Source organism: Anomaloglossus baeobatrachus, chromosome 2 (assembly GCF_048569485.1).
Source record: "Anomaloglossus baeobatrachus isolate aAnoBae1 chromosome 2, aAnoBae1.hap1, whole genome shotgun sequence".
Taxonomy (NCBI): domain Eukaryota; kingdom Metazoa; phylum Chordata; class Amphibia; order Anura; family Aromobatidae; genus Anomaloglossus; species Anomaloglossus baeobatrachus.
In genome coordinates this window covers 684,455,914-684,528,002 of record NC_134354.1, presented here as the reverse complement: position 1 = coordinate 684,528,002, position 72,089 = coordinate 684,455,914, and the positions used below count along the sequence as shown (strand labels likewise).

General features: G+C 46.9%; 1 protein-coding gene and 1 long non-coding RNA gene across 2 annotated transcripts; one reads left to right on the top strand and one right to left on the bottom strand.

The window, feature by feature from the left end:
* Positions 1-4,535: 4,535 nt before the first annotated feature.
* On the bottom strand, positions 4,536-5,204 carry LOC142290557 (uncharacterized). Its single transcript, XR_012750341.1, has 2 exons — positions 4,867-5,204; positions 4,536-4,798 (listed from the first exon to the last, which is right to left on the bottom strand). It is a non-coding gene; the product is annotated as an uncharacterized LOC142290557 (long non-coding RNA).
* A 6,990-nt stretch (positions 5,205-12,194) lies between these two features.
* On the top strand, positions 12,195-51,258 carry COPZ1 (coat protein complex I subunit zeta 1). Its single transcript, XM_075337183.1, has 9 exons — positions 12,195-12,320; positions 36,422-36,490; positions 39,208-39,289; positions 39,695-39,786; positions 41,796-41,851; positions 45,890-45,967; positions 46,611-46,662; positions 49,171-49,209; positions 50,400-51,258. Exons 1-9 carry the CDS (start codon positions 12,210-12,212, stop codon positions 50,445-50,447), a joined length of 627 nt encoding a protein of 208 aa, XP_075193298.1. The 5' UTR covers positions 12,195-12,209; the 3' UTR covers positions 50,448-51,258.
* The last annotated feature ends 20,831 nt before the right edge of the window (positions 51,259-72,089 follow it).

The following is a 72,089-nucleotide window of genomic DNA, read 5'->3' as shown; positions in this document are numbered from 1 at the left end:
TGTTCCTGACACTCCTGACCTCCCTTAACCAATCCCCCTAGTGGGCGACCCTATTCCACTCAGGCCGTCCACTGGTGTGTCTGGTGGGTGTGGTGCAGAGTGTACCTAGGATTTTGATTAGTTGATGTTGGCAACACCATACAGTTGGGGACCCATAACCAAGAAGGAGGTGGATATTGCACGGGAGGGCAGATTGTGCAATAGCCTGTGACGACCTGATAGTCCAGGGGTGTCACACCAGCACACTAGTAGGTAGGACCAGTTAGGAACGGGCCTGCCCACCTAGGGGCTAGACAGGATGGTGGGAGGGATATAGTAAACAGTTCAAGAAGTAGCAGGGAGTTAAGTGGTGACTCTCAAGAGGAGAGGTCACAGGGAGTTGGAGCTCTCAGGGAGGGGTTGTAGCCCCTAGAAGACGGCTAGGTACCAACAGGTGGTCCGGGACCACAGGAGTCAGAGATCTGGTCGCGGTGGACTGGATTGGTGGTCCAGTAACCGGTCCAGGACTGAGCACGGCAGGATACATGGACCCTAGGTTGGGGTGAAGCTATATGCAACCCGGCAATTAGCCTGTAGCGAGTAGAGTCTTCATGTTCTACTTCCATGCGCCCAGAGATTGGCAGCGCCAGCACACCGAAGGGGATAGGCTTCCCAAATAACGGCCAGAAAATCCCACGTGCCTGCAGCCAAGGGCATTGCCCCACATAACTGCGGAGCGGGACCTGGATGGTTTCAAGCCTAAGGGTCAACAATTAACAATTTGTGCACGGAGGAGGGCCTTTGGATCACCCAACAGGGCCATAGGAAGAGTCATACCCGGACAGGTTCTCCCAGGAGGCAGCGCCACCCAGAGACTTGGTTTAACATCTGTGCCTGTAAATTCTTCTCGCCTGCTAGCTACTACTGTGATGATCTGAGTGAGTACCCTGCAGCCCCGACCCTCCTGCTTGTCCTGAGACCCACACAGCGCTCCCCAGCATCATCCTCCCAAGTCCCGAGTCCTCCCTACCTGCGGAGGGAATCACCACCCGGCTGCCCCAACACCATCAACCCCGGGTACTCCCAATGGCAGCAGCGGTACTCCCCTTTTTATTCTGGAGTGTCCACTAGGCCCCCAGGTCCGGGTCCCTCGAGCCACGATCATCCCTGGATTCGAGCAGGCTGAGCACTCAGGGGCGGTACACATATATACTAGAATGGGCCCAGAGTGAGAACGTATATACCAGGACGGGCCCAGGCTAATGCATAAATATCAGAATATGCCCAGGATTAGGACATATATACCAGGATGGGTACATACACTACAGTTCAAAAGTTTGGGGCCACCCAGACAATTTTGTCTTTTCCATGAAAAAATCATACTTTTATTTATCAAATGAGTTGCATAATGAATAGAAAATATAGTCCAGACATTGACAAGGTTAGAAATAATGATTTTTACTTGAAATAATAATTTTCTCCTTCAAACTTTGCTTTTGTCACAGAATGCTCCCTTTGCAGCAATTACAGCTTTGCAGACCTTTGACATTCTAGCTGTTAATTTGATAAGGTAATCTGGAGATATTTCACCCCATGCTTCCCACCTCCCACAAGTTGGATTGGCTTGATGGGCACTTTTTGCGCACCATATGGTCAATCTGCTCCCACAACAGCTCAATAGGGTTGAGATCCGGTGACTGGGCTGGCCACTCCATTACAGATAGAATACCAGCTGCCTGTTCTTCCCTAAATAGTTCATGCATAATTTGGAGGTGTGCTTTGGGTCATTGTCTTGTTGTAGAATGAAATTGGCTCCAATCAAGTGTGACGCCCTGGCGCCGCCTGGTGGTCACACACAAATTAGGCCCCAGCACAACACCTTCCCTCACAGGGTTACACCGAGCCAACAAAGCCTAGTCTCCCCCTCAGGTTAGGAAAGGCACACCACTGGGCGGGACCAGGCGGAAGGAAAATGCCCACCTAGGGGTCTAGAGAATCCAGGGCGGGAAAAGAAGTAGTTCAAAGAAGGAGTTAAAAGGAGTAGTTGAAAGTGAGAGTTCAAGGAGAGAGGAGAGGAGAAAGTGAAGTGGAGGTTCAAGTGGAAGCCAGAGAGGAAAGGCGTCGGGGTTGGAGCCCTGGAGTGCTGGCTAGGTGGCAGATGATGGTCCGTGTCTGTCATGAGACGGGAAGATGGCTGCCGGAGATCCGAGGTGGACCGGAACAGGGTAGGATCCCGCTGGTACCGACACCGGAGAACCAACCCGGAAACCGTGCACAGAGGGGGTACCTGGACCCTGAAGCAAGGACCGGAACCACCGGCTTTGTTAATTAACCAGTTGAGGACAGGATTATAGGTCCTGTCCCACCAAAAGTCCCAGAAAAGCAGACCAGCAGCCCACCGCGGGGGATAGGGCATCCGCCAGGTCCCCTTTAGATCCCATGGGTCAGCGTCGGCGGGCAAGGCTCCCACCCGTAGTTCTGGGAGCGGACTCCCGTGTTCCACGCCGGGAAGTCCAAAGAGATCTAAAGACAGTGCAGAGGAAAGTGACACAGACCATCACCCTGGGTGAGGGACCAGAATACACCCGGCCGCGGCGGCCGGCCAACGACACCTTGGTTTACTGCTGGACTTGTGTGATTCATTTGACTGTGAGTACACTAACATTTCCCGGTCCGACCGGGCGCCGGCCCCTGCAGCCACCATCCTCAGCACAGAGACACTGGGCTCCGGGGCATCCATCTTTACCCACAGAGGGGTTAATATCCAGCTGCTATCCCATCGCCCCCGGGTGCTCCCCGACAGCAGCGGTGGTGCTACATCTCCCCACACACCGTGGGTGGCGTCACAAAATGATTACAGCAATCACCGTACATATACGTCCCCTTTTATTTGAAGTGTCCGCGCGACCTCTGGGGCCAGAGAATCCCTCAAACCACACTGCAGATCCGGATCCGAGCAGCCCGGCTGCTGCTGACATGGGGGCAGCACACAAGCGCTGTCCACAGGGTATGGCATGGCGTTGCAAAATGGAGTGATAGGTTAAAGGGATTTTGAATAAGGAAGGCTAACGTGAGGTTTTCATTTTATTTTCCTTGATTGTATTATCCTTTTGGTTTTGTTTTTTTTTCTTTAAATCCGGTTGGATTCACTGTTCCCGGATATTTATGGATGTGAGATTTTTTTTATTTTCGGTTTATTTATTTTTATTCCATTTTATTTGTTTTTTGAGGGATTTTTTTTTTTTTAAACCTGGTTGGATTCACTGATCCTGGGTATTTTTGCATGTGAAGTTTTCATTTATTTTATTATAATTTTCTATTCTCTTTGATTTGCATTTTTTTTTGTTTTATGTTTGTTTTTTTTAAACTTAGTTGCATTCACTGATCCCAGGTATTTTTGCATGTGATGATTTTATTATTTTTTAAATTTTCTGTTTATTTTCTGTGATTGTATTTTATTTACAAGTTTTTTTTTTTTTTCTTTAAACCCGGTTGTATCCACTGATCTTGGATATTTGTGCATGTGAGGTCTTTGTTTTTTTATTTTTAATTTTATGGGGTTTTTTTTGTTGTTTTTTTATTTTTTTTTAAACCCAGTTGGATCCACTCATCCCCGGATATTTGTGTATGTGAGTGAGGTTTCTATTTCGATTGTGGTGTTTTTTTGTTTGCTTTTTTTTTTTTAAACCCAGTTGCATTCACTGATCCGAGGTGGTTTTTATTTTATTATTTAATTTTCTGTTTATTTCCTTTGTTTGTATTTTGTTTTTTTAGGTTTGTTTTCTTTTCTTTAAACCTGGGTTGCATTCACTGATCCAGGATATTTGTGCATGTGAGGTTTTTGTTTTATTTTCTGTTTATTCTCTTTAATTGTATTTTGTTTCTTGGGTTGCTTTTTTTTGTTTTTTTTTTTAAACCTGGTTGGATTCACTTATTTTTTTATGTGATGTATTTATTATAATTCTTACTTCTTTAATTATTTGTTTTTTGTTTTTTCTCAGACCCTGTTGGATGCACTGATTCCAGGTGTTTGTAATCCCACCCATCACTAATCATATATTTCCATCCAACTTTGTGGAGATTTTTTTTTTAATGAAAAGTTTAACAATGGGGTTTTCATATTTGCCACTTTGTATTTACAGATATGAGCTGATTTTAGACCCTGGACCGATAGGAGCCTGATGCCGGCCAAATCCTCTTATGTGTGGTGTCCTGCAGCTGATCAGTGTGGTCTCTATGAAGGAACACATGCCTGCAAGAAGAACCTCAGCCCCCCTATAAAATCCCACATGCCTGCAAGAAGAACCCCGGCCCCCCTTTAAGATCCCACATAAGTGCAAGAAGAACCCCGGCCCCCTTTAAGATCCCACATGCCTGCAAGAAGAACCCTGGCCCCCTTTTAAGATCCCACATGTCTACAAGAAGAACCCTGGCCCCCTTTTAAGATCCCACATGTCTACAAGAAGAACCCTGGCCCCCTTTAAGACCCCAGCTTAAATAAAGCACAAAAAGATTGAGGCGTTTTACTAAAAAAAAAAACATCCAGAACAGAAGAGTTTTTGCTCCTTAGGTTTATTAACAGATATCTCCAGCGGCATCCAGCGTCTTTTGGACTTTTGGGTTTGGTGAAGCCTTCAGTAAGTATTTTGGACTCAGCACGGGTTTTGTAAAGCCTTCAAGCGATATTTTGGATTCACTTCGGTTTTGGTGGAGTCTTCTGAAGTCTTTTGGATTCACCCAGGGTTTGCTGAAGTCTTGAGACGCGGCGCTGTGTGGAGACCTCTTCACCGTCTGTGATGGCGCCTTCTGCGTCTGTGAACTGAGACAAGAAGAAGCCATCATTACTACACATTCTGTCCACAGGCAAGTGTGTATATAGATATTTACCTGTCCTACGGCGGGGGTGGCGCTTTATGGGGGTCCTCCTGGCTCTGCGTCGCCGCTGATGTCCACTGCGTTCATTCAGCGGTCCGGTCCAGGAGTATGAGGATAAATGATAGCCGCATGGCTTTTTATAGTCTCTGACTACTGTGACCTCATAATATGATGACATAGCAAGTGGGTGAGGCCCCTTTATTTAGTCAGCGAGCGAGGCTCCATTATTTACTTAGCAAGGCTCCATTATTTACTTAGTGAGGCTCCATTATTTACTTAGCGAGGATCCAATATTTACTCAGGGAGGCTCCATTATTTACTCAGCGAGGCTCCAGTATTTACTTAGCGAGGCTCCATTATTTACTTAGTGAGGCTCCTTTACTTAGCGAGGCTCCATTATTTACTTAGTGAGGCTCCATTATTTCCTCAGGGAGGCTCCATTATTTACTCAGCGAGACTCCATTATTTACTTAGTGAGGCTCCATTATTTACTCAGCGAGGCTCCATTATTTACTTAGCGAGGCTCCATTATTTACTTAGCGAGGATCCATTATTTCCTCAGCGAGGCTCCATTATTTACTCAGCGAGGCTCCATTATTTACTTAGTGAGGCTCCATTATTTACTTAGTAAGGTTCCATTATTTACTCAGCGAGGCTCCATTATTTACTTAGTGAGGCTCCATTATTTACTTAGTGAGGCTCCATTATTTACTTAGTGAGGCTCCATTATTTACTTAGCGAGGCTCCATTATTTACTCAGCGAGCGAGGTTCCGGGGGGGGGGGGTTGGGGTCACAGGAACAGTCAAAATACTTCTTCTGTTTTACTTCATAAGTGCACAAGAGAATAATTAAAATAATACTGCTCCCCATATACAAATATACTGCCCCTATGTACAAGAATGTAACTACTATAATACTGCCCCTATGTACAAGAATATAACTACTAGAATACTACTCCTATGTACAAGAATATAACTGCTATAATACTGCCCCTATGCCCAAGAATATAACTAATATAATACTGCTCCTAAGTACACGCATATAACTGCTATAATACTGCTCCTATGTACAAGAATATAACAACTATATTACTGCCCCCCTGTGTACAAGAATATAACTACTATATTACTGCCCCTATGCACAAGAATATAACTACTATAATACTGACCCTATGTATAAGAATATACAGTGGCATGTAAAAGTTTGGACACCCCTGGTTAAAATTATTATTGAGAACAGTTAAACAAGTTGAAGATGAAATGATCTCTAAAAGGCACGCTGCACTCCTCGTGGCGGCAGTTTTTGGATCACATGCTGCACCTCCTTGCGGCGGCAGTTTTGGGATCGCACGTTGCACCTCTTCACGGCAGCAGTTTTTGGTTCCACGCTGCACCTCCTTAATAAAACACCCACGCTGCCACTCTCCTTAATATACCCCCACAGTGCTACTCTCCTTTATATACTCCCACACTGCCCCTCTCCTTAATATACCCCGACACTGCCCCTCTCCTTAATATACCCCGACACTGCTACTCTCATTAATATACCCCCCACGCCGCTCTCCTTAACCCCTTCAGCCCCCGGGCACTTTCCGTTTTTGTTTTTTGCTCCCCTTCTTCTGAAAGCCGTAACTTTTTATTTTTCTGTCAATCTTGCCATGTGAGGGCTTGTTTGTTGCGGGACGAGTTGTACTTTTAAATGAAACCATAGGTTTTACCATATAGTGTACTGGAAAACAGCAAAAAAATTCCAAGTGTGGAAAAACTGCAAAAACAGTGTGATCGCACAATAGTTTATGGGATGTTTTATTCACGGTGTTCACTATATGGTAAAACTGATTTATGGGTGTAATACCTCAGGTCGGTGCGAGTTTGTAGACACCAAACATGTATAGGTTTATGTCGCGGGCGGAGGAGGGGACGCTGCGCTCTCCCACTGCTCGGGTCCGGCCGCTGCTGCTGCTGCGGCTGCCGCTGCTCGGTGGTGGCTCGAGCGGTGGGCCGGATCCCGGGGACTCGACCGGCGTTCCTCGCCCGTGAGTGAAAAGGGAGATTGTTTGGATGGTGGGGGATTTGGTGATTGTCTGTGACGCCACCCACGGTTGTGGTGAAGTTGGTGGCACCACCGCTGCTCTGGACGGGGATCCCGGGAGCGGTGACAGGGAGCAGCTTTGTTGTTAGTTCTCCCCTCCGTGGGTAGGGGGTTGGTTGTCCCGGGGCCCGGTGATGGGGTAGGGATGGATGGCAGGCGGGTTACGGGGCTTGGTGAGGTGCAGGATCGCGGGGGCAGCGCGGTGCCGCACGGAACGGTGGTACTCACTCAGCCAATGATGAGGACACAGTTCTCGGTAAAACACACGGCTGGATGGACGGGTCCCACAGACGGCTGCGGTGTTGTTTCTCCCGGCAGGTTGATGGTGACTGCCTTTCCCTGCACCTATGTACGGTAGATGGTTCCAATGGGTTCCCACCGGTAACCCGCTCCCCAGCTTGGATATGGGCCGGAGGAGCCCCTTTTGCCCGCAGGCTCTGGCCCTGGGAACGGTAGCCTTGGCGGTGGCTGTGTTTCCCTCTCTCGGTTGGACTGTTGCCTTCTGTCGGGACTTGGCTGCTGGGAAACCCAGGAGGTTCCCTTCGCTGACGGATTTGGCAAATTCACGGCGACTCCTAGCCTTGCCGGGGTCTGTAAGCCCCTGCCAGATGGTGCTGACTTCTCTTTGTGTACCGGTCCGGTACCGCCGGGCCACCGCCCCTCCACGGTCCTTACGGTAGACTCCGATAGGCTACTCCTGCAGACGGTCACCACCGTCTGCCAACCTTGCTGTACCGCCCGGGCCACACACCCGGACGCTGTCAGATAGTTGCTCCACTACCACTTTCCTTCCTTCCACTTTCACCTCCAAAACTAATCTGTCTGGTTTTCCCGCCTCCAGGACTGTGAACTCCTCGGTGGGCGGGGCCAACCGCCTGGCCCACCCCCTGGTGTGGACATCAGCCCCTGGAGGAAGGCAACAAGGGTTTTGTGTCTGACTTCGGTGTGCCTCACCGGGAGTGTGGGGTGTGTGGGTGTTGTTCTCTGTGGCCCCTGGCTTGTCCAGGGCGCCATATTTACTTGTATCTAAGGGGTTAAAAAAAATTCACAAGTTTGTCCAATAAAAGTGGCGCACGTTTTGCGCCATGTTCCGAAACACGTAGCGTTATCATTTTTCTGGATCTATGGCTCACTGACAGCTTATTTTTTGCGTCTCGAGCTGACATTTTTAATGGTACCATTTTTTCGCAGATGCTACGTTTTGATCGACTGTTATTGCATTTTGCGTAAAACATGCGGCGACCAAAAAACGTAATTTTGGCGTTTGGTAAACGGCGTAGTGGCAAAAAAATTCCAATCAGATTAATTGATTTTATATTTTGATAGATCGGGCATTTCTGAACATGGCGATACCAAATATGTGTATATTTATGTTTTTTTTAACCCTTTAATTTTCAATGGGGTGAAAGGAGGGTGATTTGAATTTTCGGTTTTGTTTTTTTTTACAATTTTTTTTTTCCAACTTTACTAGTCCCCCTAGGGGGCTATAGCGATCAGCAATCCGATCGCTCTGATCTATCTGCTGATCACAGCTACACAGCTGTAAACAGCAGATCCGGTCACTTCCTGTTTCATTCGGCTCCGAGCCGGGTGAAAATGAAAGTGAAACGTCATAGCTGCAGGTGTCATCACATGACCCTGTGCTACAATGGCAACCACCGAAAGTCACGTGATCACGCACATGACTTCAGGTGGGGGCGGCGGTAAGTAAAAATCATGGCCGCGCGCATATAGATCTCGCTGCCAGACTTTGGCAGCGAGATTTAAGGGGTTAAATGTTGCGAGTGGAAGCGATTCCACTCCCAACATGCAAGCACACATGTCAGCTGTTGAAAACAGCTGATATGTGTGCTGATCGCCGCCTGCCCGCGGCAGGGGGCGTGGCTTATCGTGACACGCTCCATGACGGATAGATCCGTCAAAGGTTGTGAAGGGGTTAATATCCCCCCAAGCTGCCACTCTCATTAATATTCCCCTCCCACACTGCCTCTGCAAAATATTTCCCCCCCCACAGTGCCCTTTTGTAAAATATCCTACACACACACACACAAGCACTGCCCACTCTGAATAAAGTACTCAGATGGCAAGATGGCGATTTTCCCTCAGCTGGGTGAGAAGGCAACATTTGTTGGCACAATTATTAGAAAATGGAAGAAACACAAGATCACTGTCAATCTTACTTTGTCTTGATGCAAGATCTGGCCTTGTGGGGTCAGGATAATTCTGAGAAAGGTCAGGAATCAGCCCAGAACTACATGGGAGGATCTGGTCAATGACCTAAATAGAGCTGGGACCATAGTCTCACAGATTACCCTTAGTAACACTATACTGTCATGGATTAAAATCCTGCAGGTCACACAAGGTCCCCCTGCTCACGTCAGCAAATGTCCAGGCCCGTTTGAAGTTCGCCAATGACCATCTGTACGATCAGGAGGAGGCATGTGGTCGGAGGAGGCCAAAATAGAACTTTATGGTGTCAACTCCGCTCACTGTGTTTGGAGGAAGACCCCAAGAACACTGTCCCAATAGTGAAACATGGGGGTGGAAACATCATACTTTGGGGGTGCTTTTCTGCAAAGGGGACAGGACAACTGCACTGTATTGAAGGGAGGATGGATGGGGTCATGTATCAAAGATGTTGGCCAACATGTTTCCCTTAGTAAGAGCATTAGAAATGGGTTGTAGCTGGGTCTTCCATTGACCCGGATCACACAGCCAAGACAATGGAGGAGCCACTCCGTAAGAAGCATTTCAAGATCCGGAGTGGCCTACCCAGTCTCCAGAATTGGACCCAATAGAAAATCTTTGCAGGGAGCTTAAGCTCAATGTTGTCCAGTGACAGTCCCGAAACCTGAAAGATCTTGAGATCTATTGTATATGGAGGAGTGGGCCAAAATCCCTGCTGCAGTGTGTGCAAACCTGGCCAAGGACCTCAGGAAACGTCTGACCTCTGTAATGGCAGACAAAGGTTTCTACCAAATATTAAGTTCTTTTCTTCTATTGTATCAAATACCTATTTCATGTAATAAAATGCAGATTATTTAAAAATCATACAATGGGATTTTTCTATTCTGTGTCACAGTTGCAGTGTATCTACAATAAAGATTTCACACCTCTCCATTCTATGTAGGAGGGAAAACTTGTAAACGGCAGTGTATCAAATACTTATTCACCCCACTGTAGAGCAATCGGCAGCAGTGGTGGTGATATGGTGACGTCTACATCCCAGTGGACAGAGGGACCTCTGCTGACATCATGCCCATGTGACCAGAAGGGGCGTGGCCTACGTAGCTGATACCAGGAAGATAAATTATTCTCCTAAATCCACGTGGGCATGGAGTTGACTATAATAGAAGCGGGGGTGCAGGGGGCGAAGCCCCCCCTTGCATTAGTATAGTGACAGGGAGTACACCTCACCACGCGTCGCCCACCAACAAAGATGGCCACGCCCACTAACCAATCCAGCCACGCCCACTAACCAATCCGGCCACGCCCACTAACCAATCCGGCCACGCCAAAAAAAAACAGTTCTTTCTGGTCACTGGAATTCAGACACAATGGCGGTACTATAGTCACACCGCCAATATCAGCCGTTCTGGCTGTAGTGAGGTAGGTCGCCATGGGAAAATTCCATAGTAACATACCTCATGTGCAGATAGTACTGCATACTGGTTGGCACATGTGAATATGACCCACTAATCTGTGACTGTGTGACACCCAGTAATCTGTGGCCAGGTGGCACCCAGTAATCTGTGGCCGGGTGGCACCCAGTAACCTGTGGCCGGGTGGCACCCAGTAATCTGTGGCCGGGTGGCACCCAGTAACCTGTGGCCGGGTGGCACCCAGTAATCTGTAGCCGGGTGGCACCCAGTAATCTGTAGCCGGGTGGCACCCAGTAATCTGTGGCCGGGTGGCACCCAGTAATCTGTAGCCGGGTGGCACCCAGTAATCTGTAGCCGGGTGGCACCCAGTAACCTGTGGCCGGGTGGCACCCAGTAATCTGTGGCCAGTTGGCACCCAGTAATCTGTGGCCGGGTGGCACCCAGTAATCTGTAGCAGGGTGGCACCCAGTAATCTGTGGCCGGGTGGCACCCAGTAATCTGTGGCCAGTTGGCACCCAGTAATCTGTAGCCGGGTGGCACCCAGTAATCTGTGGCCGGGTGGCACCCAGTAATCTGTGGCCGGGTGGCACCCAGTAATCTGTGGCCGGGTGGCACCCAGTAATCTGTGGCCGGGTGGCACCCAGTAATCTGTAGCCGGGTGGCACCCAGTAATCTGTAGCCGGGTGGCACCCAGTAATCTGTAGCCGGGTGGCACCCAGTAATCTGTGGCCGGGTGGCACCCAGTAATCTGTGGCCGGGTGGCACCCAGTAATCTGTGGCCGGGTGGCACCCAGTAATCTGTAGCCGGGTGGCACCCAGTAATCTGTAGCCGGGTGGCACCCAGTAATCTGTAGCCGGGTGGCACCCAGTAATCTGTAACCGGGTGGCACCCAGTAATCTGTGGCCGGGTGGCACCCAGTAATCTGTAGCCGGGTGGCACCCAGTAATCTGTAGCCGGGTGGCACCCAGTAATCTGTAGCCGGGTGGCACCCAGTAATCTGTAACCGGGTGGCACCCAGTAATCTGTAGTCGTGCAGCACCCAGTAATCTGTAGCCGGGTGGCACCCAGTAATCTGTGGCCGGGTGGCACCCAGTAATCTGTGGTCGGGTGGCACCCAGTAATCTGTGGCCGGGTGGCACCCAGTAATCTGTAGCCGGGTGGCACCCAGTAATCTGTGGCCGGGTGGCACCCAGTAATTTGTGGCCGTATGGCATCTAGTAATCTGTGACCATGTGGCACTCAGTAATCTGTAGCCGGACACTGCAGAGGGAGAACCTCCTCCGTTCCAGTCTATACAGGAGGAGACGCCAACACTCGCCGGAACCCAACTGCGGAAGCCACGTCCTCAGCCACCAGTTACCATAGCAACTGGAGAACTATTTCAATTGGTCTACATTGTAGACCAATCAGAACCTATCACAGTTTTTCCATATTAGAATCTGAACCAATCCCTCGGATGCCGGAGAAAAACGTAACTGCAGTAAGTGGGTGGAGCTTATTCGATTCGTTAACCAATTGGCGTTGACCTTGCGAAACACCAATCACTGCAACTTCCGCCTGTGAATTAGAAGCGACGTGCATTTTTCTGTCAGAGCAAAGAGACGTAGACCAATAGCAGAGCTCAGCACGTACACTTCCGGTCTGTTACTAATGGTGTTTAATGGGAAGTCCGATTAGGGCGGGGTTTAGTATTGAGAGTGACAGCTATGGTAACCAATCCGTGGTTTGCTCCACGTCGGCAAGACTGAGGAAGATGGACGCGGTGCTGCTGGTGAGTGAGGCCGCTGGCGTGTAAGGGAAGGCGGCTGGTGGTGAGGGCTGTGCTGCCCCCTCACAGCTGGCTGTCTCCGTACAGATGAACGTTAGGCTGGGACATGGCGGGTGGAGCGGGCTGTGTATGTGACCCGTATTGTGCCCAGCTATTGGCAGCAGCCCCTGGCTCTGACCTGTGCAGCACCTGGGACATAAACAGACACTGTCCCGACACGACGCTTCCCCACCAGTCTGCACCTGACCCCATGATAACAGCATGTGCTGACGTGACCGCTGCAGCCGATCAATGGCTAGAGACCGATGGGGGCGGGGTGGCAGAGGGTCTTGTTAATACCAGCCGCCTGTAACCGATTTGATGGGCCTGGAACGTCCACGTGGGACTGATGCGATGATCTCCGAGGTTACACCCGCTGAGACCCTCAGTGATCCCAAGGTTGGGGCTCTGAAATCCTGAGAGCTGGGCTTTGTAGTCCTTCCTAAATGGAGCAGCGGTGCACGTAATCGGCCATCTCTGTTCATCGTCTATGGGACTGTCAGAAGTAGGAGAGCGCTGTACTCTGCTTTCTCCTGCAGTCTATAGACAATGAATGGGGCATGTGCCCCTCGCTCCGTTCAGGGCGCAGTGCAAAGCTTTGTGCTGGGGGTTTCAGTGCTGATATTTGTAACATTAGGAGTCTTTGTAGCTGGACCCCAAGTGATCAGCACATTATCCCCTATTCAAAGGATTAGGGGAAAACATATTTTGGGACTAACCTTGCAAATTCATCCCAAACGATTGGGACGTGCCCTCTCTGCAGGATGTGAATGGAGGGCACTGTGCATGTGATGAGGGGTGAGGTCCAATACTGAGGCTGATGTCTTCTGAGAAGCCTATTACAGGCAGAGCTCGTTGGGGTAGGGGATGCGGTATAGCGTTCAGATCTAGCGGTGGGCTTGGTGCAGGCACATACTGCAGGCAACCAGTAATTTCAGCATTACTGTTACCCACGATATAAGTGCCCGCTTACTACCGTAGTATGAGGGGTGTAGCATTACAGCATTATGCCAGGGGAATTTTTAACTCTTTTTGTAATTTTCTACAAGTTAAAGTGAATAAGATTAGTTTTCTTTTTTCGTTACATACGATAGAGAAAATATTTTCAGTTCAGGTGGCCATAGTGGCACCAGCAAATGTCAATATTCATTATTAATCACTGCCTTTCAATGTCCCTTTGGAAACTTAAAGAAAATCTGTCACCAGCTTTTTGCCACCTAATTTGAGAGCAGCATAATGTAGGGACAGAGATCCTGATTCCAGTGATGTGTCACTTACTGGGCTGCTTAGTGTAGTTTTGTTAAAATCACTGTTTAATCAGCAGTAGATTACCATTAGATAACTACTTAGTGTGCTGCCAGGTAGTCCAGCATTTTCATGAGCTCCGTATAACTGCTAGATCTGCGGCAGAGAAGACATTGAATCTATCATAATGACAGCAAACAGCCCAGTAAGTGACACATCACATCAATCAATTTAATTTTTGCCTTGCAGGACCCGTGCTGAGGTCATACCAATGTGACCAGTAGGGGCGGTGCCTCAGCCAACAAAGCTGATCCCAGGAAGCATCATTTTTCTGTTGGCTGAGGCCCCGCCCCTTCTGATCAGATGGGTATGACCTCACACAGGTCCTGCAAGTCAAACATTAAATCGATTGTATAATACTTATGCTAATTCTAACAGGGAGAGGGGATAACTGAGTATATTATCTGATTCTCAGCTGCTGTCACTCAACAAGCAGCTAATTTTATAAACTTTACTTTCTTGGATTTCAAAACCAAAACATCCGAGCTGACCACTACAGGTCTGTAGAGAATCAGCATGATAGTGCCAGTATAGCACTGGCTTTAGGTTATATATGAAAATCCTGGTGATTGGTTCCCTTTAAAGGGAACCTGTCACCTGAAATTTCGCTATTAAACTAAAAGAATCCCCTTCTGCAGCTTCTGGGCTGCATGATAGAAAGGTTCATCTTGCTACTCGCCCCCCTTTCAGACGTAAATAAACACTTTATAAAATCTTTTTGGTATGCTAATGAGCTTTGCTGGCCACGGGGGCGTGCTGTATTGCGTCCATTATTCCCCCTCGTGCCGCTGTTCGTCGTCCCCCAGTGTTGATTGACAGATGAGGCCGCCGCCCTCATATTACTCAGTGCTCCTGAAGTCTCGCGCATGCCCGTGGCACTATCACGGGACTGAGCACAGTTCAAATTGCAAGCGCCGGTGATCGTATTGCGCAGGTGCGAGATTATGGGCGGGTACTTGAATGACGCTGGTAATGACAATGTCATCACTAGCGTCATCCAAGTAGCCACCCATAATCTCGCGCATGCGCATGCAGTGACACTATCGCGGGACACTTCAAATTGCGAGTGCCGGTGATGTTATTGTGCATGCGCGAGATTATGGGCTGCTACTTGGATGATGCTAGTGATGACATTGTCATTACCAGCGTCATTCAAGTACCCGCCAATAATCTCACGCCTGCGCAATACAATCACCGGTGCTCGCAATTTGAACTGTGCTCAGTCCCGCGATAGTGCCACTGCGCATGCGCGAGACTTCAGGAGCACTGAGTAACATGAGAGCGGCGGCCTCATCTATGTAAATGAACACTGGGGGACGGCGAACAGCGGGAGGAGGGGGAATAACGGACGCAATACAGCCCTCCCCTGTGGCCAGCAAATCTCATTAGCATACCAAAAGGTAAGATTTTATAAAGTGTTTATTTAGGTCTGAAAGGAGGGCGAGTAGCAAGATGAACCTTTCTACAATGCAGCCCAGGAGCTGCAGAAGGGGATTCTTTTAGTTTAATTGCGAAATTTCAGGTGACAGGTTCCCTTTAATACCTCTTTGGAAGATTCTGGAAGGGCTGTAGTGAAGCTGCATTGTCTGCAGATTTTGGAGAACATTTTTCCCAGTCAAAGCACTTGTCATTTTTACATGTTTTCTTATTACATTTCCTGGTGGTCTTCCAGACCCTCCTTTGCCGTTGATATAAATGATCCCATAATGTATTAAAAAAATCCTTCTATTAAAGCGGCTGTTTCATGACAGATATTTATTGCATAGTTGATGTGTCATAAATGTCGAATACATGTGGCTCCCACTTCGGATGTGCTGCTCACTCGATCTGACAGGTGCCACGGTCACAGTGACAGGAGAGGTGACCGCTCGTCGTCTTCTACATCATCTGAACTCCCAAAAGAGTTCCTTTCCTTAATTCACTGGTGTTTACTATTGGCCTTGTTGCAGTTCAAATCCGTCATCAGGTCTAGTAGTATGTTTGTTTTACCACCTACAGGAACCAATAATCAGAGATCCTTCATCCAGCAGCCTGTAAATAGTGTCAGCAATTCTATTTCCACCTATAATACCTGACTATCAAGGGGCAGTTATTGTGCTTATAAATTGTCTTGTTAAAGGGGTTGTCCGTCTTAAGTGTCCAAGTGCCCAGAGTAAAATATAAAAAGATTTTGGTCTCCTCTCACACCACAACTGTTCCAGGAATGTTGGCGCCTGTTCTTCCAACACATCTGATGTCATGTAGGCACTGCAGCCAATCCATCTGATGTCATGTAGGCACTGCAGCCAATCCATCTGATGTCATGTAGGCACTGCAGCCAATCCATCTGATGTCATGTAGGCACTGCAGCCAATCCATCTGATGTCATGTAGGCACTGCAGCCAATCGGCGCCCGCTCATCGGCTGCAGCCTTTACTATTTCTTCTGAGCTGATGCCCACTCCGATTTTTATATTGATGAGCAGTGACCCTTGATTAGCTGCTGTGGTCACTTGACACAACAATATCACATTACGCACCAGGAGCAGCTGCGCTCACCTCTTTGGATTGGCGTTGCTATGATAGGTGAGTATATGCTGTTTTTATTTTATGGGGGGGGGGCACTAAATTAATTAAGCGAATGCCCAGTTTTGGACAACTACTTTTAATGAAGAGTTGCACATATCGCCATAATGTCTGTAAGATATTGTTTCTCTTATGCGGACTGGCAAGTCAGTGTAATGAAAACAGAGTCCTTTTCAAATTGCTCACCTCCTGGGGCATGAAAGCCTTCTCTATAGCACCACTGACTGCAGTTGGTTACTGTATAAACTAATGTCCTACACTCTTAATGCGTTTTCTGTATGACTAGGGAAATATTAATCCGAATCAAAGTTTCCTCAAGAAAAAAAGTACATCAGTCGCAGAATCTAGTTTCATGGCTATCACCTCTCGTCAGTGCAGAGTAGGTTACCCGGGATTGGAAAATGGTTGTGCAAATTTAGGGATATTTGGTGTTCGGGTGAAATTTCAGGATGATCCTAAAATGCGCTCTAACCTTTTCAGGTGAACTTAATGTGACCATCTCTAAACTTTTGGATGTTCATGTCCTACTGTTCAATGTTTCACTACTTTTTGCACAACTTGCTGTTCTCTAAGGCTAGGTTCACATTTCCGTTGTTTTGCATCAGTCACATGCATTGCTTGACGCTTGTGACTGATGCGTTGTACAACGGATGACAAGAATTGGAATTAGAAAGCATTTTCCGTTGTAAAACGAGAGAGAGAGCGATCAGCTGATCGTTCACAATAGCCGTTCCACCGGCTTTTGAGAGCGATTAGATGATCTCCTGGCGGCCGGCTATTCTGAACGATCAGCTGATCGCTCTCAAAAGCTGGCGGCCGGGAGATCAGCTGATCGTTCGGCCGCCGAGAAAGAGCACGTGCAGCGAAATCATAAGGATTCTGCTGCTCAAAAAACGTTACACTCTGCGTTCCTGCCGCCCGACGGTCAGTCTTTCCATGACCGATCAGTCGGGCGGAGGATGCAACGCAAGGGTATCAGTCACCATCCGTCGCTCATATAAGTCTATGGGAAACAACAAAATCTGCCAAATGGATTGTGTTGTTTATCAGAGCGGCGGATTGTGACTGATGCAAAACAACGGAAATGTGAACCTAGCTTAACAAGGAGCTTAATAACAAAATTCACAATAGGTGTTTGATCCATGAATCGCCCAATAAATTTCAAAGTTCAATTAGAATTGGTATTTAAACAGGCCTCCGCATCATGCTGTTTACATTTTGACATCATGAGACCAAGATGACGCCTAACAATTGATCAACAGTACCTCACAATTACAAGGCGTCAAGCAGGATGTTCTCAGAAGTAGCCACTGAGCTTCGTGTTATCAGCAGGTTGCAACAAAGATACAGAGAGACCGGAATAGTCACAAAAAGGCACAGAAGTGGACGTCCTTTGGCCACATCTCACACTGATGACTGCTTTATTGTGAACTATGCACTTTGTAACTGGATGATTAATGCCACACAACTCCAGTCACATTGAAGGTAGGTGAGAGGTACCCAGGTGTCACGTCAGACCATTCAAAACCATTTACATCTGTGTGGTCTGTGTGCTATATGACCTGCAAGGGTATCTGACCACACCATTAGGCACAAGCGTCATCATCATGCTGGACGAGGGACCAGTGGGCCTCAGTGCTATTCACTGATAAGTCAATTTTACATTTAGCAAAAATGATGGCCACAAACGATGTAGGAGAAGCGTTATGCATCAGCCAATATTGAGACCAGATGAGCCTTTGGTAGTGGCAGTGTGGGCAGGTGTCTAGTTAATACAGAATTTCCCTACACTTTGTGCATGGTACAGTGACAAGCCCCTACTACATGAATTACCTCATTAATTCAATCATTGTGCATCTGCATGAACACAGGTTTAATTTCATCTTCATGGATGACAATGTTCCAGCTCATAGAGGTCGCATCATCAGGGAATGGATACTGGGGTACCTCAAATGGAGTGGCCTGCACTTTCTCCAGACCTGAATCCCATAGAAAACCTATGGAATCAGCCGAGTTACCATGTAGAGGCTCGTAACTCTGTAACCCAGACTTTCAATGACCTGAGGGCTGCCCTTCAAGAAGAGTGGACTGCCATGCCTCAGCAGACAAGAGCTTCCCTTATGAACAGCAGGAGATGTATTTGTCAGCTGTAATTGATACTAAAGTCCACACGACAAGTTATTGAGATAGTCATTTTTAGGGGTGGGGGTATACCCACCACTGTTATTGGCTTTTGTTTCAATAAATTGTTTAAGATGAGGAAATCACCATCGCACGCTTCTACTTAAAGGGAACCAATCACCAGGATTTTTGTATATAACCTAAAGCCAGTGCTATACTGGCACTATCAGGCTGAGTCTATACATACCTGTAGTGGTCAGCTCGGATTTTAAGGCTTTGAAATCCAAAAAGTAAAGTTTATAAAATCATCAGCTTCTTGAGTGACAGCAGCTGAGGATCAGATAATATCAGGGGTGTATTCTTAGTTATTCCCTCCCCTTTTAGAATTAGCATAAGTATTATGCAATCAATTTAATGTTTGACTTGCAGGACCTGTGTGAGGTCATACCCATGTGACTAGAAGGGGCGGAGCCTCAGCCAACAAAGCTGATACCAGGAAGCAATATTTTTCTGTTGGCTGAGGCTCCGCCCCTTCTGGTCACATGGGTATGACCTCACACAGGTACTGCAAGTCAAACATTAAATCGTTTGTATAATACTTATGCTAATTCTAATAGGGGAAGGGGATAACTCTGAATACCCCCCAGATATTCTGATCCTCAGCTGCTGTCAGTCAAGAAACTGATAAACTTTACTTTCTTGGATTTCAAAACCTAAACATCCGAGCTGACCACTACAGGTATGTAGAGAATCAGCCTGATAGTTCCAGTATAGCACTGGCTTTAGCTTATATACGAAAATCCTGGTGATTGGTTCCCTTTACATGCCCTACTTTTATGATGAAATATCACTGTAGTATGAACCTTTTTACGTTTTCCATACATTTTACCCAAAAGTCAAATATCTCTAACTTTGTGTGTGTAATGTATAATACTGTACATTCTAATTGGTTGACACTGATATTGGCTTGTAAGCTTTCCTTGACTTGGCTAGATGTACTAGAAGTGATCGAGGTGATTCCCCAGTATTGTGTTATGAGGGATCCCCCTACCAAATGTGTTGGTGGTTGGTGTTGTGGACATGTTGTCATTTGCACAATCTGTCGATGCTTCCTTAAAGGGAACCTGTCACCAGAATGTTCGCTATTAAACTAGAAGAATCCCCTTCTGCAGCTCCTGGGCTGCGTTCTATAAAGGTTCCTCTTGCTACTGGCCCCCCTTTCAGCCCTAAATAACAACTTTATAAAATATTACCTTTTGCTATGGTAATGAGCTTTGTTGGCCCCAGGGGCTGGCTGTATTTCATCTGTTATCCCCCCCTCCTGCCGCTGTTCGCCGTTCCCCAGTGTTCATTTACATAGATGAGGCCGCCACCCTCATCTTCCGCAGTGCTCCGAAGTGCCACTGCGCATGCGCGAGACCTATCGCGGGACTGAGCACGGTTTTCAAAAAAAGGTAAACGGGGATGATAAAAATAAGCAATGGTCAGCGCAAGCTCATAACGGTAGAGGCAGAGGTAAAAGCGCGGGCGCAAGATTATGGGCGGGTACTTGGATGACGCTGGTGATGACATTCACAGCGCCGCCCATAATCTCGCGCCTGCGCAATAACATCACCGGCGCTCGCATTTTGAAAAGTGTTCAGTCCCGCGATAGTGCCACTGCGCATGAGCGAGACTCCCAAGCACGGCGGAAGATGAGGGCGGCGGCCTCATCTATGTAAATGAACACTGGGGGACGGCGAACAGCAGCAGGAGGGGAGATAACAGATCAAATACAGCCCACCCACGGGGTCAGCAAACCTCATTACCATAGCTAAAGGTAATATTTTATAAAGTTATTTAGGTCTGAAAGGGGGGCCAGTAGCAAGAGGAACCTTTATAGAACGCAGCCCAGGAGCTGCAGAAGGGGATTCTTTTAGTGTTAATAGTGAAAATTCTGGTGACAGATTCCCTTTAAAGATGTGATCCCTTCAGAATGGCCCCTGTACATATCACTGATTTGGAATCTCGATATTAGATTTGAGGAATACTCCGATTCTGAGGTGATAACTGTGAGATGAATTAATTAAAGGGATTGTGTAATCCAAAAATAACTTGCTGTTTATTTCAGGATTTTATGATAAATGAAGTTTTTGTTAAATTTTTCTTTTTTCTCTTTTTCATTTTACAATTTCTTGCAATATTCTCACTGACAAGCTATGGCTATTCTAGACTCAGATTTCCTGCTCTTTCCACATGTATATTAGAAGTTCCTTTAGATCTTGTATTGAATAATCTAATGCGCGTGTACAAGGAATATCATGTAGGTGGAGGAGCAGGGTCACCTGTGGCATCACCTACTGCGAGGAGGGTAAATCCTGAGTTGTCAGCTGTGTGCAGAGGTGTTACCGGTCATTGTTATCCTGACTGTGATGATAATGAGGCTTCTGAAGAGAACAGAAAGTAGGAGTCTAAAATAACCCAAGTGGTTAATGTAAAAATTTGCAAGATTTTATTTATTTATATATTATTTTTTTTTTTTTTTTTTTGTGAGATCTGAAATTTTACCAAAATAAAAAAGTAACGCAAAAACATGATTTAAACAGGTTTTCTCCTAATACATTCTCTTTAACAGGAGCCCAAATGATAGTACATATAGTGCCTGTTCATACATGGACATGACCTAACTCAAAACTTACTAGGAGAGTGTTCTTGGTGGCAGCAATGCCGGTGTGTTTACTGCTTAGCGGAATTGGCATGATGTACTGTCAGGAACTGGGGTGCCACAGGCGGCAGGAGCATGTGCGGCACTCTGAGATATAAGGCAGAGAAGAAACTTCACGGACCCAACCAGCATCTAAGGGTATGTGCCCACGATCAGGACTCACCGTGCCCTGGACGCAGAGGGCCCTGACCTGCGGGGCCGTGAGTCTCCTCCGCAGGAGACCGCAGCTGCTTGTACCCACGATCAGGGTTTAGTGCGCTCCAGTCTCTCTCTTGTGTTCTCCCTACGGAGGACGCATGTGATTCCACAGCAAATAATTGACATGCTGCGGTCTGAAAACATGCACGGCGAGTCAGTGTTTGCTACAGAAAAAACAAGCGCAGTGGGCACAGGATTTGTAGAAATCCATCCACTATGCTTGTACTGTACAACGTGGCGTTTTGGACGCAGCGAAAACACGCTACATCCAAAACGCTGGAAACACTGATCGTGGGCACGTATCCTTATGCTTCCACCAATTACCTTAATGCAATCGATGGGATCAGACTATGTTTGTTGTATCTGTATACATGTGGATTTCCTGAAATAGGCAGTTAGTCCAAGAATAGCCCTAGTGGCCAGTGGGAAGATTGCAAGATTTTTAGTTTTTTATTTTGACTACCTGTAATACCCAGCCTGAGGTAATAACGAAGTCTTCCACTCTCTCTCTCTCACCACCGAAATCATATTGAGTGACACATAAGCTTCTTAGGCTGGGGCCACACGGGGATTACTGGCAGTACAGCAGAGCCGGGTGTCCCTGCGACTGAGGTCCGATCGTGTGAGCGGACTTCAGCTGCGGGGTGCGGGCTGACGCTGAGGAGGGGAGGGAGGGATTTATCTCCCTCTCTCCTCCGTTGCCGACTATTGCCATTCTCGCCCTGCACTCGTGGTACACCGGTGTACTGCGAGTGCAGTGCGATGTTTCTCTCGCCCCATAGACTTGAATGGCTGCGAGAGAAAACAGGATTGCATTACAGTTGCAGCATGCTGCGATTGTTTTCTCAGTCCGATTAGGGCTGAATCACATAGGCTAATATTGGTCCGAGTGGAATGCGATTTATTTATTTATTTATTTATTTATTTTTTCCTCTCCCCTTTATCGGTCCGATTTTCATGCCGTATGTCTTGGGCCTTATACTAAGAATGTCCTTTGTTGTCTATAGCAACCAATCACAGCTCCTATTACTGATAGCAAAATAGAAGCAGTGCTGTGATTGGTTGCTATAGGCCACCTGATATGCAGGATAACTGTCAAAACAGCCAGTATATAACCTCACACATCCAAACAGTAAGTAAGCTGTTCTTTTGGGCGCATAACTGCAATGCACAGGGTTTACATATCCCCTCAAAACATAGTCTGCGTTCCCCGAGTTAATTGAGGTGGCTGTGCAAGATTTCGTAACTGTAAATGCAATGGTTCAGATTGGGGATAGTTGTTTGTATATTACATGCGAAGACTTTAATTTTGATTTAAAACTTGCAATAGATTTACACCGTATTAAAATACCTCACTGGGGAGTTGATCACTCATATCCCTCTGTCTATCTATCTATCCCTCTGTCTATCTATATATCCCTCTGTCTATCTATCTATCCCTCTGTCTATCTATCTATCCCTCTGTCTATCTATCTATCCCTCTGTCTATCTATCTATCCCTCTGTCTATCTATCTATCCCTCTGTCTATCTATCTATCCCTCTGTCTATCTATCTATCCCTCTGTCTATCTATCTATCCCTCTGTCTATCTATCTATCCCTCTGTCTATCTATATCTATCTATCCCTCCTATCTATCCGGCCCTCTGTAAACCATGTAGAATGCTGGGAACAATCAGCCGCTATTAGAGATTGCTTTCCTTGCATGGTTTTCTGTGCTGTCCTTACCTGGATGATCTGGATTGAGGGAGGAGAAGAGTCGCTCTATCTAAATCCTAATTATAGGTATGTAAGTGATTTGAAGTCCCAGGCACAATTACCAATATGTCACACAGCAATGTCAGTGTCACAGCCTATCCAGTATTTAATGGCCAATTCAGTATTTATTTCCGTTAATTGCAGCACTAGTAAATAATGCTCACATAAGAATTAATTACTTACTTTCCACCATCCCGTCTAAATCACTCATCTTCCATCTCGGGAGTGAGATTAATCCTGTGCCTCAGCGCTTCGGAGCTGCCCTGGCCCACTAGCAATAGATCTGTGAAATAATTAAAAGGACTCTTTAAATGCCCGCAATTTATTAGTAATGCAATATTTTCTGATTCATTTACACAAAAGCCTCCTACTAATAAATGGGGTTTGTAAGGGGCTTTACCTTGGCCCGGTAAATGCTTAGCAGGCATTTAGGTAGACAAGTAAAAAGACAGAGCATCTCCCAATTAATATTGCTGCCAGCTGTACTGTGGATAGATGAAACATCTTGCTTATAGGATAACCCCCTTATAAGGGAACTTCTTACCATGTTTTTCCCATATAGCGTACGGCTAGAACCTATAGGCCCTCTGACATAGCATTCTAAGATGCTGTATATTATTCCCCAATCTGCAGTGCAAGGTAAAAAAAAAACAAACCAAACAACCTATTATTATACTTGCCTACTGCACGGTTCGATCTGATGGCTTTCTCTGGTCTTGATCCGGTGCCTTCTCCCTGCTATCAATCGCCGTCCTCCTTCCCTGCTCTGTGTGGATGACACATCCTACATAATCCACAGAGTCTTACATTGCGCTCCTGCGCAGGCGCACTTCTCTTTGCCAGGTCAGAGCAAAGTACTGTAGTGCGTGTTATATTAGGGGTTGGCGGCTTAGCGAGAAGATGGAAAAATACAATTCTAAGCGCAACCCAGGGTCCACTGTGCTATGGGAGGATATAGCTGCTAAGAGCCCAGAGAACTGGACGGACAACAACGGATTTCAGAAAAATGGTTTACGTTAGAAGGGTGCAAAACAGTTAGTGTTATTTGCACACTCACACTTCAGAGAACAACTGTGAGGTCAATGCAACCACACCACGGTTGAGAATGAAGCGCCAATTATCAAACTGAAGTACAGAGGAATAATAAGGTTCAGGCCAACCGTTAGCTTATCCAGTGCTTAAAAGATAGCAGTTCTCTTAACCAGTACTGTTATACAGTTAGGGGGTGTGGCAGACCCCAAAGATAACAGTGGCTTCACCAGCACTGTCACAGCCATTAAATAAGAAAAGGTCTAGCACAGTTCGCTTAGCTAGCGCAGTTACTAGTGATAAGAAGGGGAGGATAGCGGTAATCAGTACGCTTTACCAGCGCTGACACCAGCTATAATTATTCGGTAGCGGATTAGTATAGAGACCTGCCTAAAAAACCCTCTCGCAACAAGGCAAGTAAAAAGAGCAGTGTCCCTATATCAGCTAAGCACCACCTAGCCTCAGCTCAAGCTCCAATCAGCGTAGCTGACGTCTACAAGCAGACAACGGCCAATCCGGATGTGCCACGTCATGCACATGCGCAGTGGCCAAAAAAATCAGACTTGGAAAAAGACTTGGTTTGCGCATGCGCACACGCCCACTTTCCTCCCTTAGACTCTGGCGCCTGTACTGCCACTCGTAACACCGCAGAGGATTGAGCCAAACACTGAAAACAGCGCCAAGGTAGAACTGTAACCGGAGAGTGAGCCTCGGGCAATGGAGAGACCGGACACCCTGACTCTGACTTGAGAAGGAGGCCGCCTCCGGCATATAGCCCTAGCAGTGCGCATGCGCGAGGAAAGGCCAAAGAGCACAGGGGCTTGCACACTACAGTACTTTATGCTGCTCTCAGCAGGGCATAGAGACGTGCACATGTGTAGGAGCACGGACACTGTGTGGATGACGTAGAGGGCGGTGATGTCAAAAAGAGAAGGTGCCGGTAAAGATCAGCGATGCCCATCGCACTGGACCGCGTTGTAGGTGAGTATAATAAAAGCTATTTTTATTGTCTTGCGAGCTGATTGGGGACATATATACAGCATATAGAATGATGTAACAGAGGGTTTACAGGTGTCGGCTGTACTTTATATGTTGAAAACATGGTGACTGTTTCCTTTAAGTGCTTTCTAAGATATCTATTTCTGAGATATTTGATTATTACCCAATTTATTAACCCTTCCTAGCAGTGCTGTGGAGTTGGAATCGGTATAAAATGGAATTACTAGAACTCCTTAAATATATAATAAATTGGGTACAATAGTTCGATGCAGTATGTGTTGAATATTTTTTTTCGTAAGAATTCGGGAAAGTTATAAAATGTCCTATGACTGTCTGTTCTATTCCTGATCTAAGGATCCAGGCTTTTACTTGAGATCAACCTGTGCTGCATTTTGTCCATGCTCCGTAGTAAAGCTCTTCTACAGATCAGAGGAAAAAGATATTGGGAAGGAAGTCTGCGCTCATCTCAGAACTGCTAGGAATTGCTTCATCACCCATTTACAGTGACTAAAGAATTACAAGCTGAGGCCTTAACGCTTGGCATTTTCATAAAGGAGTGAAAGAACTTGCTGTTTTTCCTATCCCAAAGAGGAGGTTTAATTGCAGATGGCATTGCTGCGTCTATGAAACTGAGAAAGATACTGCTATTAGAAAATTAAAATTCTCCTGGCAACTGTGTATGTTGGACCCAAGTCATCGATATTGCTTGATAGGCAACAGCTTACTAAAGAAAAATAAATTCTGAGGTAGCAGTTAGGATGAGTGAGCTACAGGACTGCCAAGAGCAAGAGGACTTGGATCCTGTCAGTGCTACTGCTGCCGTATCTTCAGCCTCATCAGATGAGTTAAATATTGAAAAGTATTTGGATGAGAAGAATCAGCAAAGTGTTGCCACAGGGAAAAAGATCCCACTTCCCATAGCAATCAGATTGACCAGATTTCAGACAAATGTTTCACTTGCCCTCACAGAAGTGGAAAAGTTCAACCGTTCATCAAAACCGTTCATCATGAAGTGGAGATGATGCCCATGTGATCACAGCTTTGCCACCAACCCACGTTAGTGTAGAGTGGTTGTTCTCCAGCCTTAAAATAATTAGGTCAGTTTTTAGGTTATTTATGCAGGAGGATCATATGTAGGAGACACAATTACTTCAAAAAAGTAAGAAAAAATTATGTTTAGCCAAAAAAACGTTTTTCAAATCTGTATTTTGTGACAAGTTCCCTTTAACTTTTACGGTTTGTTTGAAATGCAGAGCAGAAAGTTGGGATGTTCATTGACATTACCCTGATATCTACACGTCTGTCACATATTGTTTATTGACTCATTTTATTCAGTTCAGTGCCCAGAACGTCTCTCCGACACCTGCTCTGTATTCATAGCTGTCTGCACCACGCTTATGGTTATTACACTGCGAAGAAGTATGGATCCTCATATATTGCTTATGTAGGAGGGAACGACGGTGCTTAGAAGTCTTCAAAGAAAAAAAAGAACGTACATAAGGCACATATAGAAGTGTAAGGCTATGTGCACATGTTAATTATTTGGTGCAGAAACCTCTGCATCATTTTCTGCATATCTCAGCGTAGAATATGCACGATTTTGCTGTTTTTGTTGAGCATTTTACATGCAGAATGGCTTTTTCCCTACTCAGAATAGATGAAATCTGCAGCAAAAACACTGAAAGAATTCACAGGACTTAAATCTGCTACAAATCTGCAAATGTAAAATAAGCAACGTGTGCAGGAGAGTTCGGGAATCTCATTCACTACACTGGGACTAGGAAATCCTTTTAGCTTTTGTGATTAAAATGGCACTGTGAGGCAAATCCCGGGATATGAAGATGAATTATGACTCCAGTCATAATCCCTCATCACTCCCTGGCAGTGCCCCCTCCCTTCTTGTTCTCAGTGTTCCACTTACACCTCCATGGCCATGTCCTGTGATATGGAAATTAGGTGGTGTGGGAACAATGGACACAGGATGACTCCCTGCCGTCACCCTGTAGTAGGAGCTGCTAGCTAGTTAGCAAGGCTATGGAAATAGCCAGACAGAACGACTCCAGTAAAAAATGGTTCATATCTCGCAAGCCATATTTCCGATAAATATGGCAACCATAAAAATGGTGTCTCTGCATGCGGACGATGCCGGCACACCCTTTTTATGGGAGCAGGACATTGGGAAATGCCCCAGGCGTGATATCAGCCAATGGGGAACTGGCAGACAGGTCATGAGTCCCCTCGTTCTGTAGCTAAATTCATAACTGTCACAATGAGAGCATTGGCGTCCGCCTACGACGCTCCCAGGCAAAGTTATGGCCCATATTCCATGTTGGGATATTGTCCATAACTCAAGCCAGGGGTGGAGCAGTGCTCCCTGTGAGGTCACGAAGGTAGGAGGGGAACTGGATTTGCCCAGGTTGATAACCCTACTTCGGCCATTTTCCAGGGTTCTTTTCGCTGGGGGCACGTGTAGGAAACATCTGTGGGAAGGATCCTAGAAACCTGGCCTACAGCGCCCCCCTGTGGCCAGACGCAACAAGGTAACTGCTGGAACTGTGTATGCCTGTTTGTAAACCATGCTTTATCTGTAACTGTACTCTGACATATGTATATTCTGTAGATTCCCTATTGTATATATTGTAGTTTCTAGTGTGCTTTAGGCTGATTAAATTATATAATTAATCTTGGGCTGTTCTGTTATCTCGATCTTGAATCCCACGTCTGTGTGTTCGGCTAATAGTTACCGTGAAGCGGTTGGTGGCAGCGAGTTTGTGCCAAGGATTATTGTGGGGAGGCCAGTGAGATTCGGGGAGATTTTATATATTCCGCCCGCGGAGGTCGGGGGAATATATACCCTACTCTCACCGGGGACCCTTCAATAATCGGCATAAGTAGTATAGCGGCCTCCTTGCTTATTGTCGGGCAATTCCATAATTGGCCTGACTATAAGAGGGGCGCTAGAGAGCGCATCACGTGCTCTGTCGGTCGGGAGGTATAAAGGAGGGGTGACCCCCCACTTGTTACCCCCCGATTGTGACGTACTGGTAGCCAGCGCGGGGGATTTCTGAGTGACCCCCCCCGGTGGTTTGTGACATATTGGTGGCATAGCGGTGGGATCGAGATAATAGTGTGTGTGAGTGTGAGACCCATACTCCCAGACACTAAAGACTGCCTGCAGCAGCTGTGGCTGCTGGGGTCTTCAGACTAGCTCAACACTAGAGTGTCAGAGTGCAGATACTGTAAGGTGTGTGGAGGCATCAGGTGTCAGTTCTGTGTCAGTGACCAAAAGTCTGCAAGAATGGCTGATGGCACCAGGAGCAGAGCTAGGCAACTGGCCAATGCTAAAGCAGGAGCCGAAGAGAGGGAGGACGGTGCTGTGGACAGTAATGAGGAGGTTGCCCACGAGTCCTCCAGGAGCTCGACGCCAGAAAACAGCTCTGCAGAGGACATTGCACAACCTGGCACTGCTGGACAAGATGAGGAGCAGCTCACCCAAGGGTCCTCAACGAGCCAGATGCCAGCCCTCCGCTCTGCAATGGACAGTGAAGCACCAGGCTCCGCAGCGGGCCGCAGATCACCACGCGCCATTCCACCGAGCCTGGGAGGCTCGGATAGCCTTCTTCAAATGGCTATGGCCCTTCTCCAGGCTGGAGACCAGGAGGGCTACAAGGAACTCCTGGCAGAGCGCAGGGCAGAGCGGCAGGCAGCGCGTGAAGAGCGCCAGGCAGAGCGTGAGGCTGCGGAGCGACGGCAACAGGCAGACCGTGACCACCAGCTGCAGCTAGCTCAGCTCCGGCCCTCATCAGCCACACGTGACCTTCAAGACACCAAACTTCCAAAGGTCCGTGTTGAGGACTTCCCAGTGCTGGAGAAGGATGGAGACTTGGACTCTTTCTTGACTGCTTTTGAACGGACTTGCTTGCAGCACCATCTGGACAAGGAGCAGTGGGCCAAATACCTGACCCCCCGTTTAAGGGGTAAGGCCCTGGATATCCTTGGGGACTTGCCTGCTGAGGCAGATCAGGGCTACGACACCATCAAGCGGGCCCTGATCCAACAGTACAACCTCACCCCAGAGTCCTACCGCAAGAAGTTCCGGAGCCTACAGAAGGGACCAAAGGACTCCTGGGCTGACCACAGGCGGGCACTTGCCCGAGCTGCCGACCACTGGACCCAAGGCCTGCAACTTTCCACCGGACCGGAGATCCTGGACTTGTTCATCACGGAGCAACTCTTGTGGAACTGCCCTGAGGATCTCCGCCAGTTCATCCGAGACCAGAAGCCAAAGGGGTCCACGGCTACAGCTGCCCTTGCCGATGACTACACCAACAACCGGGCTCCTGAAGCCAGGAGAGCAGCCACCAGCAGCACCTGGAGAGGGGGTAAGATGAATTCTGCGACTGCCCCACCTGCCCCTAGACTGCAGGGGGTGTCCCCCTCAACTCCCCTCTCCAGGCCCGTGGCAGAACCAAGACGGTGCCACCAGTGCAACCTACCTGGACACTTCAAGGCCATGTGCCCTCAGCGTCCCAAGGCCTCGGCTCCGTCCCCGTCCCAAGGGCCGCCCAAGGTGTATTGTGTGGGTGGGGGTGGTGGTAGGTCCCTGGACAGCTTCCAACCTGTCACCGTCGGCCGGTCTGTGACCATAGGACTGCGAGACAGCGCCTCGGAGGTGACTCTGGTGCGGCCTGAGATGGTGTCCCCCCAAGACTTGATCCCTGGAAAAACCCTCGCTGTCTCCGGGATTGGAGGCACTGACCCGGCGCTGCCTGTTGCTGACATTTATGTGGACTGGGGCGCAGGGCGGGGGGTGAGGGAGGTGGGGGTAACTGATCGGATCCCTGCAAACGTGCTCCTTGGGACAGATTTGGGGCAGATAACCTCCCAGTTTGGGCCCCCCCCAAGGGCTGAACCTTCAGCCCGTACTGACATGACTCCTAACCATGTTAATGTGTTATCTATGAATGATGTAAGGGAGGAGGGAGTGAACTCTGATTTTTCTGCTTGCATAGACACCATAGACACACACTCAGCTGCAGCTGTGACAGGGGAGGGGGTCAGAGAAAGGTGTGACAATGCCTCTACAAGTAATCAGCCTGTGAGCTGGGATCTGTTGCCCTCTGCAGGGATAAGCAGAGAGCAGGGTGCTGCAGGGGGAGGACCAGTGTGTGGGGTGGGGGCTACCACAGCAAATGTGGGGTCCCCAGAGATTTCACAGCGGGGTTCTGTTGCTGCAGGAGGGGAACAGGCAGGTGAGATTGGGGCCGGTCCAGGAGCGGAAGTGCTCCCAGGTAAGATCTCGGTGCATGGTTCCCCCACAACCGGGGTGTCAGGAAGCCAGGTAGGTCTGCCTGAACCGGCGACTTGGTCAGGAACGGAGGAGGAGCAGGCACGACCCACGGTCGCAGCGGCTGTGGCCGCTGTCACCCGCAGTGGGAGTGCTGGAAGCCAAGGGGCCTCCCGGAGGTCCGATAGCTCTTCCCCTTCTGACCAAGGGGCAGCCGAGTCAGGTGGAGGCCAGGACACAGGTCCCGGGGTACTGACTGAAGATGTGACAGTCTCGTCGATTCTGGCCACATCTAGTCAGGGGTTTCAGGCAGCGTTAGAAGCTGACGACAGCCTGAAAGCTCTTAAGGAGCAGGCGGCACAGCCTCCCTCGGACTCGGACCCGGAGCGAGTGGTCTGGGACCAAGGACGGCTGTACCGGGCCACGGTCCAGCAGGGTTCACCGGAGGCGTGGCCCAGGGACCGACAGTTGGTGGTACCCTATCCGTTCCGGACGGAGTTGTTGCGGATCGCACATGAGATTCCGATGGCCGGACACCTAGGGATCGCTAAGACCAAGGCCAGGTTAAACCAGCATTTCTACTGGCCAAAAATGGGGGCCGATGTGGCTGCCTACTGCCGTTCGTGTGAAACCTGTCAGAGAGTGGGGAAGGCGGGGCCACACCCCAAAGCCCCACTAGTATCTCTGCCAATCATCGATGAGCCTTTCAGGAGGGTGGCTGTGGATCTGGTCGGCCCGCTGGCCATCCCCAGCAGCTCCGGGAAACGCTTCATACTGACGGTAGTGGACTATGCCACCCGGTACCCAGAAGCAGTGGCCTTGTCGTCCATTCGGGCTGACAAGGTGGCCACCGCATTGCTGGAGATTTTCTCCAGAGTGGGTTTTCCCCAGGAAATGCTCACGGACCGGGGGACCCAATTCATGTCCCAGCTGATGGAGGCCCTCTGTAAGCAAGTCCAGGTGCGACATCTGGTGGCCAGCCCGTACCATCCACAGACTAATGGCCTGTGCGAGCGGTTCAATGGCACCTTAAAGCAGATGCTTAAGATGTTGGTCGACTCCCATGGGCGTGACTGGGAGCGGTATCTCCCACACCTGTTATTTGCTTACCGGGAGGTTCCACAGGCCTCAACAGGATTCTCACCGTTTGAGCTCCTGTACGGGCGACGTGTGCGGGGCCCCCTGGCTCTGGTGAAAGAGGCTTGGGAAGGGGATTTGGCCACCCCTGGAGTGTCGGTTATCGAGTATGTCATGCGCTTCCGGGACAAAATGCAGGCCTTGACGCAACTGGTACACGACAATATGGCTCAAGCCCAGGCCGATCAGAAGCGTTGGTACGACCAGAACGCTTGTGAGAGGACCTACCAAGTGGGTCAAAAGGTGTGGGTACTGGTCCCCGTACCACAGGACAAGCTTCAGGCAGCCTGGGAAGGCCCATACCTCGTGTACCAGCAGCTCAACCCTGTAACGTACCTGGTCACCCTGGACCCTGCCCGTGGAAGGCGGAAGCCCTTCCATGTGAACATGATGAAGGCACATCATGAGCGGGAGGCATGTGCGCTCCCCGTGTGCAACCTGCCCGAGGAGGGAGAAGCGGAAACCCTCTTGGATATGCTAGCCCAGGTTAGGGCAGGCGGATCCATTGAGGATGTGGAGGTTGGCCACCAGCTCTTGGAAGACCAACGGTCCCAGCTGTGGGCCACCCTCCTCCCCTTCCGGGGGTTGTTTACCAACCAGCCCGGAAGGACTGACTTGGCTGTCCATCACGTGGACACTGGGGATCATCCCCCGATCCGGCGTTCAGCATATCGGGTCTCCCTGGAGGTGCAGCAACACATGCGCCAGGAGATTGACGAGATGCTGAAGCTGGGGGTGATCCAGGCATCCAACAGCGCTTGGGCCTCGCCTGTAGTCCTCGTCCCTAAGAAGGACCGAACCACTCGGTTCTGCGTGGACTACAGGGGGCTCAATGCGGTCACGGTCGCCGATGCGTACCCAATGCCACGCATCGATGACCTGCTCGATCAGTTGGCCGGGGCTCAGTACCTGACCATCATGGATCTGAGCCGGGGATATTGGCAGATCCCCCTGACTCGCAAGGCCAGGGAACGCTCTGCCTTTATTACCCCATTTGGACTGTACGAGTCCACGGTGATGCCATTCGGGATGAGGAATGCCCCTGCCACTTTCCAGCGGATGGTCAACACCCTGCTCAAGGGACTTGAAGGGTACGCGGCCGCGTACCTGGATGACATTGCCGTCTTCAGTCCCACCTGGGAGGACCACCTAGAGCATCTAGCCCAGGTGCTCAGGCGGATCCACCGGGCAGGTTTGACCATCAAGCCGGGAAAGTGTCAGCTGGCCATGAGCGAGGTCCAGTACCTCGGTCACCGGGTAGGTGGGAGAACACTGAAGCCCGAGCCTGAGAAAGTGGAAGCCATCGCATCCTGGCCCACCCCCAGGACCAAGAAGCAGGTGATGTCCTTCTTGGGGACCGCTGGGTACTATAGGAGGTTTGTTCCATGCTATAGTAGCCTGGCAAAGCCCTTGACGGACCTCACCAAGAAGAAGCTGCCCTCTGCAGTCGATTGGACAATGGACTGCGAGACAGCCTTCCGGGCCCTAAAGGACGCCCTGTCCAGCCCGCCCGTGCTACAGGCAGCCGACTTCACGCGGCCGTTTGTAGTACAGACCGACGCCAGTGACTTCGGCCTCGGTGCGGTGCTCAGCCAGGTGGACTCTGCGAGCCAAGAGCACCCAGTCTTGTACCTGAGCAGGAAGCTGTTACCAAGGGAAGTTGCCTATTCCACGATGGAGAAGGAGTGCCTGGCCATAGTGTGGGCCCTGCAGCGTCTGCAACCCTATCTATACGGGCGCCACTTCATCGTGGAGACGGACCACAATCCCCTCAGCTGGTTGCACACCGTCTCTGGGACGAATGGGCGATTGTTGCGATGGAGCCTTGCGCTCCAGCAATACAACTTCACCATTCGCCACAAAAGGGGCCGTGACCACGGTAACGCAGACGGGCTCCCGACAAGGAGAGGTCGCGGACGGGCGCACGGGGGAACACCGGAGTGTGCTGCCCCCTAGCGCCCTCAAAAGGGGGGAGGTGTGAGGCAAATCCCGGGATATGAAGATGAATTATGACTCCAGTCATAATCCCTCATCACTCCCTGGCAGTGCCCCCTCCCTTCTTGTTCTCAGTGTTCCACTTACACCTCCATGGCCATGTCCTGTGATATGGAAATTAGGTGGTGTGGGAACAATGGACACAGGATGACTCCCTGCCGTCACCCTGTAGTAGGAGCTGCTAGCTAGTTAGCAAGGCTATGGAAATAGCCAGACAGAACGACTCCAGTAAAAAATGGTTCATATCTCGCAAGCCATATTTCCGATAAATATGGCAACCATAAAAATGGTGTCTCTGCATGCGGACGATGCCGGCACACCCTTTTTATGGGAGCAGGACATTGGGAAATGCCCCAGGCGTGATATCAGCCAATGGGGAACTGGCAGACAGGTCATGAGTCCCCTCGTTCTGTAGCTAAATTCATAACTGTCACAATGAGAGCATTGGCGTCCGCCTACGACGCTCCCAGGCAAAGTTATGGCCCATATTCCATGTTGGGATATTGTCCATAACTCAAGCCAGGGGTGGAGCAGTGCTCCCTGTGAGGTCACGAAGGTAGGAGGGGAACTGGATTTGCCCAGGTTGATAACCCTACTTCGGCCATTTTCCAGGGTTCTTTTCGCTGGGGGCACGTGTAGGAAACATCTGTGGGAAGGATCCTAGAAACCTGGCCTACAGCGCCCCCCTGTGGCCAGACGCAACAAGGTAACTGCTGGAACTGTGTATGCCTGTTTGTAAACCATGCTTTATCTGTAACTGTACTCTGACATATGTATATTCTGTAGATTCCCTATTGCATATATTGTAGTTTCTAGTGTGCTTTAGGCTGATTAAATTATATAATTAATCTTGGGCTGTTCTGTTATCTCGATCTTGAATCCCACGTCTGTGTGTTCGGCTAATAGTTACCGTGAAGCGGTTGGTGACAGCGAGTTTGTGCCAAGGATTATTGTGGGGAGGCCAGTGAGATTCGGGGAGATTTTATATATTCCGCCCGCGGAGGTCGGGGGAATATATACCCTACTCTCACCGGGGACCCTTCAATAATCGGCATAAGTAGTATAGCGGCCTCCTTGCTTATTGTCGGGCAATTCCATAATTGGCCTGACTATAAGAGGGGCGCTAGAGAGCGCATCACGTGCTCTGTCGGTCGGGAGGTATAAAGGAGGGGTGACCCCCCACTTGTTACCCCCCGATTGTGACGTACTGGTAGCCAGCGCGGGGGATTTCTGAGTGACCCCCCCGGTGGTTTGTGACAGGCACAGAAAAACAAAACGTGTGCACATGGCCGAAGGTTTGTGCAGCGAGAGTTAGACCTCATCTTCAGGCTTTTGGAGTTTATGGAGTTGTGATATCACATCCGCAAAGGTGTGTGGGTCACAAAATCAGACAAAGTATATTGATGTCCATTTTGTAGCTTTAAAGCATAAGGAAACCTGCAGATGTTTATACATTGTAGCCACTTAGACTTCTGTAGATCATGGGGTTTTGGTCCTGAGACCTCCATCAATCACTTAAAGAGATGGTTCAACCCTTTTCAATACTAGCTACATCAATATTATGTTGAGAAAAAAGGTTTATGTCAAATACCTTGTGTTGTCTGTGGGCGGCGCTATTGCGGTCCACTCGCCCCCTTTGCGTGATCCCGGACTCTGTGACGTCTAATGTCCAGTGATGTCGGGTCAACAGGAAGTTGACCTGACATCATCACGACCGGCCCCAATCTCCATGAGTGACTGGGCTGTGCGCGGCGTTTCACCGCTCATCAGAGCCCAGCATCGCTCCTGCAGTGAAGGAGAGAGCAGGAAGAGACTGGGCTGTGACGAGCGGTGAAACTCCGCCCACAGCCCAGTCACTCAGGAAGACTAGTGCCGGCCTTGGTGATGTGACGTCACTGGACATCAGAGGTCATGGAGCCCGGGGGTGACTAGAAGATGAGCGGACCGCGACAACACCACTCTCAAACACTATTGGCAGCACAAGGTATTTGAGAGAAACCTTGTTTCTAAACATATTGATGTGGCTAGTAATGAAAAAGGGTGAAACACCCCTTTAACCACAGATCAGAACCAGCAAAACGAGGTGAGCAGACTTGCCGACTATGAACCCCTACACTGCTGTGTATGCACTCATATAGAAGCTGAGCACTTCTCTGTGGCCTGAGGGATCGGTGGGTCTAAGGACCCAGATTTTTACCGATCTACAGGGAGTTTACATTTCAATAATATCTCCATAACCCAGCACATGATATGCCTTTGGAAGGAATCAGACTTTTCTGGCTAGGTTTGTGTGCCAATTTTACAGATACAAGTCCCAGCTTGACTGCGGGGGAGTAAGAACCCAAACTGATGCCTTTATAGGGATGGATGAAGCCGTCAGGATGGATTTTTGGACCTTGGGTTGGGCTCTGACTTGACTCTTATCTGTAACTGGCCATAGTCTTTAGTAGTCGGGACCTGTGCTCCTGTACTGGATCTGTGCGCTGACTCTATGAAGCCTCATCACTGTAAATAATTGAACCCTTGATGGTAAGTATATCTATACGGTGACAATCGGCGTTTGAGGTGAAGTTCTGTTATACACTCAGGCTGTGAGTATGTGGAAGTCAGTGCATCACAGAACTTTGTCTCGAGGGCTCTTGGGCATCTACAGGACGGGCAGCCATGAAGAGGCACGAGCTGGATGGCAGGGCGGAGGTGTGAAGGGGTGACGGTCATGGAAAATATTTCCCTGCAGCTCCTTTTCTGTATCTCTCCATTATTCTCATCATACGTTACATTTCATTCAGAATCTGCACATGGTAGCAAGTACGTGGGAAAATGATCTGAAATCAGTGGTTTCACCTGTGTCCATGTTAAAGATCATTCATCATCATGATCATCAAGGTTGTGTGGGTGGGACGTGGGGTGTGGATGGTGAATGATAGTGATTTGTGTTTTTTTTTTTTTTTTTTTTTTTTTTTCTGGCAGGACCCCTCACTGTACACAGTGAAAGCTGTTCTCATATTAGATAATGATGGAGAGAGGCTGTTCGCTAAGGTAAATATTCAGTTGATTTATAGGCTGTTTCACTGCGAAAAAGCAATTGTTACAACTACAACCAAAATAGATGTACTGCACAACTAGGACGTTCATCAGTGTGATATTACAGGTTTTATATTAATTATAAATAACTCCAAAACTGCATTTAAAGGGATGTTGGGGTCTCTAGAAATTGATAACCTATCCTTAAAGGGAACCTGTCAGCAGAAATTTTGCCCTAAACCTAAAAGTTTCCCTTCTGCAGCTCCTGGGCTGCACTCTAGCAAGGTTCCTATAGTTATTCTGCCCCATTTTAGATCAAAATAAATAGTTTATAAAGTGGTACCTTTTCAGTTTGAAAATCTTGTTAATTCTACCACGGGGGCGGGCTGTCTGTTGTCCGTTACTGTCCCTCCTGCCGCTTTAGGCCGTCCCCAATGCTCATTTACATACATCAGGACGCCGCCCAGTGCGTCCGAGGTCTTGCGCATGCGCCGTGCCACTGTAGCGGGAAATAGATGGGAGGAGCGGAGCTGGACACCACCGATCATCTGGTCATCTGGCCAGGGCATGCGCAGAACGGTGGAGGCAGAGGGGAAAGCGTGGGCACGAGATTATGGGCGGGAGCTTGCTGATGAAAATCACAGCGCCGCCCATAATCCTGTGCCTGCGCAACGTCACCAGCGGTCCCACTATGCACAGTCCCGCTACAGTGGTACGGCGCATGCGCGAGACCTCGGACGCACTGGGCGGCGTCCTGAGGTATGTAAATGAGCCTTGGGGGACGGCCTAAAGCGGCAGGAGGGACAGTAACGGACAACAGACAGCCTGCCCCCGTGGTAGAATTAACAAGATTTTCAAACTGAAAGGTACCACTTTATAAACTTTATTTTGATCTAAAATGGGGCAGAATAACTATAGGAACCTTGCTAGTATGCAGCCCAGGAGCTGCAGAAGGGGAAACTTTTAGGTTTAGGGCAAAATTTCTGCTGACAGGTTCCCTTTAAGTCATCGGTATCAGATGACATCTGGCCTCTGCCATATACCGGGGCACAGCTCATTAAAGAGCACATGAGCCGATCTGCAGTACCCGGCAGCAGTCACTATACATTCAGTGCAGCTCCGCTCTGTGCTTATATATAGGCGCTGGAGCTTATAGCTGCTAATATTGGAGCTGCTCGGGTGTCAGACCTTCACAGATCAGTTATTAATTACCTATCTAAGGGATAGATCTTGAATTTCTTATAACCTGACATCCTCTTTACGTTAAGTAACGTTGCACATCAATAATAAAGATAAAATATACATAGTTTGTGTGTACAGCTCCTGTGGATACCTATAAGTCTCCATGTTTGCAGACTACAAAAAAAACACAATAAACCTCCCACTTATTGGTTAGATACTGGAGCCATATTTTCTTTCATATGTCCCATACTTATTGGAAACCTACATTTTGTGCAGAAGGCAAATAATGCAATCCGGTTTACCATAAAAACTCATTCATGTAAACATGAATGAGTTTTTCTTCTTCTCTCTAGGCAGAGGGTAGGACGTGATGGGCACACATGTGACGGGCCTGAGGGCCTCTTCACAGGGTTACAAAAGGCAGACAGAGTATTATCCTTCCCTCTGTGTAAATTCTCGGGTTGCTATTGACTGTGGCATCCAAGGTGTGACAGCTGACTATGAACCTGTTGGTTACAGCCAACAACCGCTGTGTGCAGTGCAGGGACGGCTGCTGTGCCAACTGTGGCACTAAAAGGTTAACATGTATGTACACCAAAGCTGACAGCAAACGTTCCATGGTTCGTATTAAAGAGGTGGTTCACTACTCTGCAATAGTGGCCACATCTCTGTAAAACTGATAGGGAAGGTTTTCTCTAAATACCTTGTTCAACCAATTCTGCCTCTGTGCGACGCTATTCCGGTCCGCTCATCCCCATGAAGTGGCTCCGTGACCTCGGAGATCCGGTGATGGCACGTCAACATCCAGTTGATCCAACACCACCGAGGCTGACCCCAGTCTCCCTGAGTGACTGGGCTGTGGGCAGCGTTTCACCACCCATCACAGCTCAGCTTGTAGCGCGCGCTCTCCTTCAGTGCAGAGCGCCGGAAGCAGGAGCGATGCGGGGCTGTGACAAGCGGTGAAACACCACCTACAGCCCAATCACTCAGGAAGACTGGGGCCGGGATTGGTGATGTCGGGTCAATTGGAAGTTGATGTGACATCACCGGATCTCAATGGTCACGGAGCCCGGGGGTCACTTCATGGGGATGAGTGGACCGTGATAGCGCCGCTCACAGGCAGAATTGGCTGAAAAAAGTAATTTAGTAAAAGCCTTCCCTATCAATTTTACAGGGATGCGTCCACTTATGCAGAGTAGTGAACCACCCCTTTAAAACCAATGCATGTTGCTTCATCGGGGTGATAAGTGGCTGCCACCCATCATGGCACTGCTATAATATATCCATGGGATTGCACATTTAAAATTCCATTCTGTCCAATTCTTCTTCTTTTATAAACTACAAGGGGAGGGTGTAGGGGGATCTTCCAGTCTGTAACTTATCCCCTTACTACATAAAGTTAGGAAATTAGGTTCCAAGAATAAAAACTATCAGACAAATTAAGATTTTGATGTTTTGGTTTGGGGGAAATATTGGGCATATTGTAGCTTTCACATTGTATATCATAGAGACATTGAGTTTGATCACACGCTGTGCTGTTAACTCCGCAGTACTATGACGAGACATATCCCTCAGTGAAGGAGCAGAAGGCTTTTGAAAAGAACATCTTCAATAAAACACATCGGACGGACAGTAAGTGCGGGGCTGTGAGGACACGCGGTAGCATTACTGAATATGTGATACATAGACTGAATGTGCAGCTTGTTTTACGAGAAGTCATGTCTGATCTCTAGTGCAGCTGCTAATGAGTAACTAAACTTTTATCTTATTCCTGTAGAAACAAAATAATTTCATACAAGTGCCTTCCAAAGTACATCTGTTCCTGTAATGTATTTTCCTGACTGTTTTCTGCATTGATGTCAGAACCTATTCATTTGGAGTACAGATGATGGCACTGGAGAGCAGCACGAAAATATTTCTCCCCATAGACTTGAGTGTTTCAGAAATGGCTTAATGCTCTTATTCAGATGACCCCATTGGCAATGAATGTATAGCCCCTATATGTATCTCCTGACACATCACTGATTGCTTCTGCAGGTGAGATAGCCCTCCTGGAGGGCCTGACCGTGGTCTATAAGAGCAGCATTGACTTGTACTTCTATGTCATTGGAAGTTCGCATGAAAATGAGGTATGTTTCACAGCTTGTGCTAATACGTTTTAGAAGATGGAGTCGTTTGGTGAGATAACATCACCCCTGCCTGTGCTCGGAGCAATTATATCACTGTGTACATTAGCTAATATTAATGAACTGCATTCGACAGCATGTTAATAGGGTGATATAAACTAATGGTGATGATGATACTGCCTACCTAACAGAAGTGAGCGAGCAAAGACCTTCATCTCATAAACTTCTACATTGTCTGCATGTTGGATCATTCTGACGTGACGATAGATGGGTGGTGTAGGTACGGTCTCTTGCGCTATCTCTGTAGTCTTGGCTATTAACACCTCTCTCTTTGACTTCAACAGCTGTCCATATTCCTTGTGTTGCAGGGATTCTCCTGCTCTAAAGTCATTGTATACATGCACATGATGGCTCTGTAGTTTAGTAAATGTCCTGAAGTAATTTTCTGCTCTAGAGTAGTTCTTCAAGATCTAGGCTGTTTGGGTGTACAAGATGATTTTGGGTCAGATTCATCAGAATTCTGGAGCAAAAGCTTTGAAAAGTCACAAGGTGGTATTTGGAGTTACTCCTACATTTTGTGACTTTTGGTGTTTTCAAGCCAGCTTCTCCCAGCTCCAACAATATAGGCGGAGATGGGGCGGAGTGCAGTGGGGATGCGATGCCACAACTCGACTAAGTCATGATGAGCTGTGTTATTTTGCACACCAGATATGTCACTCTAGTCCCTGACGGGAGTGTGATTTCTGTTGTTCATGGAGGTGCATGCCATTCGTCAGATGCTTTAAATTCATGTACAGGCGTACACCTTTTCATGACTTTGGACCATTGACTCCAGCACACCCCATCATCATCAAAACCAGTGGGAGAATCGCCAATCTTGATGAATTGGGGCCCTGTAAGCCTAAATATAATTGTGTGTATACATATACTGCTTGGTATGTCCCAAACCACTGGTGCGGGTGTTGAGAGTCCCTTTTTCCCGGGGCTAGCCCAGCGGGGCGAGTCCCTTTTTCCCGGGGCTAGCCCAGCGGGGCGAGTCCCTTTTTCCCGGGGCTAGCCCAGCGGGGCGAGTCCCTTTTTCCCGGGGCTAGCCCAGCGGGGCGAGTCCCTTTTTCCCGGGGCTAGCCCAGCGGGGCGAGTCCCTTTTTCCCGGGGCTAGCCCAGCGGGGCGAGTCCCTTTTTCCCGGGGCTAGCCCAGCGGGGCGAGTCCCTTTTTCCCGGGGCTAGCCCAGCGGGGCGAGTCCCTTTTTCCCGGGGCTAGCCCAGCGGGGCGAGTCCCTTTTTCCCGGGGCTAGCCCAGCGGGGCGAGTCCCTTTTTCCCGGGGCTAGCCCAGCGGGGCGAGTCCATTTTTCCCGGGGCTAGCCCAGCGGGGCGAGTCCCTTTTTCCCGGGGCTAGCCCAGCGGGGCGAGTCCCTTTTTCCCGGGGCTAGCCCAGCGGGGCGAGTCCCTTTTTCCCGGGGCTAGCCCAGCGGGGCGAGTCCCCTTTTCCCGGGGCTAGCCCAGCGGGGCGAGTCCCCTTTTCCCGGGGCTAGCCCAGCGGGGCGAGTCCCCTTTTCCCGGGGCTAGCCCAGCGGGGCGAGTCCCCTTTTCCCGGGGCTAGCCCAGCGGGGTGAGTCCCCTTTTCCCGGGGCTAGCCCAGCCTCAGATAATATAATCCCACCCCTTGAGCATGATCGATAGCTTCTATACTATCCCAATTATGGTAGGACTAATACGTGCAAGATTGTCAGCAGTCCTACCAAGACACACAGAGCTAATCAGTTGGCCATTGATATTCAGCAGGCTGTATCCTCTCACCCGACAGCGAGGAGACCTTACACATTAGACGGTCGGCCGATTTTCTGACTTTTCTGTGATGTGTAGGGACCTTAATTGTAGTTCTGGTGCTGCATAAAACTATTAAGGACCAGATCATCAATGGAAGTGAGAAGTGCATATATATTTAGCAATGTGTGGTATTTTCCTTCCACTGCTTCTATTCTGTAATATTTCCATTTTTCCCCACATACAGCTGATGCTGATGGCCGTTCTGAATTGCCTCTTTGACTCATTAAGTCAGATGCTGAGGTAAGTGAGGTGTCAGCTCTTATCTATCTGTCTCCTAGAGGACTTTTTTTTTTTTTTTTTTTTTTTTAAACAAGGCCATATATACAAGAAGAACAAGTGCGCGTTTGGTTTTATTGCTAGAAGCAGAGGTTTGCGGAGCTATTCTTTGCATTATGCTGGACAGGACTTTTGGGATAAGCATGGTGAGGGGAGCATCATCTGTGAGCTGCTGTCAGTCCGTCCGTCAGCATCCCTGAGCGCTCTCCTGCCGCCGCAGCCCTCAATGCTTTTCCCATATATTCGTTACAGCTGGATGTGATCGTCGGCTGTGGGAGCTCTTGGCATCCACCACATTCAGGATCTTCTACAGCTTGGTCGCACATAGTGAGATCCTAATAAAACCCCACACCACAATGTCGAGCCATAGTTGGAGATGCTGATTGACGCGCTCTTAGGATAGGAGAGAGTTGTGTTCTTTAGTCTTTTCAAATGCTAATGCCAAACTTATGTTAAAGGCCTTGTCCACTTTATTCTTATTTTATCATATGTTGGGGATATTATAGCTATTAAAGGCTTTACTCCTTTAGAATCTGCTGTCCGCCTGTTTCCTATTCTGGAAGCTCACCTGTTGGTATGTGAGGGGGGTGCATAAGCCACATGCCTGAAGTTATCAACTCCTTCGTGAGCATTCGCACATTAGTGTGCCCACCTGTAGACTTTAGGAACAAAGTAGATGTGGAATTGTTACTGCGCTGCTGAAGATATGACATAAATCCAGGAAAGTTGAATGAAGGTAATTTTATTCAACGCGTTTCGAAATATCACACCACTTCTTCATCAAGAAATTCATTGATCGTTATTGATGGATTTCATGATGAAGACGTCTGGAGACACTTCGAAATATGTTAACCCTAGAACGCATACCTGGAGCCTCACAGGCCTGCTAGGTCATTTGTTTTCTATGGTAGATTGAATTGCTTGCGCGTTCTAGGGTTAAATAAAACCACCTTCATTCAACTTTCCTGGATTTGTCACCTCTTCAGCAGTAACAGTTCCACATCTACTTTGATCCTGATCTGCTTCTGCTTTTTTAGCATGTGGACTCTGCAGCAGCTCACTACGGTACATGCTTTTTCTCTGTTTGTGTGACACACAACCCCATAAGGTGAGCACAGTCCCTTCTTACTCTTACATATCCTTTGGGTAAGACCCAATTGTGCTTTCTTTATCGTTCCTATGGGAGCCCATACATTGATGTGTACCCCAGCATGAGTTGAGCGTTACTGCAGAATAGTTTTAGTTATTGGTGGGTGTCTCTGCACCAGGACCCACCAATCTACCTGCTTTTAGGGGCTACAATATATTAAAAAACTTAACTACACTTAACTGACCTGTGAATACAGTGTTGAACAATTAACTTGCACTAATTAGATGGCTAGAATAACCTCTAGAATTAACCCCTTCTTGACATAATGTTTGTTTGTCATATGTTGGGTTACCTTCTTTGATGCAAGCTCAACAGCTGAGCCTGCATCATTGGTGGCAGACACTGTATTCTTTAGCCAGTACTTGCATCCCAATAGCCACAGGTGGCACTGATCGCCGCTCGCTGCTGTTGACCTCTTTAAATGCTGCTGTCAGTCACTGACAGTGGCATTTACAGTGGCTCCATGCACCCACAGCCTCCTTACAATGCAATCACAGTGAGTTAATGGGTTGCTCTGGCAGCCAGGAGTCTACTAAAAGCCCCAGTGCTTGCCATTACAATACTTGTGTGAAGACCAGCATGTAGCTAGGCTTCATAGAAGACCATTACAGTATAAGTGATCGGACAATTACAGGTACACGACCCCTAAGAAGGCTAAAAGAATGAACGTTTAAAGTAGAAAAGTTTAAATTGCTCCCCTTTACTTCTATTCCAAATAAAGAAATAATAAAAAGTGTAAAGTACGCATGTGTAGCATCTTTGCGCTGTAAAAGTCTGGTCCATCAAAATAATAAATAATTACCATATTTTTCGGATTATAAGATGCAGTTTTCGTCCCAAAAATTTGGGAAGAATGTGAGGGGAGCGTCTTATTTGAATGTAGCTTATCCGGGGGGTGGTGGTGAAGTGTGACAGGAGGCAGGCCTGTGTGCTGTGGGCGTTGGGCTGTGGGCGCTGGGCTGTGGGCGCTGGGCTGTGGGTGGCGTTGCTTTGTGCAGAGGCCAGTGCTGCTTTGTGTGGAGGCCATTGTTGCTATGTGCGGCTGACTGTGAGTCAGGGGCTATCCTAAAGTCGTTGGTGGTGTGGGCTTCAAATAATGGTGCTCTGTGTCGGCGCGTGCGCAAATAGACTTCTCGGCTTCAGATCTCCTCTGCGCATGCGCCGCCCCTGGCCCATTGATGTTCTAGCAGCGGACTTAATCAAATGGCGACCATAGGTGGCGTGTGTGCAGATGAGATCTCTGCTTGTCATGGAGCCGATAACTCAATCTGCATACACGTTGACTCCAGGTGCCACTTCTTTGAAGCCCGGTGCTGACAGTTCCTGGATGTTTTGCTCTGCCTCACAGTGCTGCCGAGCATCTGAGACACCCGCCCCACCGCCCTGCTCCACGACCGTCCCTGCCGCCTGTGACCCCCGCTCCACCACCACTGCCACACCCCCTGCCTCTTGTAAGACACCACTGGATTAGTAGACTGACCCTGATTTTTTTTTTTTTTTTTTTTTTTTTTTTCCCTTTCTCTAAATTTGGGGTGTGTCTTATAAAATAAAAAATACGGTAACTTAATGCAGTAAATAGAGTATAAATGGAATCATCAATATCTTGTGTCTATCCCAAAATGGTATCAAAGAAAGTTAACTCCTCACACAACTAAAACTACAGCTCATCCCACCAAATATTCAAGCCCTAATACGGCTATGTGGGTGAAAAATAAAAAAAGTTATGGCTCTAGGAAGTAAAGGAAGAGAAAACAAGAGCACAAAAAGAGAAAACTGCAGTATCTTCAAGCAGGTAATGTACTTAAATACTTGACCAGGCTTAATAATAATAATAATAATAATAATAAGAAACAAAAAAAACCCACAGCCTAAAGGCCGCTTAACACACTGCGATATCGTTACCGATATCGCCATCGTGGGTACCCGCCCCCATCGGTTGTGCAACACGGGCAAATCTCTGCCCGTGTCGCACAACATCGCCCGGACCTGTCACACGGACTTACCTTCCCTGCGACGTCGCTGTGGCCGGCGAAACGCCTCCTTTCTAAGGGGGCGGTTCGTTCAGCGTCACAGCGACGTCACAGCAGTGTCACTGAACCGCCGCCCAATAGAAGCGGAGGGGCGGAGATGAGCGGGACGAATATCCCGCCCACCTCCTTCCTTCTGCATTGTGGCCGGCAGGCAGGTAAGGTGAGGTTCCTCGTTCCTGTGGTGTCACACATACCGATGTGTGCTGCCGCAGCAACGAGGAACTACTTCGTTACTGCTGCAGTAACGATATTTGAGAATGGACCCCCATGTCACCGATGAGCGATTTTGCACATTTTTGCGACGATGCAAAATCGCTCATAGGTGTCACACGCAACGACATTGCTAAAGCGACCGGATGTGCGTCACAAAGTCCGTGACCCCAACGAGATCACTTGAGTGATGTCGTAGCATGTAAAGCCTGCTTAAGGCTATGTGCGCACTCTCAAGTATTTGGTTGCACCAATCCTGCATGTCTTGGCCAAAAAAAAACACGTGTTTTTTTTTTTGTTTTTTTTTGTTTTTTTTTTAAATACATTTGGGGTGGAAAAAATGCTGCAAAAAAACTCTAAAAGAACTGACACGCTGCAGATTATTTTCTGCACCAAATCTGCAAGGGAAAAAAAACAACGTGTGCACTACACTTCAGGATTCTGTGACTTTGCTGATATAAGGTTTTGTGACAAATCTGCACTAAAAAAAACGGATCAAAAAAACCACAGCCTAATACTTCAATAAAAATGGTTATTGCCAATTTGTTTTTCACTCAAACTTTGTTCTCTACGGAGAAATGTGACTAATTCTAAAAATGTTTTATTCTGCAGGAAAAACGTAGAGAAGAGAACTCTGCTGGAGAATATGGAGGGGTTGTTCCTGGCGGTTGATGAGATTATTGATGGCGGGTAAGAGATTCATTGGGTTTGTGGTCTTGCCTTGTCTCTGTGACTGATAGCCATCAACATCTGTTCCTGCGTGTGATGTGAGTTTGCCATTTAGCTATTCCTTCATTTCACCTCTATCTATTTCTCAGGTTATAAAGCCGGCGCAGCATTAAATGCGACATTTCTCCTCTCCATCTTGTAAAGCATGGCACTGGCGGATTAAATGACTGGCAGCGTAGTGGTTAAACGTTCAGCCTGAACATTAAGGCAATTCACATTCACAAATGCAGACAGTAAAGCCCTCCTGTGATTGTAAATAGAAGTGTTAATCTGGATGCCGTACATTTCCCGTCTGTGCTTGTTTTTGTTTGAATTGTGATAGCGCAGCAGTTACCGCCATCGAGGCTGCGTGCGGAGCGCGGCTCCTAACAGTGTCATTACCGTGTAAGAGCGGCTATGTCTCCGTGTAATGACATCATTAGGAAGGCTTCCATCATAGGCTTCTGCAGATTGAGCAGCCGCGCTCCGGCTATAAAGATGGATAACAATTGCCTTTTCAACTCTTTTAACTCTGTAATGACTGAAGCTCTCCCCCTTCCCGTGGTGTACAGTAAACTGCGTGTGACTCGCTGCAATCTTGTTGCCCTATGTTTCCTCTTTACAGAGTCATCTTGGAAAGCGATCCCCAGCAAGTGGTTCACCGGGTTGCCTTAAGGGTACGTTGTCATTGTCCTTGCTTCCAGTTGGTATCTATGTGCTGACCCTATCCTGGAGCTGGGTAGCCAAAATATCAAGAAACTTAATGCTGATCCCCAACTTGGGGGATAGAGGGAGAGAGTCATAAAGTTTATTACAATAGGTGGTACTGAAGGAGTGTATACCAAAGTATTCTTACCGGCTGCTAACTGTGAAGCTAAGACTCGGGGCATATTACATGAGCATATTGCATTTGTTGTATACACCGGGATAAGATCCTGGCATAATGATTACATTGGTTGTTCCCTTTCAGTAATTGACTGTCCCAGACTGCAGGCAATTATAAAAAGTGCTATACTCTCCATCCTGGGTCCAACAGTAAGGGGTACTTTACACGTTGCAACATCGCTAACATCGGCTAGCGATGCCGAGCGCGATAGTCCCCGCCCCCATCGCACATACGATATGTGGTGATTGCTGCCGTAGTGAGCATTATCGCTATGGCAGCTTTACATGCACATACCTGCTCGGCGACGTCGCTGTGACCGCCGAACTATCCCTCCTTCAAGGGGAGGTGCGTTCGGTGTCACAGCGACGTCGCTGCAATGTCACTAATCGGCCGGCCAGTAGAAGCGGAGGGGCGGAGATGAGCGGGACATAACATCCCGCCCACCTTCTCCCTTCCGCATTGCCGTCGGGACGCAGGTAAGGAGATGTTTGTCGCTCCTGCGGGTTTACCCACAGCGATGTGTGCTGCCGCAGGAACGAGGTACAACATCGTACCTGCGGTCGACCCAACATTATGAAAATGAACGGTGCTACACAGATCACCGATTTTCGGTCGATTATCTGCGCATCTAGGATTTACACATTGCGATGTCATTACCGGCGCCGTATGTCCGTCATTAACGATGTGACCCCCGACGATATTTCGGAAGCGACGTCGCAACGTGTAAAGCGCCCTTAAGTCTAACATTGGTTACAGTGCTGATGTCACGTTAGCAGCACAGTAACCAGTCTGTGAACTCCAGTGTAGACTGAACGCCTCCTCAGAGCTCACTGATTGGCCGTCTTGCTATCAGCATGATGTCAATGCCAGACACTGGGAGTAGCGGCAGAGACTCTCCAGTAGACCCGGGAATGGTGTGTATAGCACCGGAGAGTTTTGTTTACTGAAAGGGAACAACCCCATTGTCTATTAATAGGCCCCCTTTAAAATGACAGAGCCCAAAATAGTGTGTAATTTCTTCTCCTGCATGGACAGTGCAGCCTTCACTTTCTGTATAGAGTCAGCTACAAAAAAACCAACAACAAAAAAAAAAATAGTTTACGCTTTACTGTGAGATTCTATGGCCGACTTGGCCACCTCCACAGTGGCATACGTCCTGAGTCTTTTATTAGTGTAGATTGCACCATATACATCCACTGACGGCACAAATACTGAATCGAGAGCCAAGTTTATCTTAAGAAAGTGGACAGAATCCTTCCTGCTCCTTACTGGCAATGCAGCTGGTCCCTGGGTCTCCATTTACCATGGTGAGCAGGGGAGGCCACCCCACCTCTAGATACCTGCAGGGACGTCTCCACTATCTGCAGGTATCGCACATCATATCTATTCTTTAAGGATCACACTGCGGCATCGCTCACCTCTCACCGCAGTGAGCGGGCCAGGACTTGCCCTTCAATACCTGCTCTGTTGTGTTTTTAGCTTTGTCTTAAGTCTATTTACACTTTCAGACTTTACGTCTTTTGGGACCTTGTTCCATAATGAATTGGAAAGTAGGGAACTGTGTTTGGTGATACTGTGATCTAGTTTTCCTGGGATTGGCAAAAGGAAGAACTTTTCACAATCGCTTTGATAGAGGCCATTTTCTTAAATATTTATTTGCCGACTCATCTGAAGGGTTAAATAAATGTAGTTTTTGTGGCCGCAGGGTTCAGAATATTTAACATTTACACAGGATCATGGTTCGGGATTGAGACTTTGGCAGATGATTGTGACGAGCAAAAAAGGAATTGGGGTGAAATATGATTGATTATTCGTTCTATTCATTGTCCCTATTGTAGCCTGCAATGTGTTCCCCTCCGCTCTTGGTAGACTCGTCTGAGCGGTGTGACTGCTGCGGGATGTGCTTTTCGATCTGACAGTGGTGAAGTGGTTAAGTCCGTGTCACCATATGTTGTTTCTCTTACTAGCATCTGTCCCCTGGGTCCTCTCACAGCTCCCTGTGAATGCCTGCTGAGAAGCAGATTTATGGGCTCCATTAGCATGCTGTTACAGTGTGCGCTGCGCTCTCCTAGGAGTCTGTGCCCAGCTACTGGCACTGCCACCTGCTGAGCTGTGGAATGATGGAAGAGGCTTCTCTACGCTGTAGTGGAGTGTAGATCACTAGGGTGTCTGCCAGGGTGGGGGTTAATACGGGGCAAAGCTGCTATTATATGGCAAAGTATTCAGGTGAGGGACCCGAGTGCCCACGATTGTGCAAGAAGTACTGAGTTCATATTGAATGTGACATTTTGTTTTCTAGGGAGATGACGTTCCACTCACAGAACAAACCGTCTCACAGGTAGGTGCCCAGACCGCAGTGTGACTATATACTGTACAGTGTACCACAATATGAGCCATGCCCATACAGACATAAAGGGGGGCTCCAGCCAAAACAAGTGATCACTATATATGTGATAACTTTTAGATCAGTGTCACAGTCAAAGACAGTTTTTCATAAATGTCATGTCACTAGATTTCAAAGCCTTTGTTCATTATGTTACCATACAGATTTGGGTATAATTTTTCAGATTCCATTTTTAAATTTGGTTTACTAAACTTAGAAGTAGAGATATGGGAATATCACAGTAATGGTACAGGGTGAGGGTCGTACCTGATACCCCACAGGGAAAGTCAGGCTACTGCATGAGAAAATGTAATGTGCATAGCCTTACACACTGCACCTGCACACCCCAAAACAGTACATACATACCCAGACAACTACACGCACTGTACATACCAAAACACTACATTTATATACACACACACACACACACACACACACACACTACATGCACTGTACATCCTATTTATTCTTCACACACATCTACACGCACTGTACATACCAAAACACTACATTTATATATATATATATATATATAATCACACACACACACACACAATTACTACACGCACTGTACGTACTACTTACTCTTTACACACACACACACACACACACCAAAACAGTACACACAGGCACAGACAACTACACGCACTGCACATACTACTATTGTTTAGATGCCAAACATGTATAGTTTTAGTTTTATCTAAGTGTTGAAAAAAAAAAATACAAATGTTTGTAAAATAAACTGATGCCTTTGTCATCATTTTCTGAGACTCGTAGCGTTCTCTTTGCGCTGCCATACCAACACATTGGCAGCCCGTTATCACGTCTTGTGGCCGCCAATGGTTGCGGGGAATGAAACGATATCTGCCAGAGAGCATTAAATTGCGCTGTTAGTTTGACAGCATAATCTAAGGGTTTAACCCCTTAGATCATGCTGTCAAACTCTAACAGCGCAATTACATGTCTGCTAATCAGATCGGCAGACATGTGCGGGGATTACCTTCGGGCTCGCTGCAAGATCCTGCGGTAACCGCATAGAGACTGCACAGGACGTACTAGTCCGTTATTGGGTGTGAAGGGATTGAGAGACTTGGCTAATTCCTATAATGTAATACTGATTCTATAGCATATTTTTCTTCCCTCAGGTGCTGCAGTCTGCAAAAGAGCAAATCAAGTGGTCCCTTCTACGATAGCTGCTGAATGTGAACCACGTTCTGATCATTCCATCTTGATGCGGGAGCTCGCCCTAATCCCACCTACTCTCCATTGTTTTTTTAGTCTAAAAAGCTTACATTCAGGGCAATTGCACTGATGTGTATGGAGCAGAAGTAAGCGGTATAGCTGGTGCACTGCATGTGCACTTCTGGCATGTTATGCCTTCTTACTAAATATAAACCTTTCATTCATGTTCCTAATACCAGAATATTTTGCTGGGTCATCCTGTGTGTGAACCGTGTTCTTGTATTAATGCTGCCCTGCTGGTATTGGTACTATTACACCTTACTACAGCTGAATCAATATGTATCCAACCATTAAATTACATCCTTTGTTGTAAGACTAAGGCCAGAGTCACACATCCATGTATCATAGTATCACCGGCCTTGGGTCTCCTATGAGGCCGTTGAGTCTGGGTCCAGGAACCTGCATCCAGTCTGTGAATCGAGGTCTATGACACATGGATGGGTGAATGCGGCGTATAGTTAATATCTTTACATACTTCGCATTACACATGTATGGCCGATTTTATTTTACATCAGCCACTCGCATACTAGGACTGGCACCACAGGAACAAATTACTGATGTCTCTAAGTAAATTGAATATTTGCAATTTGACCAAGTGGACCAATATAGGATGGCACAAGCCGGTGCGTCAGGTGACTTCTGCTTCTCTTCTAGTGTTAGACCGGAAGCAGATTTAGTAACCTGGATTGTTCAGTCTTATACTTTGTAATGTTCTGTACAAATCAGACCTATAAGATGATTAATAAATTGTTGACAAAATAACTTTTTGTTTTTCATTTCTTGTCGACTAGATTTTTTTTTTCTTCAAATGGAGACCTTGCAAAATACCCTTATTCTAAATTAATGAGTCCCTCACTGCTGAACCCTAACTTTTTTTTTTACTCCTGTCCCCAGACATGTCCTGTATGGAGATGTTTCCTCTGTTCAGCACTGAGCTATGCAAAGGTTTGGTCATATGCACCCCTCTGTATAGGCCACATACATTTAAAACGCCCCCAACCTATTGCAAGAAAAAAAAAGTCCAGCTCACCACAATGTCCATCCATCCTCCGTATGGAGTCCCAGATCCAGCCTCGCCATTGCTTCAAATTCATGACACACAGTCAACTAAGTCACAGTCAGGACTAAGGCTATATGCGCACGATGCGTTTTTCGCAGTATTTTTGCACGTTTTTCGGGTTCATTTTTGATCTTAAAACTACATGACTGCTTCCTCAGCAAAGTCTGAGATTTCATTTTTGCTGTCCGCACAGTGCAGTTTTGTTTTTAGGTGGGTTTTTGTGGTGACCACAAAGATGCAACATGTCAATTCTTTCTGTGTTTTTGCCAGTGTTTTTTACCCGTGCAATGCACTGGAAAAAATGCAGCAAAAAACTCGTGTTTTTTACCGCGGGTGCGTTTTTGTGCCTTTTTTAGCGGCCAAAAACACTGCATCTTCGTGGTTACAAAAAAGGCAACGTGCACTCACAGCTTAAGGGCCGCTTTACACGCTGAGACATCACTAGCATTTGCTAGCGATGTCGCGAGCGATAGCACCCGTCGCTCGTGTGACATTTGGTGCTCGCTGCCGTAGCGAACATTATCGCTACGGCAGCGTCACACGCACATACGTGGTCAGCGACGCCGCAGTGACTGCCGAACAATCCCTCCCTCAAGGGGGTGGTGCGTTCGTCGTCATAGCGACGTCGCTGCCATGTCACTAAGCAGCCGGCCAATAGAAGCGGAGGGGCGGAGCTGAGCGGGACATAACATCCCGCCCACCTTCTTCCTTCCTCATTGCTGGTGGACGCAGGTAAGGAGATGTTCCTCGTTCCTGCAGTGTCACACATAGCGATATGTGATGCCGCAGGAACGACGAACAAGATCGTACCGGCAGTAGCAACGATATTAAGGAAATGAGTGACGTGTCAACGATCATCGTTTTTGAACGATTTTGCGATAGTTGATCGTCGCTCATTGGTGTCACACGCTGCGATGTCGGTAACTGCGCCGGATGTGCGTCACTAACGACGTGACCCCGATGATATATCGTTACCGATGTCGCAGCGTGTAAAGCGCCCTTTAGAGTGCGTCTTGCACTTAAAACATGTTGATGTGACGTTTGCTGTTATTATGCACTTATATATAAACAAGAATAAAGAAACCTTGTGTGTTTAGAGCTGGATTCTCAGATTATTTTTGCCCCAACCTATACCTGAAGGAGACCACAAGACACCCTAAATCTAAAATTATCTTATACTCCAGGTTTCAGACCCCAATAAAAAATGGCACTAACCATAGCATGCTAAGGAAGGCGATGATGTGTTAATTTGCTGTTGCAAAGTTTTGCCGCCAACCACTGGGAAACCAACTTTTCTTCTTGCAATCTCTGATAAAGTCACAGCCCTAGACGGTATAAAAAAATATATAAACTGGCTACCATTACAGGGGACTTGGCCATGGTCACCCACAGACTGAACACTTGCAATGTTCAGTAAGAATAATGTTGCATGTATTGGTTGTGGTCAGTATTGTGGATGAAGTTTTGCAAAATCTCATACTCATATTGCAGAAAAATTTGCAAGATGTAAAATGAAGCACTTTAAATTAATCATAAATTGACGGTGCTAATTTTGCGGCTGCGGAAAATCTGCAGCATGGCAGCAGATCTATGTCGGCAAACCATATTATTGCACCCCAATTTATGAAGACCAGCGATTTTCTCACTGTTCTTAACGCGCACCAATCACAAGGATTTTCCATTATAACCTAAAGCCAGTGCTATCCTATGAGGCTGATTCTATACATACCTTTAGGTGTCAGCTAGGATGTAGAGGTTTTAAAATCCAAGCAAGTAAACTTTGTAAATTTAGCAGCTTGTTGAGTGGCAGCAGCTGAGGATCAGATAATAGCTGGGGTAGGTATTCATAGTTATCCCCTCCCTGTTACTTATGCCAATTCTATTCTAGAATTGATTTACTTTTTGACTAGAAGGACGTGTGCAGAGGTCATACCCATGTGACTAGAAGGGGCGGGGCCTCAGCCAACAGAAAAATGTTGCTTCCTCGTATCAGCTTTGTTGGCTGAGGCCCCGCCCCTTCTGGTCACATGGGTATGACCTCACACACAGGTCCTTCTAGTCGAAAAGTAAATCTATTCTATAACAGAATTAGCGTAAATAACAGGGGGAGGGGATAACTATGAATACCCACCCCAGCTATTAACTGATCCTCAGCTGCTGTCATTCAATAAGCAGCTAATTTTACAAACTTTACTTGCTTGGATTTTAAAACCTATACATCCTAGCTGACAACTAAAGGTATGTATAGGATCAGCCTGATAGTGTCAGTATAGCACTGGCTTTAGAATATACAGGAAAATCCTGGTGATTGGTGCGCTTTAATGAGGGGCATGGTAGAGTTGAATGCTCCCGATTTAAAAACGAAGAGCACGTCACTAAATGAATCGAAAGTATCTGATGCGTGGCATGCTCCTCTGTGCGCCACACCAGAAATCTTACGCCTGGCCCTACTGATGTAGGAATTCTGGTGTAACGTCACAGCTCTTCATGAATTACTCGAGCCATGGCGTTACCCCACAGATCTGCCCATTTTGTCGCCGCTGCGAGAAAAAGGCAAACTTAGTTGTGTCAATGTTTTTCGACTTTTCAAAGCAATTTATCCCAAAATTCTGTAGCAATTGCTTTGCGTAATTGGAGCCTACGTTTTTGAAAAGATTGGAAATTAGTTTTACATAAATTCTTTTTTTTTCTAACACGTATCATGATGGTGGTTGGATTCACTGCTAATTATAATAAAGTCTTTGTATCCTCTTTATGTAAGATAATGGTGCAGTTAATTTTACATGTTCTGAGACATGCACAAGTCTAGATTACATCTAGGAATATTACTGAGTAAAATACAATGATGGAATTTCAAAGATAAAATGGCCAATAGCAGTGAACCTGATTCATCCTTTCATTTTCAGAAGGTCTCTGAAAAAATGAGATTTGATTGACTGGTTTCTATTGGAAATTTCTGCACTTTTCCATTTTCACCAGTTATGATGTATGACCACACCACCCATCTTTATTAATGGGTTTTTTGTTTAGAATGCAAGTTAATGCAAATTGTAATAACACATGCACAATATTTGTGTAAATTTATGGGACTGTTACACTGAGTGTAAGGGAATAACGGGACCAGCTATCCCTAATCCTAGAGATACCTCTAATGTTGAAGATGTTTATGCCTCTCTCCTTGCCCTTTTCCTGGCAAGCCCTGAGCTTAGCCCCACTCCCCCACCCTAGGTGAGGACCGGGACAGGAGTGCTAAAACTCACAGATATAGACAAACTGGGAAACCAAAAACTATCACACACCTAGGACACACAGAGATATAAGATAATACGGGATGAGGAGGAAATAGAGCATGGAGAAAGTAACCAGGCTTCAAGAAGATTTCCACAGCACACCAAGGAGCACGCAATAAATCACCAGCAACTGGAACACAACAGCACATGGAGCGGTTTAGCAAAATCTATAGTCGGCATTTGAAGATATGCCCCACCGCCTTTAAAAAGGCAGGGAGTAACTGTGATAGGTCTCCCACACCGTGATCCATGAGGTAAGGGCGGAGTCACACTTGCAAGTGACTTGCACAACTCTCGCTTTGCATCACCCGGCACGGCCGCACACTTTCTGGACTGGAGCGTCTCAGCTGCATAGAGATACATACAGCCGACCCGCTCCTGTCAGGAGAGTGTTTGGCATTGCCAGGTGATGCGATGCAAGACTCACGTGAGTCTCTTGTAAGTGTGACTCTGGCCTAACCAGCAGGCTAGCAGAGATTAACTCCTGCAAGCCCGATCTCTAATGAGCACAAAGCTGGCCGACGCCCGGGGTCTGTCTGCAACTCCAGAGAAGGCATAGTGTGGCGTGTCCTTCTGCAGTGTGAACAATCAAATGCCACCATGACACTTGTCGAGTTTAGAGCCAAACACTGTATGACAGGGACTTAATGTTCGTAATATTTGAAGAGAAGGGTAGTCTCAAAGGAGATATTTAATGATTGGACTAAAGAGAGAGGACTGTAGCTCTGGAATTGGATTACATTAATATGGAGTTTTACTCACAATATCACTTTGTGATGGATTTTTCTTTTCTGTGAGTTAATTGTATTTAGTATAAATTCGTACAAATCCACTCTACTCATAGCAAATGCCTTTGGCTGGTGTATGGTACATCATTATGAGTAAATTTGGCCAGTGTTTGTGGGATGGAAGAAGGTCTAATCTTTAATTCCCATGCACATCAATCAGACATGGGCACCATTGACCCTGTCACTGCTTGTCCTGGAAGGTTAGCCTGCAGAGTCATTACCTTTTGTGATACGAGGAAACGTCTGTGTCTTATTCTTTTATCTATTGTGGCAGAAACCATGAATAGACTACACAATAAAAGGAAAAATATGAACTATACAAGTACGTAATGTACCAGGACACCTTTTAGGGCACTGTGAACTCTTCGTACTGTGCTTTAAGAACATCGGGGGCAAATTTCCCTCTTCAGTCTTTGAAGGTGTCTCTAATGTCTACTTCAAAGAAGAAATATATTTGGAATTTGACATTTTAATGTCAACTTGAAAGAAGTGTTAGCCAAGTACCACTGTACCAAGCAACACCTTACCGCATTCCAACTGCCTGGATTTAACAAAGTTCCTGCTCTCAAAGTCAAAGTTGACCTACACGAACTAATTAAATCAGTCCTATCATCTGTACCTAATTTCAATTTTGCACAAGAAGTGCCATCTATAGGGAAATGATAGTGCTCCAATACTAGCGTATAATATAAACAAGGGGAAAAATAGGATGTCCTTTTTAGATTTTATTTATTTAATCTAAAATAAGTACCTGACATATCTAGATTAGCAAATCCACGGCGCCTACTAAGAAGTATAGAAAACTTGTGATATATTTAATGAGTGAAATTGGAACATGGTAAGACAAGCCTACTCCTAAAATAAAGCAATCAGCAGTACTGCAAAACTTTTTCAGCATTAAAGAGAATGTTTAATCAGTTTTAGCGTATTAAATGTGCCACATCATGAAATAGTGGCCACAGAGCTGAATAAAGCGTAGTTTCTATTTGCTATTTTCACTAGTGATGAGTGGACTCGCAGATAACCGGGACTGGATGATCCCAATACTCCAGTTTCTAAAATCCGATTCCGGTCCCCATATAAGTCTTAAGGGGATGAGAATCCGGCGACTAAATATTATGGTAGAATTGATAGGGGGATAGGAGCAGGCGTGCTGTACTTACCGATGCTCCAACATGGCTATTTGCTGCTCATTCACTTCCTGGGCAGCTAATTACTGCTCATCCATATGCACTGCTTTCCCCACCCACTGGCGCCTGTGATTGGTTGCAGTCAGATGCGCCCCCACCCTGAGTGTCAGCGTGTCAGCTGACTGCAACCAATCACAGGATGGCAAGTGGGCGGGGAAAGCAGTGCATTGGTCTGTGGATCAGTATCGTGGTATAAAATAAATAACAATTGGTGAAGGATTCTCCCATGTTATGATACCCAGCAGCCGAGCGCTCATCTTGGCTGTTGAACCGCATGCAACTTTTTTTTGTAAAAAATATTTAAATTAATTTTGAAAAAGGGTGTGTAGTCCACCCCCCAACTTTGATATTCAGGGTGTGTGCCCCTACGTTATGCTGCCCTCAGATGGGCTAGCAAAAACCTGGTGACAGATTTCCTTTAACGCCTTCTTCCCACCACTACCCCCTTTGTCCTCTCTCATCTCAGCAGAAGACTTTGCAGCACATTTCAAAAATAACATTGACCAAACAAACCAAATCTTTTATTATTCAACCACCACAACCCTTACGCATAGCATACCACTGACCTTTTTCCCATAACCTTCCTCACTGAAGAAGAACTTACCTCATCCCACCACCTCCCCAACCTCATCACCACGCTTATCCCCACCCTAACCCATCTATTCAACCTATCGTTAAGTTCTAGTACATTCCCTTCTGATTTCAAACATGCCACGATTATGCCTATCCTGACAGTCATTGTTCAACTCGAGCTCTACATTCAGCTATTTTCCCATATTGCTGCTCCCACTTGCTATAATCTCTTCGAATGGCATAGGCATGCAGAACTTTCCTCCCACCTCTCACCAGACTTATTCTTTGACAATCTACCATCCTCACCATTCCACTGAAACTGCCCTGGTCAAAATTACTAATGACTTACTGCGAAAGCTAACAGACAATTCTCTATACTCCACTTTCTGGACCGGTCTCCTCTGCGTTAAACACAGTTGACCACTCCCTCTTACAAATCCTCTGTTCACTTGGCGTCAAAGACCTTACCCTCTCCTGAATCTTTTCACACCTTTCCAACAGCACAGTTATAGTCTCTGACTTACACACTAACTCCTCATCCCACCCTCTCTCTTTTGGTGACCCTCAAGGCACTGTCCCGGGACTCCTACGCATCTCAATCTTTACCTTTAGCCTGGATTAACTCCTAAAGTCCCATGGCTTCCAGTACTATTTATACGCTGATGACACTCCGATTTACCTCTCTGGCCAAGACATTACCTCTCTGCTGTCCAGAATCCCTGAACATCTATCAGCCATATCTTCTGTATTCTCATCAAATTTCCTAAAGCTTAAAGGGAAGGTGTCGTCAAAAAAAAAAAATTCAATATTTGAAAAAAATGTAAAGTTTTAATGTTTTGTTGAAATATTATTTGTTTTTAATTGAGCAAAATATAATTTTTTTTTTAAAAAGTTTGATAATTTCCACTGTTAAACACTAGGGGAAGAAGCTGCTGAAATCCTACAGAAATCCCACTGTAGAAATAGCCTGGATTACAGCTGCAGTAAATTGGGCAGAATCTGCTCTCTTGTGTGTGATGTCACATCTCCCCCCGCCCTCCTAATCTGAGTGTTTACAACAGATGAGAGAGAATGAAATTTAGGGACACAGTGCAGAGCCATTTTGTTGGTGACCAGAAATGTCTAAAGTGTCACCAAGGACAGCGGGAGTATCACACAGGACAGGATTAGATACACAGCTCAGCAGCCAGTTTCACACAGGATAGGATTAGATACACGGCCCCTGCATACAGTATCACACAGGATAGGATTAGATACACGGCTCAGCAGACAGTATCACAGGAGAGGATTAGATACACGGCTCAGCAGACAGTATCACAGGATAGGATTAGATACATAGCCCTGCATACAGTATCACACAGGATAGGATTAGATACACAGCTCAGCAGACAGTATCACAGGATAGGATTAGATACACAGCTCAGCAGACAGTATTACAGGTTAGGATTAGATACACAGCCCTGCATACAGTATCATCGGTTCACGCACAGGCCGACAGGTGGCAGGAGGAAGGGGGGGGGCTTGAGCGGGGGTGTTTTTGGAGATGGTAGCAGCGGTGGGGGAGGGGCGCCAGTACTCACATTCAGAAGCACACAAACACACAGCAGCGGCGGGCAGAGTAGGGGCTGGGTAGAGCGGAGGGAGGGAGTGTCATTGGAGACGGTAACGGCGGGGGGAGGGGCGGCGGCAGCAGTAGTGGGGGTTGGGTAGAGCGGAGGGAGGGGGTGTCATTGGAGACGGTAACGGCGGGGGGAGGGGAGGTTAGGCGGCCCGTACTCACACATCCCGGCGGTTGATAGGGGTAAAGTGGAGCAAACAGCATGACTGTGAGCTCCACAATGATGGCGCCGATCTCCTCCCTCTGCTGTGATCTGGACAGCCCAGGGGGCGCGTCCAGGTCACAGCAGACGCCTACTGTAACGTTACTAAATGGGGTCGGATCCCGACCACTGTTCTCTATGCACAGGGGCTGCCATAAAGGAGTGAGTAACTGTCGTTACACACATGGCAAATCCACCATGGCAGCCCCCAGTGCCTTCAGTAAAATTAGAATTAAATAAAAACTAAATAAGCTGCGATTTTAATTTTGTATTAAAAATACTTGATTTCATAATCACTATTTTTAATACAAAAATAAAAAACCGCGACACCTTCCCTTTAATGTGGACAAAACTGAACTCATCTGCTTTCCTCCATCTCACTACTTGATCTACATCACGCTTTCCTCGGTACCGAATGTCTGCTGCCTTGGAATATCTCTCAACTCTGCCTTGTCCTTCAAACCACACATGTAAACTTTTGCTACCTCCTGCTACCTCCAGCTCAAGCATATATCCAGGAACTGTCCTTTCTCAACCCTGAATCTACTAAAATGCTAGTACATGCCCTCATCAACCATCACCTCAACTACTGCAACATTCTCCTCTGCTGCCCGATTAATCCACTTCTCTCCTTGCTACTCCTCCGCTTCTCCCTTCTGCAAATCCCTTAATTGTCTTCCAATTTCTTAATTCAAACTACTAACACTAATCTACAAAGCTGTGTCTTCTCCATATATTATTTCTTTTTAGACCACCATTTATTCCACCATTAAACTGCAGTTTTCTGCCAGGAGATGCAGATTTGGTGCTAGAATTTATACAACCAAATTACTGCACCAAATCTGCATCTCCTGGCAAAAACTGCATCAAAACTGTATCGCGTTTTGATACTTTTTTTGCCAGGAGATGCAGTATTGGTGCAGAAATTTTGTATATAAATTCTAGCACCAAATCTGCATCTCTTGTAAAAACAAATGCCGTTTTCTGCCATGAGATACAGGTTTCATTGAACTCAATGAGTTTACCTCAGGTGAGATTACTGAGTTCTCCTGAAGTGAGTTTACCTGCGGCCACAGATGGAGTACTGTGGGAACCTCCAGTTGTGACCGCAGGTAAATTCTGATGTCACCTCTCACAGCTGCGGCTTAGTGAGGGTCTGTCTGGAGCTGCAGCGGGTGGTCATGTTTTCTAATGTGCTCGCACGCTGTGACTTCAGTATGTAGGCATGCTGGGATAGGTGTGGGACGTCATGGTGTAGACTACATCTGACCTGGGTGTTTTGGGGGTTAATAAATTGGAGAATGGGTATTTTATATTTTATTTTTTTTTAAATAAAGGATTTTTCTGTGTCTAGTCTTTATTTCTTTTGACTTACAGGGTTAGTAGTGAGTGGTCTCATAAACCCCTCCCCATTAGTAATCCAGGGCTTAGTGGCAACTCTGATTTTTGACAAATCACACCTGTCATTAACTCCTTATATTACCCCGTTTGCCACTGCATCAGCTCAATTGGATTGAGCCTGGTAAAGCGCCAGCATTGTCTCATCTAATGGATGAGACCATTCTGAGGCGGCTGTGGGCTGCTATTTTTAAGCTGCGGGGATGGCCCAATAACCATTGGTCTCCCCAGGCTGAGAATGCTAGAACCTAGCTGTCAGCTTTAAATTGGCTGAATATCAAAATGGGGAGGGCTGAGACCACATGTTGGTTTTTTTTTTTATTTAAATTATTTAAATTTTAAAAAAAGCCACATGGGGGTCTCATATTTTGATACACAGCAAAGATAACACACACGGCTGGGGGCTTCAGCCTTTAGCCGTCTGCGTTATCTGCGCAGTGTATCACTATAAGGGTATGCTCACGCGTATGAATCGGACGAGTGCAATGTGAGAAAATCTTGCATTTGGACCAATGTTATTCAATGAGGGAGAGCAGTTGGTCAGCTTTTTCTCATCCAGATTTTAGATGAGAGAAAAGTCGCAGCATGCTGCGACTGTCAGTGAGAGACGTATTACCCGCACCCATACAAGTCTATGGGTGTGAATGAAACCTCGGACTGCACTCGGATGATATCCAAGTGCAGTGCGATAATCTCATCAGCTGACAATGGAGGAGATGGAGAGATTAATCCCTCCCTCTCCTCCGCAGCTTCCGCCCCCTCTGCAGCTGCAGGATCTTGTCACAGTTGCATGACACTCGGCTCACGCTGGCAGCAGAGTGGGAGCCGAGGGTCATTAGCATATCACATCGGGTGCTATACGTTCGTGTGAATCCAGCCTAAGGGGGACCCTATGTCATTTTTTTTTTCTTTAATTAATTTATTTTTACACCACTATATGGATGCATACAGCATGCGTGATTCCAACCAATTACAGATGCTGTCACAGAGGGTGACAGCAATCAGTCACAGACACCAGGACTGACGGTGGGGGGGGGAAGCAGTGAATATGCATGAGAGCTAATGATGGGACCCAGAACCAGTGTTACAGCAGTGGGGAAGGTCAGTAGGTGTAACTTTCCCCCTTTATTCCTTATTTTCTTTCTTTTGCAGCCCCCCTGGCTGCCAAACCCTGTATTTTTTGTTTAATTGTTTTTGTAGTCTGTGCTGGTTCGGTAAACACTAATATCCACAGTTCGCTCACCACTAGTAGTGCATTAGTTTTGTTCATAAATATGGCTGTCGTTTTCGCTGATGTTTTTTTTAATTTGATGTCCTTTTCTATGAGATAAAGGTTTAACCTTTCTAAAAGCCCAACAAAATAAAAGGACCTTTGAAAAAATTATGCTGACGTACAGGAGATATATGGTAAATGATATTTAGTAATTTTTTTTTTGTGATATGATGATCTGTTTTTAGGCCATATATAAATCTACTGCAAATGTTTCAAACATTTGGACACATTTCTGATATTTTCATAAATGCAAAACATAACCTAGATACCTAAATTTACCAATAAATTACATTGTCACAGAAAAAGCCATCTCAGAGTCATTGAGATTGGAAGAAGCATTCCAAAGTTATTACCACGTAAAGTGACAAGTTAGATTTGAAAAATGAGGCTTTGTCAGGAAGGTCAAAACTATCTTTGACTGTAAAGGGATAAAGTATCCAGATATCGCCTTTAATAATGACACATCCAGAATCTCTCCAGCTGCAATATTATTGCATGCATGCTCTCCTGTGTGTATTAGTAATTCACATGGCCTACATTATTGTACATGAGCATGTGGCATAATAATTTATATTTGTAGTACTGTATGATATGTACCGTAAGTTGTGATCTTAAATTCTCTGGTTGTTTGAATAATTTTGTCCCAAGCTTTGCATTCGCCACAAGGGTTACAACCCCTCTTCTGACCATATAAAAGTATTGGCCACAGGCGTTTCACCAAAAGATCCTTCAGATTTTTACTCCTTTTTGCATTAGAAGCTAAAGACATCAGTTTCCACAATGGAATATGTTTGTCACACAGTGTCTGGCTCAAAACTCGCCGAGTGTCAAGACTACACCCATACACTCCACACAATGCCGCTTTTGAGTTGCACAGACAGGCTTGGGCGTTGACCAACTGTGCTCTTGATAGTAATTGGGCTTGCAGGAGTTAATTATTGCTAGCCTGTGGATTACTGCTTGAGTCACATGTTGCAGGAAACCTATTAGGCCGGAGTCACACTTGCGAATGCCTCGCATGTAACTCGCGCGAGTCTCTCATTGTATCACCCGTAACGGCCACACAGGAGCATCTCCGCTGCATAGAGATACATGCAACCGACCCGCTCCTGTCAGGAGAGTGTACGGCCGTTCCGGGTGATACCACGAGAGACACGCGCGAGTTACACGCGAGGCACTCGCAAGTGTGACTCCGGCCTTACAGCCGCTTCTGCCCTGTTTAAGATGGTGGACTCTGTTCACCCATGCCAATGACAGCTTTATACGATCTCGGTCCGTGTACTTTGTTATACAGTAGTTGGTGTACTGCTGTGTGCTATTTAGGGTGTTGTGGAAATTCTCTTACTTTCTGATTATTTCCTCCCTTCCTTTAGTTTCCTCCTGATCACGTATTGTCTATACCTCTATGAACGATTGCTGTGAGTTTGAATTTTGGTTTCTTCCCATCTGTTTATTTGTGTGGGATTTACCACTCCTGTCCTGATCCTCACCTGTCCCAGTGGAGGGAGGGGAACCACTAGACCAGAGTTGTTCAAGAGCAAGAGCAGGGAAGGTGGCCCAAACATCGTCACCTTCAGACGTTCTTTTGGGACCAGGGTCAGCTTGGGTTCCCAAAGTCTGAGGACCAGTTTAAGCTCCCCTGTGCCTAGTGATCCTGTCACACCCCATGGCAATGTGTTTAATATTTTCTGCATGGTTTCTCATAGACTGTTCTAAGTCAAGATGCATCTTAATAGTATTGAATCTCTACTCATTGATATTACCAGATTACGTGGAGTCACCTCTGCCCATGTATGTCAATTTTAAAAGGGTTGTCCAGTCTAAAATGACAAGTCTGCAGTCCCTCTAAGTGTCACTCTATGTGACTGCAGACTTGTGATTCCTCACATCACGCGATTGCAACCCCTGCACCTATTATAGCAAGGTTGACCATTTGCCTTGTCGTTTGTGCACATGGATTTCTACAGAATTTATGAATTTTTTCATATTATGTACTGTAGATGGTAGGATATTCAAAATCTCTTCAATTATGAGAATCTCTTCCTATCTAGGATGCCTCTTGCATACACAGATGTGAGTTTATTGATAATTGACCTTCCAGCTATTTTTCAAGCCCTTTCTTAACCCTATCCCGACTTTTTTTGTGTTAGGCCCCCTTCACACGTCCGTGAAAATCACGCATGTGTTTCACGGACGTGTCAAAGGTGCGTTTTCCCCTCCGTGAGCCGTGTTTATGGCTCTATATGTGTTATCCGTGATAACACACGGAGAACGAGAACTTTCAACTCACCTGTCCCTGGCTTCGCTGTCCGTGGTGCTGAACTTCGGTCTCCAGCCCTGCCGACTCCCCCGCTGCTGCTGCTTCCGGCCGCAGTGAAGTGAATATTAAATGAGCATAATGAGCAATGGTCGGCAGCAAGTGACAGCAGCGGCAGAGACAGGAGGGCAGGAGAAGGTGAGTAAAGATTTGTTATTTTTTTTCTCCGACACGTGAGTTTTCTGCGGCTTGTGTCACACGGGACTGCATCCACCCTACATCCGTGTGGTACAGGTGTGGGCCGTGTGACACCCGTGATGCCGGAGAGAAACGGACATATCTACGTGTGGAACACACGGACATGCGTATGCTCCACACGTACACACGTTCCATGGCAAAACACGCACGTGTGCGCAGACCCATTGATTTTAATGGGTCTGCGTGTGTCCGTGTCTCCGGTACGTGCAGGAACGGACCTAACACGTACCGGAGACACGTGCGTGTGAAGGGGGCCTTAAGCTGTGTTGCTGTAAATTAGTTCATTTTTTCAAATGAAATGGAAAAATGTCCAGTGTTCAAATTCTTGTCACAAGGAGGTTTTTACAAACATCGCCAACTGTCATGACGGCTTCAGGATCTATGGAGAATACAGATTCTTGCACTATGACTAAAAATTTATCTGATGTCTGTGATCAGCACAGGTAGACTAGGGCGGCGACCCACAGATTGATAGTTCATAGGCTTGCTAGCAAGATTTAATCTCTGCTTGGCTGCTTGTTAGTCCCCTTTGATCACATGTCCTGAAGCCAGTCACATTCGCTCCCCTTCTATATATGCTAGCTGGATACTTCCTTTAATGCCAGATATAGTTTATATAAACTGGTTTGGTGAGGTTTTGTGATCCAGAATAACTGGTGATTGTTGTACTTTATTACTGTGAACGGTTGTGGTGTTAACCCTTGTTGTCCTTTTGTTGCTGCCTTCCTTCTTTTGCTTTTTTCTTTAGTCTCTTACTGTTTGTTCCTCTGAGTTTGCAGTGTGTCTGAGTTTTGTTTTTCCCTTTCTGTCTTTATCTTTGTTACCATTTCACTACTGTCCCTTCCATCCCCACGGGGACTCAGATTAGTTCTGGTCAGGAGCACATTAATGCATGGTACTCTGACATCTCCACCATCGGGGGTAATTCTGAGATTAGGGATAGCCTAGGGTCCCCTAGCACGAGGGACCCTAGGCTATTGCGCCTCTCAATCGTACAGTCAACATCGTGACATTATAGCTGGCCCTACTTTCACTAGATTCCAGCATGGATCCGGTTGCTGCACTAGCGAGACGATTGTAGACCCTGTCTCTTTTAGTGGCTGTACAGCAGTGAGCTCAGTTCGTCACACCAGAGCAATCAGCACTGGTTGCTGGATCATCAGAACCCAAACTGCCTCTCATGAATAGATTTTTGGGAGAGGACAACCGGTTTGCTACTTTCAGAGAGGTTTGTAAGAAATAGTGGGTTGTAATTATTGTCTCTCTCTTGAGTGGAGACCCACAAGTGTGGGCCTTTTCCTTACCCTTTGATTAACTGTTGTTTTTTAATGGTGGGCAAGTTTTTCTCTGCACTTGGGTTCATCTATGATAATCCAGATAAAACATCTTTAATTGACCTTAAAATCCATTTACTGCAACATGGGGATCGGGCTGCAGAGGATTACTATGTTGAATTCTGGAAGTGGTCCACGGACACACAGTGGAATGGCTCTGAGCTGAAGAGCCAGTTTTTCCAGGGTTTGACTGAGAGGGTGAAGGAGGCATTAGTTATGTATGAAACCCTTCATTCTTTAGGCCTGAAACACACTTCCGCATAAAAAACGTAAGTGTCTCACGTTCCGTTTTTCGGGTCCATGTTCCGTTTTTTATGGGCGTTTCTCCGGTATGTGTGACATCCTTGTGATGGCGTATGCTTGCCGTGTATGCGTACGTGTAATGTCCGTGTGGTGTCCGTATGTGTTGATCTGTGTGTGTTGTAAAATGTCGTTGCTACATACCCGCCGACACAGACAGAGACGAGCGATGACAATGAACTCAGGTGAACCTCACCCGACTTCATTGTCATGCCACGGCTCTGTCTGTGTGTGGCGTCCTGACTAGTGGACATCCGTTATGGAATCACCGGTGACCGTTAATCCACTGAGTAACTGAAGTTAGCGGCGACATTTGCGCTGCTGTCACTCAGGTTACCCGCGGCTAGCTGGAGTCACCCACCCGACACCACAACTCACCTGTGACTTCTTCGCTGATCGCGCAGCTCACTTCAGTCACTTGGGCGACTCACTGTCACAGGTGGAGGATCCAGTGGTGGCCGCGAGTAACCTGACTGACGACATCGGTGACGCGGCTCACTTCAGTTGCTGCTTAGAGGTGATAGAGAGCGGTCATTGTGTGTGGCCGCTCCTGTCACCTTCATGTAGCAGAGCTGAGAGTGTTGTGGGACATCCATGGATTACAGCAGACCTGGATGGGTTTTTTGGTTTTATTAAATTGGTGAACGAGGGTGGGTGTTTGTTTTAATTATTATAAATAAAGGATTTTTTGAATGTGTGTGTTTTTTTAATTTTAATAACAGGTTAAACATGGAAGTTATCTTGGGGAAACGGCTGCCATGTTTAACCTAGGACTTAGTGGCAGCTATGGGCTGCTGCCATTAACTCCTTATTACCCCGATTGCCACCGCACCAGCAAAAGGCACCCAATTCGGAAGAGTCGGGTAGAGTCTCGGAAATGTCGCATCTAATGGATGCGGCTTTTCCGGGCGGCTGCTGGCTGATATTGTTAGGGTGGTGGGTTCCCCATAACGTGGGGATCACCATCCTGAGAATACCTGCCTTCAGCCGTGTGACTTTACCATGGCTGGTATCAAAATTGGGGGGGGGACCGCACGCCTTTTTTAAAATTATTTATTTATTTATTTTACGGCACAATATAGACACGCCCACTGGCTGCTGTGATTGGTTGCAGTGAGACAGCTGTAACTCAGCGTGGGGGCGTGTCTGACTGCAACCAGTCATAGGCGCCGATGGGCGGGGGAAGCAGGGAATAGTAGATTGAATAATGAGCGGCCGGCATTTTTAAAATGATTAAAGCCGCCGTATCTTTTGCACAGCTGTTCTTCGCAGTGCTGGTGATCGGGGATCGGTAAGTATGAGACAGGGGGAGATACAGACCGACCGACAAAGGGATATTGACTGACAACCACAGAAGAAAAGGGAGATTGACTAACAACCAAGTAAAAAATAGATTGACCGACATCGCTCACAAAAAAACGCACACGGACGGTACGTGTAGCACACGGACATGCTACGTGTGCCGTCCATGCAGGCACGCACCCATTGACTTTAGTGGGTCCGTGCCTGCGTGATGCCGGCGAAAAACGGACATGTCGAGTGTGTTGGAAAATGCACACACGTACAAACGACACGAACACACATTCCGTGTGTTTTTACGTGTCTGTGCCTGCTACCATAGGGTAGCATTGGTCTCCGTGCCACCGGTACGTGCAAAAACGTATCAAACATGTACCGGCAGCACGGATGTGTGTCGGAGGCCTTAGAGTGTATGTGCTGCCCCCGTGCCAGCAGCCGGCGCTGCTCGGATCCGGGCCTGCTGGGGTAGTGGCTCGAGGGTCTCTGGACCCAGGGGTCTCACGGACACACCGAATAAATGGGGGAACATAGATGTACGGGCTAGGCAGTATTAAGTTTGTGACGCCACCCACGGTGTGTGGTGAGCTGGGACACCACCGCTGCTGTTATGGGGCACACGGGGGAGATGTAGTGGCATCTGGATGTTAACCCCTCCGTGAGTAGGGATGGTTGCCCCGGGACCCAGTGTCTGGTGCAGGGTATAGCGACGGCAAGGGGCATGTTGATTACTCAGTCAATAAATCACACGGGAAATTTTTAAATCGGTATTAAACACCCACTGCGAGCGAGCCATACCATACGGAAATAAAAGGGCTAGGAACAGGAGAAAACCAATGTGGCTTAATAAGGATGTAAAAGGGGCAATGAATAATAAGGAAAGGGCATTTAAAAAGCTAAAACAAGAAGGCAGTGAAGAAGCATTAAAAATATATATAGAAAAAAATAAAATGTGTAAAAAACAAATACATTTAGCAAAAGTAGAAACTGAGAGACTCATTGCTAAGGAAAGCAAAACAAATCCCAAACTATTCTTTAATTATATAAACAGAAAAAAGATTAAAATTGATGGTGTTGGCCCTTTAAAGAATAATGAGGGTAAAATCATAGAAAGCGATGTGGGAAAAGCAAATGTTTTAAATACTTTTTTCTCAACTGTGTTCACACAGGAAAAGCATATGCCACGGGAAATGCAGAGTGATCATGTAAACGCTTCATTAAGTATGACCTGCCTAACCCAGGAAGAAGTGCAGAACCGACTTAGTAACATTAAAATTGACAAATCACCAGGCCCTGATGGCATTCACCCTCGAGTATTAAGGGAGTTAAGTAATGTGATAGACAGGCCTCTATTCCTTATATTTAAAGACTCTATAGAAACTGGGTCTGTTCCACTGGATTGGCGGCTAGCAAATGTGGTACCAATATTCAAAAAAGGTTGTAAAAGGGAACCTGGAAACTATAGGCCGGTAAGCTTAACATCTGTTGTGGGTAAAATGTTTGAAGGGTTTTTAAGGGATACTATTATGGAATGTCTCAATGTTAATAATTGTTTAACTCCATATCAACATGGATTTATGAAGGATCGCTCCTGTCAAACTAACCTGATCAGCTTCTATAAGGATGTAAGCTCTCACGTGGACCGAGGAGAATCATTGGATGTCATTTATCTCGACTTCGGTAAAGCATTTGACACTGTCCCACATAAAAGACTGCTAAGTAAAATGAGAAAGCTTGGCCTCGGGGAAAATGTGTGTAGATGGGTAGGTAGCTGGCTTAGTGGTAGAAAACAAAGAGTGGTTATTAATGGCGCATACTCAGATTGGGCCAGGGTTACTAGTGGGGTGCCACAGGGGTCTGTATTGGGCCCCCTACTATTTAATATATTTATTAATGATTTGGTGGATGGTTTACAGAGTAAAATATCAGTATTTGCAGATGATACAAAACTTTGTAAGGTAGTTAACACAAAGGAGGACAGTTTGCAACTACAGATGGATTTGAGTAAATTGGAGAATTGGGCTGAAAAATGGCAAATGAGGTTTAACACAGATAAGTGTAAGGTTATGCACGTGGGAAGGAGAAACAGATGCTACGATTACTTACTAAATGGGAAACTGCTGGGGAAATCAGACATGGAAAAAGACTTAGGCATCTTAGTCAATAAGAATCTAAATTGCAGTGCCCAGTGTCAGGCAGCAGCCACCAAGCAAATAGGGTGATGGGATGCATTAGAAGAAGTCTGGGGGCACGAGATGAAAACATCATTCTCCCTCTGTACAAATCACTCGTCAGACCACACTTGGAGTATTGTGTGCAATTTTGGGCACTGGTGCTCAAGAAAGACATTACTGAACTTGAAAGGGTTCAGAGGCGGGCTACTAAAATAATAAATGTAGTGGGTGCATTACAATACACGGAAAGGTTATCAAAATTAGGTCTATTTACTCTAGAAAAGAGAAGACTTAGGGGAGACCTAATAAATATGTACAAATATATCAGAGGGCCATATAGAGATCTCTCCCATGATCTGTTTGTACCAAGGACTATGAGAAGAACAAGGGGGCATTCTCTTCGATTGGAGGAAAGAAAATTCCTACATCAGCATAGAAGAGGGTTCTTCACGGTAAGAGCAGTGAGGCTCTGGAACTCTCTTCCTGAGGAAGTGGTGATGGCCAACACACTGAATGAATTTAAGAGAGGAATGGATGCTTTTCTTGATAGCAAAAGTATAGAAGGTTATAAATAGCATAATCTTACAGGTAGATAGAAGAGCGACCAAGATAGAGGAATGGGTGGGCTGCAATACCAAGACAGGTTATTAAACTTGGGGTTATTTAGTTTGGAAAAACAAAGACTTAGGGGGGATCTAATCACAATGTATAAACATATGAGGGGACAGTACAGAGACCTTTCCAAAGATCTCTTTACACCTAGGCCTGTGACTGGAACACGGGAGCATCCGCTATGTCTTGAGGAAAGAAGGTTTAATCATAGTCACAGACGAGGATTCTTTACTGTACGAGCAGTGAGACTATGGAACTCTCTGCCGCATGATGTTGTAATGAGTGATTCACTACTAACATTTAAGCAGAGCCTGGATGCCTTTCTTGAAAAATATAATATTACCAGTTATATATATTAGATTTTATGACAGGGTGTTGATCCATGGAAGTAGTCTGATTGCCGTATGTGGAGTCAGGAAGGAATTTTTTCCCCATTGGAGCTTATTTGACACATTGGGTTTTTTTTGCCTTCCTCTGGATCAACATGTTAGGCTACGGGTTGAACTAGATGGACTTAGAGTCTCCCTTCAACCTTAAAAACTATGAAACATATAAACCAAGGTGCTGGTGGCCGGTGCCGCGACCGGTTGCATTCGGGTCACCCACCCTGGCTGGTGGTCTCTATCCTTTCCTCTGCACTGTTTTGTGTAAGGTGGACTCCCCAGTCTGGAACTCAGGAGTCCGCTCCCAGCTGGATGTGGCCTAAGGAGCTGTGTGTGGGATCTATGGGCCCTGGCGGTGACCTCTTATCCCTATCGGTGGACTGTTGTCTTCTATGAGGGACTTTGGATGGGACAGGACCTATAATCCTGGCCTCAATCGGTTAATTAACCAGGCCGCTAGTTTCCGGTTCTGGCTTCAGAGTCCGAGTACCCCCCTTTGTGCTCCGGTTTCCGGGTCGGTTCCCCGTGTCGGTACCGGCGGGCTACAACCCTGTCCCAGTCCACCTCGGTTCTGCCGTGCCATCATCCTGTCTCCTGCTGATGGAGACCAACGTCTGCCTCCTAGCCAAAGGCACCAGGGCTCCTACCCTGGTACCGTTCAACTTGAACTTTCCTGCTGGAGCTACACTTAGCTCCAGCCCACACTCCTCTACAAACTGAACTACAATCTTCACTACTTGTTTTCCCACCCCGGGCTGTCTAGACCCTGGGTAGGTGTGTCCAACCGCCTGGTCATGCCCACTGATGTGTCTGTCTTTCCCTAAGGGGGGGTGACTAGGGTTTCAGGTTGGATGTGTGTTTCCTAAGTGGGGGAAGGGTGTTGTGCAGGGGCCTATTTGTGACTACCTGGTTTTTCCAGGGCGTCACATGTCCTATGTCTTTGGTGATACGTATTGATTGCTGATTTTGGCAGAGGTCACATGAATCTAAAAAAACTGGGAATGTGTTTACAGTACCAACAGTATCTTCAGAGGCCTCACCTGAGCCTATACAGCTTGGAGGGACATCCCGTAGAGGAAAAACTTCCACTCCATTCAAAAGTGGTGGAGTTTGTTTTTTCTGTGGCAAAAAGGGACATTTTATCAGTGCCTGTCCTTCTGTGCCCAAGGAAAGAAGGCAGTAAGAAAACTTCTAGACCCAGGTTGTTTGGGGGATCCAAAGGTGGGTCTACATATATACTTCACAAAGGTGTCTCAATGTTTACTACATTCAAGGTTTAAGGTTGGGGTCCAATGAATCTTTATTACGTTTTTTCTTGATAGTGATTCAGAGGCAAACATGATTGATTAACATTTTGCTCATTCCTCAGTGTTGGATTTCAAGGTGTTATCAAATCCAGTTCAGATATTTGTCATTGATACATAACCTTTTACTCAGAGAGGCTTTTTTGAGTGTGTACAGGGGCTGGGACTCCATATAGGGCTACGTCATTTGGAGCGGATATTGTGCCGCCCCTGTGCCAGCAGCCAGTGCTGCTCGGATCCGGATTCACGGTATGGCTCGAGTGGTTCTCCGGACCGGGGGTCG

What these genes read in the sequence shown, in the direction of transcription:
- COPZ1 (XM_075337183.1), top strand. Translation starts at nt 12,210, where the DNA reads ATGGGAAGTCCGATTAGGGCGGGGTTTAGTATTGAGAGTGACAGCTAT. An exon ending in GAGAGAGGCTGTTCGCTAAG is followed by an intron (nt 36,491 to 39,207) that starts GTAAATATTCAG and finishes TTAACTCCGCAG; the next exon opens with TACTATGACGAGACATATCC. An exon ending in TTCACCGGGTTGCCTTAAGG is followed by an intron (nt 46,663 to 49,170) that starts GTACGTTGTCAT and finishes TTTGTTTTCTAG; the next exon opens with GGAGATGACGTTCCACTCAC.